This window comes from Plecotus auritus, assembly GCF_963455305.1.
Source record: "Plecotus auritus genome assembly, chromosome: 5".
Lineage (NCBI taxonomy): Eukaryota > Metazoa > Chordata > Mammalia > Chiroptera > Vespertilionidae > Plecotus > Plecotus auritus.
In genome coordinates this window covers 2,397,396-2,468,325 of record NC_137776.1, presented here as the reverse complement: position 1 = coordinate 2,468,325, position 70,930 = coordinate 2,397,396, and the positions used below count along the sequence as shown (strand labels likewise).

Genomic DNA, 70,930 nt, shown 5'->3' with positions numbered 1-70,930 from the left:
GAGCTTGTCCAGAGAAGTAACTGTTTGGGCTTTCTTGAGTCCAGATGGTTCAGAGTCTGTAAAATCAGAGCCCAACTTGCTGGCCTCCCTGGCACGGGCACCGGTGAGGCAGAGCATGGCACGCCTGTGTCACGATGGACCTCAGGGAGAAGGCGCTTTCCCTAGTGGCAGTATTCTAAGCGCGAGGTGGATGAGTGCATTCGTTCATGAAAATGCTGTGACGTGAACGACGTTAGGAAGGATTTCTTTCTTTCTTTTTTTTTTTTCCCCAAGGCATATTTTTTTGTTTTATTTTATTTTAATTTATTTATTTTTTTTAATTGTTTGAAGTATTACAAATAGTAGTACATATGTCTCTTTTTTTCCCCCCATTGATCTCCCCCCGGCCTCCCTTTCCCCCCAGTACATGCCTTTACCTGCCCGCCCCCCCCCCAGTGTCTTTTATCCATTGGTTATGCTTATATGCATGCGTACAAGTCCTTCAGTTGATCTCTTACAGCGCCCCCCCCCCAAAACCTCCTCTGCCTTCCCGCTGTAGTTTGACAGTCTGTTCAATGCTTCTTTGCCTCTGTATCTTTTTTTTTCCCCATTTCTTTCCTTTAAAAAATCTTGCCTCTGCAGACTAGAAATAAACGTATAATAACAAAAAATGTTTGAGCCCCAATTTCCATGTCCAACCGTTCTGAGTCCCCGTTTCAATGTCAAACAGTTCCTTATGTGTACATGTCAGCAATGATTTCAATGCACATTTTCATCACCACGTTCCAATAGAGTTGACCTGAGGGTTATGTAACTCTGTAGACTCTGGCTTCTCGGTCTTCGGGAAACCTCATCCCTCTTCCTCTTCGTCTGATTTACCTGTCCCTCTCCTGTCTCTGCTCCTCACTGGCCATTAAACTGAATATTTATTACTTACTTTATGAAACGAACATCCTTCTGTTTCCACGGTCAAGAGGAACATCCCCTATTATTTCTCTGTGGGCGGGAAACAGCCGGAAGTGCCATTCCTCTGACTTCCGTGGCCCTTGGTTGACTGTATTTTGCGGCTCACTCATCCTAGATAGGAAGAACCTCCTGAGATTGGTGTAAAGGAATTCATGGGACATGATGCGCTCTTAAAGGTGAACCCAACAGATTTCAGAATCTGAGAAATTGCTGTGATAGTTCCAGCAGGAAGATGGCTCTTGGATTAGAGAAAGGCATTGTGGAGGTTTTCTTAGAGAATCTAAACTCCAGGCTCTTGAGGTGAGGAAAGGTTGAAGCAGCTTGTCCAGAGCCAGCTCCTCCGTGGCACACTCCAGCCTTGTCTCCCACGCGGAAGGGGACCACACATCTTGCAGCTTCTCGGCTGATTCTTTTGTTACGGGAAGAACTAAAGAGCCTGACCGGCGGGCTCAGGGGTTGAGCATCGACCTAGGAACCAGGAGGTCACGGTTCGATTCCCGGTCAGGGTACAGGCCTGGGTTGCAAGCTTGGTCCCCAGTGTGGGGTGTGCAGGAGGCAGCTGATCCATGATTCTCTCTCATCATTGATGCTTCTACCTCTCTCTCCTCTCCCTTCCTCTCTGAAGTCATTAAAAATATATTTAAAAAAAGGGCTAAACAGAACATTCTCAAATTTTGTTTAGGACATAGAATTTTGATCTACACATTAGTTTGAACACTTAAAAGACTTCCCGCCTTTCCCGCTTATTTGAAAATAGGGGACAGTGCCCTAACCCGTTTGGCTCAGTGGATAGAGCATCGGCCTGTGGACTGAAGGGTCCCAGGTTCGATTCCGGCCAAGGGCATGTACCTGGGTTGCAGGCACATCCCCAGTAGGGGGCATGCAGGAGGCAGCTGATCGATGACTCTCTCTCATCGATGTTTCTAACTCTCTATCCCTCTCCCTTCCTCTCTGTAAAAAATCAATAAAAAAATATATATATATAAAAAGAAAACAGGGGACAGTTGTCTTGTGGGTGCTTGTTGTGGGCATTTCCTTGGTATCGACGTGTAACCTTATAGAACTGGGACCCGCAGCTCCGCTGCATTCGCCCTTTAGCATCTGTCGTAAGTCCTGTGAGACATTGCCGATGTGCCTTGCGCCCCATCGTCGGGAAATGAATGCCCCTATCTGCATATTGTCCATAAAACATAGTGCATCTTCAAGGCAAACATCCGCGCGCACACTTGGTGCTTGGATCTCGCGGTAGCTCAGGTGCCGACTTGTAGGCAGGTTGCCTGGGAGGCAGCTCCGCGTCGCTCCCGCCCTCGGGGTTACAGGCTGCAGGCAGAGCATCTGGTGAAAGGGCGCCGCGCCCGGGTCCCAGCACCGCCAGGCCGGTGTTGGCTGTAACGCCCTGGGCACCGAGTCCCGGCAGTGCCACGTGTCCGATGAAACACAGAAGCAGTGAGTATGTTCATGTATTTCCAATGTTCTTAACCATCAGGGTCCTCCGGGCGAGCCTGGGCCGCCTGGCCCCCCGGGTCCCCCGGGCCACCTCACGGCTGCCCTTGGGGACATCCTGGGGCACTACGACGAGAGCATGCCAGATCCCCTCCCCGAGTTCACAGAAGACGAGGCGGCTCCTGACGACAAGAACAAGACGGACCCTGGCGTCCACGCCACCCTCAAGTCCCTCAGCAGCCAGATCGAGACCATGCGCAGCCCTGACGGCTCCAAGAAGCACCCGGCCCGCACCTGCGACGACTTGAAGCTCTGCCATTCGGCGAAGCACAGCGGTGAGCGCTCCGCGTGGCTGACCGTGTGTGCGCTACTGCATCCCAGCAGCGTGCCCCTGGCTGCTTCTGGAAATGCGTGGTGATGCCCAGGGGCCATGGCACCCTACCCCAGAGTCTGTGGTTTAGCGGCGGGGCCGGTCCCTGACATGAAGGACAGTGGGGTGAGACGATGAACACGTTGAGAGAGGAAACATCCTATGAAAGCTCTCATTTCATCCTGGCAGTGCCATTTCCATCCAGAAGCCGTAAACATGGGTAATTTTGCGGTGATGTGACATAGAGAATACTTGCTGAAGCCAGCTTGGCATTGACTTACCTCCATGACTTTTCGGGGACTTCATATGCTCTCAGATAGCATTGGGTCTTCAAGAGTAGAATGAAGTTTATCTTATTTCCCAAACTTATCTGACAATGAAATACCTTGCATGCAGTTTAATGTTCTATAAATACAGCTGTAAGAATCTCTGCTGGCAGGATTACATGTTAATACAGAGTATTTTGGAATTAAGTAGTCTTTCTGTCCTAGTTGTGTAAACCATGCCTTAAGTTGGCAGTGTTCTGTCATTTTGATTAATCTAATTAGACCTGGAGAAAAGGGATTCCGGGCCAGAAGAAGAAGCTGTGAAATGATTAATGGCTCCAGTGAACTTTGAAATGACACTGACAGGGAGAGCTAAAATGATGTGTGAGGACTAGGCAATTTCATTCTCAGCTCTAGGCTTTACAGCCACCACCGTCTCTACATTTTATTTAAAATGCAGTTTTCTGTACATATTATATAGACACGCACATATAAGTACACATACACACAGATAGATGCACAAATACATATTTGTTTGTGTATTTGACTACATGTCCAGCACCAAACACTAACTTGGTGTAACCCAGCCGTGGGCAAACTACGGCCCGCGGGCCGGATCCGGCTGTTCTATCCGGTTCTCTTGCTCTCCCCTCCGCTCCTTTACTTTGAATTTATATTAGTTCACACAAACACTCCATCCATGCTTTTGTTCCGGCCCTCCGGTCCAGTTTAAGAACCCATTGTGGCCCTCGAGTCAAAAAGTTTGCCCACCCCTGGCTGTAACCTATTTCAGGTATCTCTCAGATATAACAGAGATCAATTCTAACTGGCCAGTGAAATCATTTATAACATTCTAACCACAGTTTAACGCACATACTTACTTTATTGATAGTTTTGACAATACACGGCTCTCATCATGTTCGAAATTCACCCTTCTTCGCAAATACGTTTATTTTGGAAAACAGGTGAGTACTGGATTGACCCAAACCAGGGGTCTGTGGAAGACGCCATCAAGGTTTTTTGCAACATGGAGACGGGAGAGACGTGCATCTCAGCCAACCCGGCGAGCATACCCCGAAAAACCTGGTGGGCCAGCAGGTCGCCGGACCACAAGCCTGTCTGGTACGGTCTCGACATGAACAGGGGAGCTCAGGTAATCGCAGCGGCGTGCTCACAAGCGTACGTTTGCTGTTCGTTCTTCATTATGCCTTACTGTTTATTTAGGTCGAGGTTACTGTTTTTTGACCGGATTTATTTCACCGTGTTCATGTCAAAGTCATATATTCTCATCAGCTGCCCTTGCTGTATCGTTGCATCAACAAAGTTTTAGTATGAGTTAAATGAACATAATTTTGCATGATGATTTCTCCATTGGTGGAATGTAGAAAGTAATTGTTTTTGTTATTAGTTCCTGTAATGCACGTCACACTGACTGTGCGGTGTACGTGAAGGGGTCTGGCCCCTTGAACGACAGGAGACCTAGGTGGCTGCTGCCGGGATGTCCTACTGATGTGGGGACAGCAGGACGCCACTTAACCTTCCACAGCCTCAGGCTCTCATTGTGAGGTGTGGGTGATACTTATTTCATAGTCTTTGTGTGAATCTAATGTGCTTCCTATAGTATCCAATACATGGTACGTCATCTATAAGAATAAAAGCATAATATGCTAATTAGACTGGGAGACCTTCCGGGAGACCTTCCGGACGAAGCCATGGTGGCAGGGCCGAGGCAGAGGCTGTTAGGGGCGATCAGGCCAGGAGGGGAGGGCAGTTGGGGTGATCAGGCTGGCAGAGGGGGGCAGTTGGGGGTGAGCAGGCCAGCAGGGAGGCAATTGGGGGCAAGCAGGCCAGCAGCGGGGAGGCAGTTGGGGTGAGGAGGCCAGCAAGGGGGTAGTTGGGGGCGAGCAGGCCAGCAGGCAGAGTGGTTAGGGGCGATCAGGCAGGTAGGCAGGCAGGTGAGCAGTTAGGAGACAGTGGTCCCGGATTGCGAGAAGGATGTTCAACTGCCGGTTTAGGCCCTGCGGGATGGGGCCTAAACCAGCAGTTGGACATCCCCCGAGGGGTCCCAGATTGGAGAGGGTGCAGGCCGGGCTGAGGGACACCCCCCTGCTTGCCCCTTCCCCGTGCATGAATTTCGTGCACCGGGCCACTAGACTATAATAATAAAAGCATAATATGCTAATTAGACCGGATATCCTTCCTGACGACCTTCTGGATGAAGCCAGTGGCTGGAGGGAAGCCTGGGTCCCCGGTGCCAGAGGGGAGCCGGTGCCGGCAGCCGGAGGAACGAAGGCCGACTCTTGCATGAATTTCATGCATCAGGCCTCTAGTAAATAAATATTACATAATGACTATAAGTATTCGTATAATTAAATGACGATAAATGTAGTGTTACTTAAACTTAACGTACTTTCGTAATGATCTGAAGTCTATTAGCACTTTTCTGAGTACATGCTTCTTCTATGGCCCAGTATTTAGAATCTCAGCCACCCTTGCCACCTCCGATTGCAACGTGAGCATTTCCTTCTGGATCTCTTTACGGCGCCCTCGCTCTGCAATGTCCTTCTCTCTCTACTCCTGCTCTCTCCTCAGACCTCAGGTTCATAATAAACACAGTGTGAGCAGGTTTCGGGTGTGAGTAATTTATACCAGAATCTACCATTATTTAATGAGCAGAAAAATTGTAAATGTACCCAATGGAAAGACAATTCAGTGAATATAACATTATGTAAAGAGCTCAAAAGGGAGCATTGAAAATAAACCTCAAAGTAGAAGGTGAATAAGAAAGAGCCTGTAGGAAATTATTTATATTATTTGTTTTTGTTAGCTAATGGAAAACTTGTAATTCATATTTCCTACAAGGAGTAACAGTTGGGTTAAAAATACTTTATACTGCCATAGCTGGTTTGGCTCAGTGGGTGGCCCTGGCACCAAAGCATCCCTGGTTTGATTCTGGTCAAGGGCACGTCCGTCAGTTGCAGGCTCAATTCCTGGCCCTGGTCAGGGCACGAGCAGGAGGCAACCAATCGATGTGTCTCTCTCACATCGATGTTTCTCTCTCTGTCTCTCCCCCTCGCTTCCACTCTCTCTAAACATCAATGAAAAAATATCCTCAGGGGAGGAGTAACAACACCAAAAATACTTTATACAAATAGTTAAGGCCTAAATCTTAATATAATCAGCAATAAGAACAATGAGTTATTTTTGAGGCATGGTTAAATATCCAAGCAGATGTTCAAGTACATAACTTCTTCTAAAAATAATATTCCAGTGATTTAAAAATACATAAACTTTCTCTGATGAGTGTAATTATCACTGGTTTCTTCATCTGCTGTTTCGGGGAGTAAGGACAGAGGTTTTTACTTATGAATAGTCATAAACATTTTAAGGTACTTTTTTAAAAGTAGAATGTTCTGTTACATGACAGAATAAAAGTCATATCCTTCAAAATTGATTTACCTGAAATCAACACACACACACATTCTCTCTCTCTCTCTCTCTCTCTCTCTCTTACACACACACACACACACACACACACACATACACGGCACTGTGAAACCCTTCCGAACTGCATGTAGCAAATGCTCTCTTTGTCTCTCTAGTTTGCTTATGGAGACCACCAGTCACCTAACGCAGCCATCACCCAAATGACCTTCTTGCGCCTCTTATCAAAAGAAGCGTCTCAGAACATCACCTACATCTGCAAGAACAGCGTTGGCTACATGGACGACCAAGCGCAGAACCTCAAGAAAGCCGTGGTTCTTAAAGGGTCAAATGATTTGGACATCAGAGCGGAAGGGAATGTCAGATTCAGATACATAGTCCTTCAGGACACGTGCTCTGTAAGTGCTTCTGTGCTCTGCCGATCGATGAGAGAAAAAATGCATTTTTGTTAAAAATACTGTTAGGGCACCAGAGGTGGGGACGGTATTGTACCCCGTGTGCAGACAGCAGTCTGTCTGTCATTGTTCTTTCGGGAAAACTTGAATGCGTGCTGGGACATGAGGCGGGTTCACACACGTCTTAGTACGAAACAGCGAGGACAGGCTGACTCCTTGGAACCTGACCCTGCTCTTCTGCAAGTTACTTTTTAATCTCAGTTTCATGCTTAAACTTTCTTGATTCTAAAACAGCCGTGGGCAAACTACGGCCCGCGGGCCGGATCCGGCCCGTTCGGCTGTTCTATCCGGCCCGCGGAGCCGAAAGAGCGGAGGGTTCTCTTGCTCTCCCCTCCGCTCCTTTACTTTGAATTTATATTAGTTCACACAAACACTCCATCCATGCTTCTGTTCCGGCCCTCCGGTCCAGTTTACGAACCCATGGTGGCCCTCGAGTCAAAAAGTTTGCCCACCCCTGTTCTAAAATGTATGATCAATCTGAGATAGGTTCTCTGTGTTGCTGATTCGTATGTCTCCCTGCTTGCATATCTAGATATGAGAAAGGAAAACGTTCGATGATGAATTGTAGTTGCCTGTGGAAAGCAAACAGGCCTTCCCCATTCACGTTGTAAGTGCCCGTCCGGGGCGTTTCAGGGGAACAAAGGATTCGAAGCTGGAAGCGCCGTCTTCCAGGGCCGACCTCACCTGCGGGCGGGCGGCGCTCTGAGCTCTGAGAACGTTGCTTTGACCTCGGATGCTAGGACAACGGGCTCAGAAGGGCCGTCTGGCATCTCTGCAATCGTTCGTTCACACCGTTATTAACCCACTGCACCCCTTTACTCCTAGAAACGGAACGGCAACGTGGGCAAGACGGTCTTCGAATACAGAACCCAGAACGTGGCGCGCTTGCCCATCATCGACCTTGCCCCTGTGGACGTTGGCGGCACAGACCAAGAATTTGGCATCGAGATCGGGCCCGTTTGCTTTGTGTGAAGCGGCCACGGTCCGTCGACAGCGAGCAACACCCTCACCATCCCTGGCCCCCCCGGTCACGAGGACCCGGCCTGCGTGAAGCTGATCCTGAGACTCTTGAAGTAGCGGCTGGCTGCGGTCAGCGTTGTACATATGATCCTGGTGCCTGGCCTCCTTCGCCTTCAGAATATTTATTTTACTTACAGTCCTCCGTGTCCATTGAGTTAAAGTATTTTTCAGTACAGAAGTTTAGGTTTAAGACGACCAGTGACAATGACCACCTTTTAAAACAAAGTAAACAGATGGAATACATAAGTCTCTGTTTCCTTCCGTTTATTTCAATGTCATGATAGAGTTGCTTAGTGTGTATGAGAACGTTCTTCTTCCTGGCAGGTAGCCGGAGAGTGGGGTCTGTAAAGCCACAGCACGTGTTTATTCCTCTGGCTGAAGCTTGAAAAATAGAAGACGGTGCCTTTTTGGGACCCAGATGATCAATTAAAAGTGAAATCAAAATGTTTGCCCTTGTGATTGAAACCCTCGTGCGTGTCTTGATATTGTAGAACTGTCAGAGAGACTCTTTAAAGAGAATCTTGAAAAAAATAGTTCCTCGCTGTTTTAAATGGACTTTTTACATAATATATATTCAGTGAAATTTCTTGAAAAACAAGTGAACTTAGATTTTATAAAGGGTGGTAAGGGTAGACTTTCTCCTCATTCAAATTTAAAGGTATCTATCATTCCCTGTTGACTTCGTCTATTAGTACAGCTGGCAGTTACATGAGTAAACCATTGAGTACAGCACTTCTCGTTTAAGAAGACATTGAATGCATTCACACACACAGCCTTCTAAACATGCCCAGGACCAGGGCTGAGAGTCTTCTGATGACAACATCATCGTCCTGAAGCCTGTAGCGAAGAAAAGCGTTCGAAACCCAGCCGTGGAGCTGGCTAATCCGATGTGACGATTGGAAATAGACCATCTGGCCAACGAACTCTCCGAGGAAACACGACCAACGTGTCTTAGCATGAGCTACCTCATCTCTAGAAGCTGGGATGGACTTACTGTTCTTGTTTATATTTTAGATACTAAAGGGTGCTATGCTTCTGTTATTATTCCAAGACTGGAGATAGGCAGGGCTGAAATGTGTTATTATTTTTCCTTTAATGATGGTGCTAACATTCCTCCTATAAAATTCTTTAAAAATAAAGATGGTTCCATCAGTGCCGTTTGTGAAAGCGTTAGACTTGCCCGTTTCTGAAAGAGGGGCCGTTGCTCCGTGCCTTCCCCCTGCCCACCTGTCACGCTGTATCTGGGATGTCTGTAACCTGCCTGCTTCTTGCGTCAGAGCAGGTAGGGCCCTCCGTGTCTCAAGGTTGTTGTTTTTCCTTAATTGCATTTTGTGGGCTCCATTTTAGTTTTTTCTTTAGCAATAAGCCGCTGCGACCATCCCAAAGGACAAACCATGCACACAACTGTAGTCCTGTATCTGCACAGCATCGAATTAAATGCACGCTTTTGTCATGTCAGTGGTTCTTGTTTTGTGGAATTCCTTTGAGCGTATTAGATCCGCTTCGTTTCCAACAGCGGAAAGAAGGGGTGCTGCGGCATTCTTTGCTCACCATTTGTTTAAAAAGTAAATCAACAAGTACCTTCCACCGAGTATACGCTGGCTCACAGATGAAGGTCAAGTTGCAGTGTCACTCAGGAAGGGAAACGTGACACTAATTGTCACTGTCTGTGCCCCTAAAACCCTCAGGGTAATATTATCGATAAAAAGAGAAAAGCAACTGGTTTTTCATGGTTGAAAAAAACTGTGATAATAAAACACACGTCTCAAAGTGTATCACATAAGAATTTAGTCTAATGTTCTCAGGGTTTTATTTCAGTATTTCTTTAACAACATTGTTTTTCCCCAAATTGGTTTTGACTTGTGACCTACATCTTGAATTTGAATATTTATATCCCTGAAGACATTTGTGAGTTTGTCTGCATTAAAACTTCTTTCAAGTTCAACCTATACAGGTTGTCAAGTTCAGATAGATGAGCCAGAAACATGCGGTGATTCTTTTAAGTCAAAAACACTTATAACCTCAAATATAGAAATTCTAGTTTATACTTGGAACTCGGGAATGTTTAACAAATAAAAGGCAATTTCAAAGGCCCTTGGATTTCTTGTCTGAGTTCTAGATTCACAGGTCCCATTAGACCAGTAGACTTCGTTACCTTCATGGCCAACAGACACCTCAAACTCTATGTGACCAAAAGCAAAACAATCTACATCTGGGAGGATGGTGACATTCATTTATTATTCATTAAAAAATACAAATGGGAATTCCCAAAATCAACAGAAATTAAGGAAAAGGATAAAAATAGCAAAGAAAGCATAAACAATGCTGAAAAAATTCCCTGATGTGTAACACAAAATTTGGCAAATTATGGCCAGGTACCATATAACTTATTCCAAATCGAAAAGAGATGCAAAGAAATTATAGACAGCATCCCTTCTCATGAGAATGGTGTTATATAGCAGAAATCAAGGGGAAAAAATCTGGAGAGATTAAGTGATTCTAACTACTTCACCGAGAGTCTCTGTCCCACTGAATAAAGAGCATCAAACACAAGTCTTTTCTTTGGAATTATGAAGAAAAAGCTAATTGGATCTGAGGTCGAATAGCAATGATGCTTCCATGGAAACTGAAACCCTGTGGAGCCCGGGGCATGCCAGTAAGTTGATTATTTTTTAAAATTTTTATCAAAATGGCTGCTGTCCCCAAGCTCAGCTTTTCTCGCAGCCTCCTCTATCAATGCATCATTTTACACAACATTTAAGCGTCCGCATTCCCCAGGGATCAGTCTTCTCTTTATCTTCACACTCAATACTCTCTCACCACCGGCCCTTATCCATGCCCATGGCTTTAATTACTGTCTATAGAGCAAAAGCTTCCAATGCATGTACACAGCCCAAATCTCTCCTTGGAGCTCAGGAAATGCGTGTATAAATGTTTCACCATCTTCATTGGGCTTCAGAGGTACCTGTAAATCAAAACGCTCAAGAAAATCCACATTTCTATCTCCGAGCTGATTTATGGTCTGTGAGTCCTATTCCAGGCAAGAGCCTCATCCATCTGTTTAGGCAGAGACCTGAAGTTAGATTCTCCCTTACATGCCAGAATCCTGGCATGGCTATGTATTTTGAGTTTTGCCTCCTCAATGTCCATGAAGGCCATACCCTTCTCTCCATTTCTACTGCCACCGTCCTCGTCCAAATGGTCATTGTTTCTCACCTGGGCTCCTTCAACAGCCTACAAGTGGGCACCCATTCTTGCCTCTTCTGATGTATTCTTCCCATGAGAACCAGAGTAAATTTGAAATATGAATCTGGACATCTCACCAGACTCCACCGCACAAGCCAACACACCACGTACGCAAGACATCTTAAAGGCTTCAGTGGCGTCTTCCAGATTGAAGTCAAGCATCCTGAAGCCCCACGCAGCTCTGGCAGGACCTGAGCCCTCCCTGCCTCGCATGCTGTGTTTTCCCACCCCCTGTCTTCCTCTGCTCCACGCACAGTGGACGTCGTCTCATTCCCTAAAAGCCAGAGTTCCACTCCTGCCCAAGACCAGGTGTGTGTGTTTTCCTTCTGCTCAGCTGGCTGGCACTCATCTTTGAGCGCCCTGCTCAGTGCTGCCTCCTCACAAAACCCTTCCAGCCGCCACACCTTTCACTGGCCCTGGCGGGCATCCCCTGTTGTCAATTTTCTTGGCAGCTGTACCTGTCTTTACTCCTCTGATGCTTCACACAGCTGAGGATTACTTGTTTACTTCCGCTCTTCTCTACTAATTGTGTTTGTTACAAGGGCAAGCCTGTTTACAAGGACTTAACATGCTGCTTGTTATTTGTGTTTGTTAAAAGACATTTAAGAAGTGAATCATGAGAAGTTGTATGCTATGTAACTAGAACATTAGGTTTAGAGAGGATTTATACTTGATTTATGTACTAGTGTGAAGCAGTTATTACTATTGTATTGTTATTACTGTTTCTATTAGTATTATGGATATGAATATCCAAATTCATATGGAACCAAAAAAGACCCCAAATAGCCACAGCAATCTTGAGAAAGAAGAGCAAAGTTGGAGGGATCACAATACCAGATTTCAAGCTGTATTACAAAGCCACTGTAATCAAAACAGCCTGGTATTGGCACAAGAACAGACATATAGACCAATGGAACAGAACAGAACCCAGAAATCGACCCAAGCCATTATGCTCAATTAATATTTGACAAAGGAGGCATGAACATACAATAGATTCAAGGCAGTCTCTTCAATAAATGGCCTTGGTAAAATTGGACAGATACATGCAAAAAATGAAACTAGACCACTAACTTACACCATACACAAGAATAAACTCAAAATGGATAAAAGACTTAAATGTAAATAGTGAAACCATAAAAATTCTAGAAGAAGCTATAGGCAGGAAAATCTCAGACATCTCTCATAGCAATGTGTTTATGGATACATCTCTAGGGCAAAGGAAAGTAAGGAGAAAATAAACCAATGGGACTGCATCAAAATAAAAAGCTTCACAGCAGAAGAAACATCAACAAAATAAAAACAAAGCCCACTGTGTGGATGAACATATTTGGCAATGATGCATCTGATAAAGGTTTAATATCCAAAATACATAAGAAACTCATACAACTTAACAAAAGGAAGACAACTAATTCCAATTAAAAGTGGTTAAGGACCTAACTAGACACTTCTCCAAAGTGGACACACAGAAGGCCAACAGTCATAGGAACACATGCTCAGTCACTGATCACCAGAGATGCAAATCAAAATGACAACGAGGTATACCTCACACCTGTCAGAATGGCTACCATCAACAAATCAACAAACGACAAGTGCTGGCGAGGATGCGGAGAAAAAGGAACCCTCGTGCACTGCTGGTGGGAATGCAGATTGGTGCAGCCACTGTGGAGAACAGTATGGAGTTTCCTCAAACAAATATGGGACTGCTGTTTGACCCAGTGATCCCACTACTGGGAATATATCCTAAGTGACCTGAAACACCAATCAGAAAGAACATATGCACCCCTATGTTCATAGTGGCACAGTGTACAATAGCTAAGATCTGGAAACAGCCCAAGGACCGATCAGCAGACGAGTGGATAAAAAAGCTGCAGTACATTTACACCACGAAATACTATGCAGCTGTAAAAAAGAAGGATCGCTTCCCCTTTGAGACAGCATGGAGGGACTTGGGGAGTATTCTGCTAAGTGAAATAAGTCAGTCAGAGAAAGACACATATCACATGATCTCACTCATATGTAGAATCTAATAAACAAAATAAACTGATGAACAAAATAGATCCAGAGACATAGAAGCATGGAACAGACTGTGGAATCTCAGAGGGCAGGTGGGGGAGGGTGGGTGGGTGGGAAGAGATCAACCAAAAAAACTGGTATGCATATATGCATCACCCATGGACACAGACAACAGGGCGGTGCAGGCCTGGGGTGGAGGGTGGAGGAGGGCTAGAAGAGGTCAGTGGGGGAAAAGAGGGACATATGTAATACTTTCAACAGTAAAGATTAAAAAGAAATAATATCATAGATGAAATGATTCTATTCACCAGGACAACAGCAGCATACAACGCTAAGTTCTACGCATGACAAGAAATTTGTAGAACCTGACTGAAAAAAACCTGCAACGTTGAGATCTATATAATAAGATAAAAAATGGGACTAAGTGTGCCTATTGTCCCGGGGAGAACTCCATATTTGAAAAATGCAATTATTTTTTTCTAAATTAATACATAAATTAGTAATTCCTTCCCTATAGGATTTTAAAAACCTGGAACATGACAAAACCACTCTAAAGCTCATTGGAATAAAAAATATGCAAGAAAAGTGATAAAGGAATCTCCCGCTCAAAATAAAAAACACCCCAAAATGGTGAGTTAAGATGGGTCACTGGCCATGTAGCTATAAAAAATAATTAAAAAGCTACTTCCCATGGTAAGAGAAGAGTATTTAGAAACAAATTCATGTGTCTGTATTAGAGTTTAATATGTAATTAAATTAATTCTCATCTATTTAGTAAACGGTAATACAGAAACTTTAGATATTTATCATTTTAAAGCATGTTTCCTCTCTTAATATTTATACCAAAACCTTTCCCAAATGGACTCAATATTTCAATTTTTAAAAACCTCTAAATATATTAGCATAAACTATTTCGAGTAGTTTTATAATCTTGGCATGGGAATGAAAACAAATATATAATTAATAATGTAAAAGGTTGGAAGATTAGATTCTAAAATATATTTTAAATATGTATTATAAAACTCTTAATAAGCATGCTTGCAACCATGCTCACACTGGGAAAATTTTTGTAATAAAATATGACAGAAAAGGTTTAATATACTTGATCTTAGGAAGCAGTAAGAAGGAAATGAAACATGCAAACTTGTACGCAGATAACTCACAAAAGCCATAATATAAATGCCAATAAACATGTGGAAGATATTTATAGAAATAAAAAGCGCAGCTGAATCAATAAGATGCTAAGTGTTATCATAATTGGGCGAATATTAAAATGTCTGATTTTATTAGGTGTGATAGAAAATGCAGAGCAACACTCACATGTCCTTTTTTGTCTGTTTTCCCCAGTGGACACTGAACGTATAGTTCAAGTCGTTTATTCAGAGTTCCTGGAAAGGTGAGCAGGTGGTGTGGGGGTGGGAGAAAGAGCAGGGTGCACTGGGGTATCTTTCAGGATCATCCATTTTACTGGATGACAAGTAACAAATACCATTTGCAAAAATTGAAAATATTACCTAGAGTAAAACTTAAAACCCACACGACAAAATCCATTTCACGGTGGTGGCCGATTGGTTTCGACTGTGGCTTAGGAATCTGTTGCAGGTGTATGTTCTGTGTGCGTATTTTATGTCAGGATGTTGCTGTTTTTTATGTGGAATGTAAAATGACCATCCGGGCAATGCTATAAGAAGCGCCCCCATGCGTGGCATGCTGTTTTTACCACTTAGTGGGTGAAATGTAACACACCCACGGGACTGAGGAAAATTCAGGGGTCCTCAAACTACGGCCCGCGGGCCACATGCGGCCCGCCGAGGACATGGATCCGGCCCGCCGGGGGCCGCTGCCTGTCCTGCTTAGCAGCCGACGCGTCCCGGGCCCGCAGTGCGCATAGGAATTTGTTCATCGTTTTTTTTTTAAACTATAGTCCGGCCCTCCCACGGTCTGAGGGACAGGGACCTGGCCCCCTGTTTAAAAAGTTTGAGGACCCCTGGTAAATGCATGGTGATGACCAGCCTTAATGAAGTGTGCACAGTGGAACCACTGAGTCGTCTAGCCGAGGCTGGGAGCTGGAGAGGAGGGAAAGCAAGGAACTCTACCTGGGAACGGTTTTTCTCAGTGAGTCTTGAGGGATAAAGACCATGTCGAGCAGTGGAGGCACAGCAGACATCAAGGCTTGAGTTCTGAGATAAGGGCTAGTTTGGGCACCCCCAACTCGGCTGGCCATGGCAGTCGATTACATGCAAGGGTTTTGGGGGAGATAAATGAATGAAATAGAAGAGATAAGATGAAGGGACTTTCCTGTAAAGCTAAGGAGGCTGGAAGTTATTCTGAAGGAGTTTTTTTTTAGGAAACTAATTTTGGTTTTCAGCTGGGAGTGTATCCACACCTTCTAGAAGACTTTGGAGATGTGTGAGCAAGGTGCTTTTGGTTATCATAAAAGTTGGGACGTATCCTAGGCATTTTGCGAATGGGACAGAAATGTTGAGTATCTTGTATGGCAGGTCAATCCCTTTGAAGTAAATCTGAACCATTGAAAATAGCAATGGAACTTTCGTTTCAAAATGCCGTGTTTAAAGCAAGTAACACACGTGTTGGATTTGCATATTAGAAAGAGCGCCTTGGCAACAACACTAAGGCGGAATTTTTAACGTGAGACTAAACACAGAGATGAGTTAGAACAATGTTGGAAGAAAGACACAGGGCGTAAGTCAAGGCCAGTGGGGATGGAGAAAGAGGGATGGGACTGAGGAGATGTTTTAGAAATAGAATCAACAGAATCTGATGGAAGAGTGAGGAGGTGAGGCAGCAAGAACTTCAGGATTGTTCTTGGGTTGTGGCTTGGGTAGCTGGCTGGAAGAGGATGGTATCTACTAGGAGATAAAGAATAGAGAAGGGGTCAGGCTGAGGATATATGCGATGTGCTGGCGGAACGTCCCACTGGAGACAGGCTGGGCCTTCACAGAGATGTGTGAGCCATCGCGTCGAGGTTAGCGCTTCGGGCAAGAATGGGCTCACCCAAGGAGAATGTGAAAGGTGAGTGGGGCGTGAGGACAGACCACTGGGGGGCCCTGATATTTAGGGAGTTAGTTATAGAATCCTGAGCTTTGGTTGTTAAAGGTAACCATAAACTCTGGGAAAGAGAGCATGAAGCCACCTCGGCTGCTATAATGCAGTTCATTATCCATTTGTGCACTTTCGTGACTGAACTCAAGAAGACCAATAGGAGATTGCCCCTCGGCCTCTTGCCTAAGATCAGGTGAAGACGACCAATAGGAGAGAACACCACAAGGAGATGGAACATTCTGGCTGAAAAGCAACCTCGGCAACGACACCAGCGAGACTCCTGTCATCGAGAACCCTGAAGAGAAAGTTATTCGAATTTAGCGAAATCCTCTACAATATGTACTTACAACTCTGTGCTGGCTTTTATTTTTATGCCATTAACAAGCATCTCAATTGATTTAAATTCACAATGTGACTGTCTTATAAGTAAAACAAGACAAAACCCCAAAGATTCTCCTGGTTTTTATCAAGCAGCGTGATCCACCACAGCATAAGGGGTGCGTACCAGAAACTCGGGTATGTAAGCAGTGCCGGTTACATGCCATCAGCGCTGTAAGAGGTGGGTCTGCACACAGGGGGAAACAAGGGGGATCCGCACAGTGATAACCCGGGGAAGATGGGGCGGCGGTGTTTATGTGAACCACTTTCCCAGCCGTGGGGGCTGCTGTGAGATAGGCCTGTTAATGAGAGGCAGCTGGAGCTTGGAATGTTCACAACTGTTAGCCACTTTAATGAAAAAAATGCAACAGAATTGAAGACATCTGTGTTCAAAATGTCAGCCCCGAAGATTCCAGAAGGAAGCTGCCGTCTGAGCTCCCCGGAGGCGTCGGCCCTGTCTCCGTGCCCTGCTGTGCCCTGCGGCCTCCTCGTGGCAGCCATGACCTTCAGCCCCTCAATCTGAGCCCTGCTCCCTCCAGCCCCTCAATCTGAGCTCTGCTCCCTCCAGCCCCTCAATCTGAGCCCTGCTCCCTCCAGCCCCTCAGTCTGAGCCCTGCTCCCTCCAGCCCCTCAATCTGAGCCCTGCTCCCTCCAGCCCCTCAATCTGAGCCCTGCTCCCTCCAGCCCCTCAATCTGAGCCCTGCTCCCTCCAGCCCCTCAATCTGAGCCCTGCTCCCTCCAGCCCCTCAATCTGAGCCCTGCTCCCTCCAGCCCCTCAATCTGAGCCCTGCTCCCTCCAGCCCCTCAATCTGAGCTCTGCTCCCTCCAGCCCCTCAATCTGAGCCCTGCTCCCTCCAGCCCCTCAGTCTGAGCCCTGCTCCCTCCAGCCCCTCAATCTGAGCCCTGCTCCCTCCAGCCCCTCAATCTGAGCCCTGCTCCCTCCAGCCCCTCAATCTGAGCCCTGCTCCCTCCAGCCCCTCAATCTGAGCCCTGCTCTCTCCAGCCCCTCAATCTGAGCCCTGCTCCCTCCAGCCCCTCAATCTGAGCCCTGCTCCCTCCAGCCCCTCAATCTGAGCCCTGCTCCCTCCAGCCCCTCAGTCTGAGCCCTGCTCCCTCCACGGAAAGTCTACGGTGGCTGAGACTCAAGACTCAATTGGAAACTCGGACCCGGGTCATTTTTCATTCAGAGCACTGCTAACCCTCCCTTCTGCCCAGTTTCCTCTCTGCTCGGAGCCTGCAAATTAATCACAGCCTTAGCCCTGAACCTCAGGTCCTCTCCTTCAACCACTGAAAGGGACCGGAGGCCAAGTCCCACCTGCCCTGGTGCTTCCTCCGCAGCCCCCCTCCCAGGCGCAGCCCAGGCTGTCCCCCCTCCACCCCCCCCACCCCGCCCCTTGGGAAGGTTTGCTCCCTAATGATTTCATCCGGAGCCAGATGATCTCATCGACCATCTGCAGGAGAGCCTGTCCACATCGACGCTAGCCGCCCCTGACCTAGTGCTCCCCGCCAGGCACACACTTGGTCATGTCGGAGCATCCTTCCAAGGAAGTCGCTGCCGGCGGAGCTGCCACGTGGAGGGCTGGGAGCAGGGCTGGGCTGGCGAAACTTTCCACCCGCCCTTCCTCAGAGCTCCCCGTGCTGTCCTCGTTTTCCCCTCTTAGCCCAGTTTCCCAGCCAGGGTGCCTCCGCTCTGCGGCTCTGCCTTTAGGCCAGTTTTTTTGGGGGAAAAAAAAAAGTGCTTTGATCCCTTGCCAGGGTTCTTTAGTCTTGTTCCCTCTTCGCTAAAGGTAGACCATCCTTCTCTCTCCACCATCCAAAGTATCTCTTGGCTGCCTGCACACCTGGCCCTGTCTCCCCACACAGCCTTGACCTTGAGCTCTCCTCGAGCAGCCGCATTCCAGGAGGTAAAACATCTGTGTGGCTCTACAGTGGGAAGCAGATTCTCACACACACACACACACACACACACACACACACAACACACCACACACATACACAAACACCCTCACACACACACATACACACACACACACAACACACAACACACCACACACATACACAAACACCCTCACACACACACACACAACACACAACACACCATACACAAACACCCACACCCACACCCACACACACACACACACCACACACATACACAAACACACACACACACACACACACACACACAACACCTCTCACCTTGCTGTTCTAAGCTCTCTGTACTATCAGGCGTCCTCGAACTACGGCCTGCGGGCCACATGCGGCCCGCCGAGGACCTGGATCCGGCCCGCCGGGGGCCGCTGCCTGTCCTGCTTAGCAGCCGACGCGTCCCGGGCCCGCAGTGCGCATAGGAATTTGTTCATAGTTTTTTTTTAAACTATAGTCCGGCCCTCCCACGGTCTGAGGGACCGTGAGCTGGCCCCCTGTTTAAAAAGTTTGAGGACCCCTGAATACCTCCAGTGTTATTTCTTACCCCCACACGGAACCCATGCTCCACTTGAAACTGGCCTAATTTAAATCGCCAAATATACCTCCTCACTCGGCACCTCTTTCCTCCCAGCGTTTTCTGTGGACTCTGTTCTCTCCCTGAAAACGTTCTATTCCGAACGGCCTGCCTCAGATGCCACCTTCCTCACGCAGACTTTCTCGAGGCTTCCACGTGGACACGGTGGCTCCTGCCTGGGCCTGTCCAGTATCTCGCCTCTCCTACAACTTACGTTGAGTCTCGTGATGTGTTGGTGTCTAATCTCTACGGTAGCTCGCTGTCCTTGAATCGTCATGAGCACTGACTTGGTTCTGAGACTGGCAGCGAGCAGTTGTTCCATGATGTTGCTGAACTGAAGTGGATGCATGCAGGGAGCCTGAGGTTTTCGCTGTTCCACGGGCATGGAATCATCATCCATGTTTCTATCCTTCCTCTTTCTCTTGCTTCTTCATTTGAAGCGGCTTCCCTCTTTTCCACCGGTCACCTAAATGTGACCCTTCTTTGTTGCACAACTCAAGTTTTATCTTCTCAAAGAAGGCTGTCCTGACCATGAAATGACCACTGGCCAGTTCCTTTGCTGATGGCCGGGGGTTCGCCCAGCATATTTAAGCACTTGGTTGTTCACCGTCTTGAATGCTTCTGTGCCGTTTCATAGGGGTTCCACTTATCCGGTCCAGACAGCATGTTCCTGAAGAGTGGCAGCCATGGGCTGCATGTCAGTGGCGTGTTCAGCAGAGCGCTGAGCATGGGGCAGGAGCCTGTGGTGGTCAGTGTGTCGCTCTGCCCATATTTCCTCGTCAAAGCCAAACCATTGACCTGCCAGTCTCTGGGAATAGCTGTACTGTGGCTCAGAGCAAGGCCCCTGCTGAGAATGGCCCTCTGTCACCAGGACTGCCTCACAGACGGCCACCCCCATTCCTCCAGGTTCTGGTCCACAGTTAGCAACTCTGAGGGACTGGTTCAGTGCTGGCCCCTGTGAATTACCGCAACTCTGAGGGCCATCTCAGTGCCGAGTTCTTCCAGGATTGCCTGGAACCGCACTGGCAGGGCATGTGGGTCAGCTTCTCGTCCGTCCACACCTGCCTTTACGTATCTCCTGAGATAACGTTCCAATAAATCGCCTGTCCATAGTCTCCATCTCAGAGTCTGTTTCCAGGGAACCTAATCTAAGACGGGGCTTAAATCTTGTCATCTTCATGCCCATCTGTTCAATTATGAAATGTCTCATTTGCAAGACTGCAATAAGCATGTCATTGCTTTCACATCATCACGAAATTGGTATGAACTACAATGGTTCCCATTTATGAGATTTATGGACCACAAAGGGTCGCCAGATGTCTGTTAACACGCATTATGTCAGATACAGTTATAAGAGGCCAAGTAATTCTGTGCATGTTAGTGAAAACACTTAAGAATTTTACAGTGAAATATGTTTTTGAACAAAGTTTAAGGACACGAGAAGAAAAAGGAGCAGAAGTATCACAGAAAAATTTGTTTAAAAATATTGGCTATGGATGGTATTTTTTCTCTATGGCATTGACTCAACAAGCAACTCTTTAGAAGATTTCTGAAAACCTTAGGTGGGGCAGACTGGGGAGCATGAAGATGTGGGGAGAGATGTCATGTATGCTTTGTCATATGGAACGTTCTCACCAGGACTGTATCAAGCTCACTTTGTGAGTCATGACTACATGGAGAGTTATGACTGAAAGGAAAATACTTTTCAGTTTATGACTCACTTTTTAAAATAAGCACATTCCTCTACGATAAGACCCAGACAAGTAAAATTTTAATATAAACTAGATAAAAGTAAGTTAGCTTTGATGTGATTCCTAACTTTGAAGCCATTACTTTAAAAGAAATAGTTTCTTCTATATTTTCCTAATTATTACCAAAGTAAAAAATATTTTTTAGAGATAAAATAGTGTCACGTTAAATGAAATAGGCAGCATACAGAATTGCATGTGTAGTAGTGTAGAAATTATGTTAAATTATACAGAGAAGACTTTAAGGAGATGTCCATGATGTGAGACGTGGAGAAGCAAGCTTTTGTCTTTCTGCATTTTCCAAATATGCTCTAAGGACTATAAATTTCATCCTCAAGACATGAAATAAGCTTTATTTCAAACACAAAGTGAAATCATTTTTGTTCAAGTGCCAGTTTGAAGGGGAAAGGGTTGTATTTATTTCTCTATCAAGATAGATAATGATGTGGGATCGAAAGAACAAAATGAACGGATGAACAAAATAGATCCAGAGACATAGAAGCATGGAGCAGACTGAGGAATCTCAGAGGGAAGGGAGGGGAGGGAAAAGAGGTCAACCAAAGACCTTGTGTTTATCTATACATAACCCATGGACACAGGCAGGAGCGTGGTGAGGCCTGGGGTGGGGGCTGGGGGTGGGCTAGAAGGGGTCGATGGGGGACAAAGGGGACTTCTATAATACTTCCAACAATGAAGATACATTTTTAAAAAGAGAGATAATGATGTGATAAGATGACTGTGGGTTGGAGGATGGCTTTCCATCACTATTTGACATCTACAGGACAAAGGAAGACTCACAACGTTACTTGACCTCCATTTTTAATTAGTGACCTTGGAATCATAACTGTAAGCGTATTTGTCCTCCTAATATGCTACAATTCTAAAATTTAAACAACACACTTTTTTTTTTACTTGGCATCTAGGTCACTGCATTTTCCTTGTTTTTTTTTTTTTTTTTTCGTTCCTTCTCCTTGTCTTAGCTTCTTCCTTATTTCACCAGCCTACACATATTGAAATACCCTGTGAGTTCAGTCTATTCATACTCTATTCCTTGATAATCACATTTACTTGCATGGATTTAAAAGCCATACAGATTTTGAAACTCATATATATATATATATATATATATATATATATATATATATATATATATATATATTTCTCTAACTGGACATCTCCTCTGACCTTCAGACTTGTATCAACCACAACTCAGCAATGCCATCGTGGGCAAAGGGAACTTCCCAGCTCCATTGTGATCTTAGAGGGGCTGCCGTCATTCCTGTGGTTCATTGTTGACCAGCACCTCATTCTGGTGCTCGGGACCATCTGGGAAACTTCAGTAGGGTCTCAGGCCACAGAATCGATGGGTCTTTAGTTCCACGCAATGCAGATGTGATTTTCTGAGTTATTGCCAGCAAAAGTGGTGACTGAAGTTGTGGAAATAGAGGAGAAAGTCAAGGAGAGGTATTAGGGTGACTGAGGGCTTTCTGGTGATTGGATAGACAACAGTGATGGCGTGGAGAGGAAATGGCCTCGCAATGGGAGGAAATTCACTCAGAGAAGATAGATTCTCACTGCTTGCTGCACATGGGATGCTCAGTAAGTATCTGATGACTCAGTGGCTCACTCAATCAAGGCAGACTCACATGAATTATGCTACATGAATTAGCTATGATTATCCTGGAAGTGAATAATCGAAATCCTAACTCAAGAGTTAGCATTCTGAATTCCTAGGAATCGGTGATAATTTATAATTATCCTATATAATAAAAGGGTAATATGCAAATTGACCAAACGGTGGAATGACCAGTCGCGATGACGTGCACTGACCACCAGGGGGTAGATGCTCAACGTGGGCGCTGCCCCGGGGCTGACGGCTGGCGAGTGCAGGGGCGGTGGTGGTAGCGCTAAGGATGTCTGACTGCGGCTTATATCCCCCGAGGGCTCCTGGACTGCTAAAGGGCACAGGCCAGGCTGAGGGCGTCCCTCTCCCCCAAGTACACGAATGGCATGCACCGGGCCTCTAGTTCTTTAATAACCCCTTCCCTCCCAAAGAAAAGCATTTTCTTGCTCCCTCCTGCACCACTGACATGGCAGTTGGGTTTCTTTTGAGGAAACAGCAAAATAACTACTTTAAGCTGCTTACTGTCATGGCCTGGGTTCTCAGCTCTGAAGTCAGATTGTTTGGCCCAATATCTTTAAAAATATATATTTTTATAGATTTCAGAGAGGAAGGGAGAGAGAGAGAGGGAGAGAGAGGTAAAAACATCAATGATGAGAGCGAATCATTGATGGGCTGCCTCCCGCACTCTTTCTAATGAGGATGGAGCCCACACCTGGGCAGGTGCCCTGACTGGGAATCCAACTGTGACCTCCTGGTTCACAGGTCAATGTTCAACCACTGAGCCATGATGGCTGGGCTGTGTGGGCTGAAATCTTAGCTCTCCTTCTTACTAACCAGGTGACCTTGGGCAATTTACCTCACGTCTCTTATTTTCTTTCATTTTTGGCTAAACAAAGGTTAAAGTGCGTAGTGCCTTCACTATGTCTGGCGTGACGAGAACAATGCTTGGCCGGGTCAGCTGCTCACTAGCTGCACTGTGATGCAGGGACTCCCCCAGCACTGCCCTCCTTCCCCTGAGGTCCTGCTCTAGGAACCCCCCAGTCTGAGAACGAGGTGCCCTCCCTCGCCGAGGGGGCTCAGCGAAGCTCTCTGTCCCCCTGCTCTGGGATTTGTTGTTTAGATAAAGCAACAACAAGAGAACAACTCTCCCAGGCGGCCCACCCACTACGGCCCGCCTTCCTGGGTTCACTGTCAGTCAGCCGCCACCCCAGGCATTTCCAAGTGCGGCGTTTGTCCTGCTTGCTGGCTTTCGTTGTTAGGTTTGTTTTCGTTTTGGGGGTTTGTTTGGGGGTTTGTTTGTTTGGGGGTTTGTTTGGGGGCTTGTTTGTTTGGGGGTTTGTTTGTTTGGGGGTTTGTTTTTGTTTTGGGGGTTTGTTTGTTTGGGGGTTTGTTTTTGTTTGGGGGTTTGTTTTTGTTTTGGGGGTTTGTTTGTTTGGGGGTTTGTTTTTGTTTGGGGGGTTTGTTTGGGGGCTTGTTTGTTTGGGGGTTTGTTTGGGGGTTTGTTTGTTTTGGGGGTTTGTTTTTGTTTTGGGGGTTTGTTTGTTTGGGGGGTTGTTTGTTTGGGGGTTTGTTTTTGTTTGGGGGGTTTGTTTGGGGGTTTGTTTGTTTGGGGGTTTGTTTGGGGGTTTGTTTGTTTGGGGGTTTGTTTTTGTTTTGGGGGGTTGTTTGTTTGGGGGGTTGTTTGTTTGGGGGGTTGTCTGTCTGCACCCACACCAGCCTGCTGTCTCCGACAGTCATTCCCATGTTGTCTCTAGCTTCGCCCTTTGGCCTCCGCGTGCTGGAGCCCTGTGATTTCCCAGAAACCAAGCAGCTCATTGCAGCTGGTCCCCTCCAGCTCCAGAGGCAAGGACCCTGCAGGAGCTGGCAGCGTGCTGGCACAGCGCCACCTGCACCTGGGGGTCCAGCGTGACCGGGGGTCAGGAGACAAGCAGCGTGTCGCCTGCGGTAGACCATCCCAGCACGTCTGTCTCCTTCACGTTGAAATTAGATTCTCGCCTCGCCAGGAGGTGTGTGACGGCTCAGCTTCCTTTAGGCTGGGCTGCCTCTGCGGCCTGGTTATGTCAGCCGACCGTGATCACCACGGTCTTCCCAGAATCCTCTGGTCATGCAAAGCTGATCGTCTGTCGAGCATGAATTGCACAATTCTCACATGTCTGGCACCTCAGAACGCCCCCCTCACACATGGCCCTGGTTTTAGATACCGGGAAGGAATGACACGCTCCATTCCTCAGTGTGTGAGCCTGAGATGGACCTTTACATGGTTACCCCAGGAAGCATCCAGGGCAGGGGTGGGCAAACTTTTTGACTCGAGGGCCACCATGGGTTCTTAAACTGGACCGGAGGGCCGGAACAAAAGCATGGATGGAGTGTTTGTGTGAACTAATATAAATTCAAAGGAGCGGAGGGGAGAGCAAGAGAACCGGATAGAACAGCCGCATCCAGCCTGCGGGCCGTAGTTTGCCCACCCCTGATCCAGGGTCTGACTCTAGCTGTAAATCTGGAGGTAACGGCGGAGCCTGGGGCGAACTGGTCTTTGCTGGCGGGCAGCGGCATCTCCAGGAAGGCAGCGCTCTCACCAGGCAGGAGAGGAGGCGTCTTGTCTTGAAGGGCGAGAGAAATGGAATGTGGCACAGGCCGGTGGGAAGAGAGCTTTTCCACACACCCCGCATCGTGGGCCTGTGTTTCTCCATCATACGGCAGCCAAGCAGAGAACTGAAAATCCACCTAGATTCATGTTGAAGCTTTGTGATCGGCAGAATTAAATTGATACTTGCTTTTTCGTTGTCTGTATGAATAGGTGAGTTCTAAGTATATTCCTGTTTTGATTTTAGCTCAGTGAGAGGAAAACCATTGCTTTCCTTCTGCACCTTGAGCCCGGAAGTTGGGGATCTAAACGTGTCCTTCTCTGCCCATGTTCACCACCGCAGTTCCTCAGCTTCTCAGGAAACGGAAATAGCCTGTCACAGAGCAGAAACCACTCACCTGGACTTCAGTGGGCCACCCAGCCAATGATCACAGATGACGGATCCTATCTCCATGGACTGCCGAATGCTCATCCCTGGGTGTAAACTGGATTTTTCTACATCTACCCCTAACCCGTGTACATATTTGGTCCCATAGCCTTTCTGTTTTCCTGAGTGTATGCTCAGTGCAATCGCTATGTGGGGCGTGCAGGAGGCAGCCCATCAATGATTCGCTCTCATCATTGATATTTCTCTCTCTCTCTCCCCCTTCCTCTCTGAAATCTATAAAAATATATTTTTAAAAAAGATACTGGGCTAAACAATCTGACTTCAGAGCTGATAACCTGGGCCATGACAGTAAGCAGCCTAAAGTAGTTATTTTACTGTTTCCTCAAAAGAAACCCAATTGCCATGTTAGTGGTGTAGGAGGGACCAAGAAAATGCATTTCTTCGGGAGGGAAGGGGGTTATCCTATCTAATAAAAGAGTAAATATGCAGATTGACCATCACTCCAACACACAAGATGGCTGCCCCCATGTGGACACAAAATGGCTGCCACAAGATGGCCAGCAGGGGTGGGCAGTTGGGAGGGACCAGACCTACAAGGGAGGAAAGTTGTGGGCGATCAAGCCTGCAGGGGAGGGCAGTTAGGGGTGACCTGGCTGGCAGAGGAGGGAAGTTGGGGGCGACCGGGCCTGCAGGGAAGGGCATTTGGGAGGGACCAGGCCTGCAGGGGAGGGCAGTTAGGGGTGACCAGGCCTGCAGGGGAGGGCAGTTAGGGGTGACCAGGCCTGCAGGGGAGGGCAGTTGGGAGTGACCAGGCCTGCAGGGGAAGGCAGTTAGGGGCAAAAAGGCTGGCAGGGGAGCAGTTAGGCATCAATTAGGCTGGCAGAGGAGTGGTTAGGGAGTGATCAGGCTGGCAGGCAGAAGTGGTTAGGGGCAATCAGGAAGGCAGGCAGGTGAGCAGTTGGGAGCCAGCAGTCCTGGATTGTGAGAGGGATGTCCGACTGCCCATTTAGGCCCGATCCTGCCCATTTAGGCCTGATCCTACGGGCAGTCGGACATCCCTCGAGGGGTCCCAGATTGGAGAGGGTGCAGGCTGGGCTGAGGGACACACACCCCCATGCACGAATTTTGTGCACCAGGCCTCTAGTTAATGAATAATTATAAATTATCACCAATTCCTCTTAAGTTGAGTTGGGATTTCGATTATTCACTTCCAGGACAATCATAGCTAATTCATGTAGCATCATTCATGTAAGTCTGCCTTGATTTAGTGAGCCACTGAGTCACAGGTACTTACTGAGCATCCAGTGTGATTTTTACCTTCTGCCTGAAGGTCAGGAAACGAACAGCTTCATCAGATGAGCAGAATGAAAAGAATGCTGATGTCCAGAGCCATCTTCAAAGTCCTGCCCAGAAGCGGCCTGGTGAAGCCGTAGCGGGCTGGGCACCCATGCCGTCTCAGGCGCTGCGGCCATGCTGCGTTAGACAGATGCCCGCTGCTGCCCTGCCTCCTGCCTGACCACCACCAACCTGGGTCTCCTACCCTCCTCTCTCTCTTCTTTGTGTAGGTGGGCAGAATAACAGTCCCGAATACGTCCACTCCTGAACCATGGAACCTATGCGTGTTGACGTTACATGGCAAGGCAAGAAAGAACTGAGGTCGCAGATGGAATTCAGGCTGCTAATCCGTCTTCAGGTGGGGGCTTGTCCTAAATGATTCAGATGGGCCCAGTGCAATTATAAGGGTCCGTGTAAGTGGGAAGGGGAGGCGGAAGAGTCACCGTCAGTGTGAAGCAGTGTGCAAACGTCTTGGCCAGTCCTAGCCAGTAGAGAGCGTCGGCCTGCAGACTGAAGGGTCCCAGGTTCGATTCCGGTCAAGGGCACATGCCCAGGTTGCAGGCTCGGTCCCCAGTAGGGGGCGAGCAGGAGGCAGCCATCAATGATTCTCTCTCATCATTGATGTTTCTATCTCTCTCTCCCTCTCCCTTCCTCTCCGAAATCAATAAAAACATATATTAAAAAAATAAAAAAACCTTGACCAAAATATACCTGGCTTTGCAAATGTCTCAAATTAGAGCTCCAAGTAATTTAATTTTAACTCATAATGCCCATTGGTTTTCTGTCTCCACCTCTCTGGGTATGTCCCTCCCTCAAATAATAGTAGAATACATAATATATTTAGATACTCTATCAAGTATTTCTGGAGAGATGCAGGAGAAACTGTTGACAAGCGTTGCCCCTAACGTGGAGGATAACTTGACTAAGAGTTGTGACATTTGACGGAAGGCATTTTTATTTTTGAAGGTGTTAGTTTTATAAACCATGCACAGCCAGCAAATATCAAACTATAAAGTCCAATGTGCAAGAACACAGCATTTTTCTTGACAGCCACTAAGAAAGTAAGAATTTGATGGTGGACAAGGGGCTGCTGAAGATGGCAGTGAGGTAGGTGGTGTGTCCAGGTGGTAGGGAAATCCTAAACTTGCACTTATTCCTAATCTCAGTTTTGCCAACCCAGCTTACACCCTTAAACATTACCAGCACCTTCCTCCCTGCTCACTTCCGCTTCAGGGGTGACCTGATTTATGATGTTACTGTTTTCAGGGTTCGGCTGGGATAGATGCAATGCTTTTCACTTTCACTGTGCCTCAGGGCTTCCACTGAATATGATCTGAATATCCGCACTGTCCCCTCTCCCCACCCCCCAACCCCCCGGGGCATGCTCTCTGCTCTGACGTAGGTTATATTAACTCCTATGTCTGAAGGTCACTGCGCTATGAGGATAGAGAGTTAGGGTTCAATATTCTTTTTTTGAGAAAATCACTAGAGTTCCTGAGTGTAAACATGCATTGGCTAAGTCTATGAAAAGTGACAAAAACGAGGAATGTTTCATTATGATATTTTATTATGGGTGTCTGTAAGAAAAAATGATCAACAACCACATACAAGCTTACAAAGTGAAATTTCAACACATCCCTGCGTTATTGTGGCAAATCAGCCCCATGATTTGTGTGTTGTTGTTTGTTGTTGACTTTTACACGATGAAGGGTTAGAGTCCTCTAAAGTGACATGCCAATCAATCTTGTTTGACAGGAGACATGTACAGATGGTGTGCATTTAGTGTTTGGAATGCAAGGCAACAGTTCTGGCCTAGAGTTTTAAAAGTGTAAGTACATTAGCACCATAACATGTGTCTTCAAAGTCTTCCCAAATATCGGTCATCTTGATCATTTTAGCAATGACAAGGAAGGAGGAAAGCACCTTTAAAAGCAGTTGATAGCCAAGATTAAATTAATGGTGAATCTTAAAATATTTTTGTTAATTCTTGCACTACACTCTACATTTTTAAAAAACAAATATTTTAGAAAATAAGTCAATTTAATTCATACGTTTTACCAATGTATACATTTTTTTTCCATCTTTTGGGACTTAGAGAATTTATCTGTGTTTCTGACCAGGCTGAGGTAGTTGAAACAGGGAGGTCCTTTCAATTGTCTGAGTATTTAAGAAAGAAAGGTTGTGCTTGAGTGGTAAGCACAGTCATTGCTCTGCACATGGGTTGGATTCAAAGAAGTAACTCAGTGTGATTGTATGAGTGTTGAAGTTTATTTATTATAGCACCATTGAGACATTTTGAAATTGAAATTTTTAAAAAAATAGAACAAAAGGCATTTGAACTGTATTTGGTGAAACAGCAAAAAAAAAAAAAAAGTATCCTTCTTTGTCAAATTATACTTTTTCCAAAAATCTTGGAAATAAATAACTGGAATTTGGTTGGTCACTTGTACTGGTTGACAAGATTAGAACAAGAGGAACACATATGGAGTGTGAGGTTTCTGGCTGGGATTTTGGATAGAGTTTGGCTTATAAAAAGCAAACAGGGCCAACGTCCACACCGAATTCCTGATCAGGGCCACCAACATCATAGGGCGCGAAGTCCACGATAGGGAGTCTCACCGCCTTGCGTGTCCGGTATTCGAAGACCGTTTTGCCCCACTCCCCAGTGTGTTTCTGTAAAAAGAACGAAAAAAGGAAGCGACCATGACATCACAACCCCACTCAGAAGCTGCTCGCCGAAGGGGCCCTGCTCGGAAGTGTGTCACTAGGCGATTTCACTATGTGAACAACGTACAGCGCATGGGCACCAACCTGGGGGCCTAGCCTGCTCCTCCCACCCACCCAGGCTGGAGGGGCCAGCCCATGGCTCCCAGGCTGTGAGCCTGTACAGGGTGTGACTGTCCAAAACGACATGAAATTAAATCAAGCACAAGAGCAAACGATGCAGCCAGGAGACGCGGCCACCAGGGGACGCAGGAGGCTGTGCTGGGGTAACAGGCACCCCATTTTTCTGTATTAGGCAGAGTGCGTAGGAACCAGACGATCTGGTAACATTTATATTATGGATTTAAGTTTCGATTGCCTTCATTTCAACTGCTTTTTACCTAGGGGCCGAGAGAAACATACTCATTTTTCGTGGCATGGAACATTTCCTGCAGCGACTCAGTAGATCCTGTGTACCTGGCACAAACGCCTTCCTTCACTGGTTCGCCCTCATTATTTCTACGCTTTTCCTAGGTGGTTAGTGACACCCAACTAGAGCTGCGGAGCCAGGGCGCCCGGCTGGTGGGAAGGCGGTGACGTACCGTGCAGCCGTCCTCCAGGACGGTGTAGGTGAACTTGCTGTTCCCCTCGGCCTTGAATTCGCCTTCATTGGACCCCATCAGCCTCAGGGCTTTCTTCACGGTGCCGCTGGCGTGGTCCATGTACGCGATACTGTTCTTGCAGTGATACGTGATGTTCTGGGAGGCCCGGCTGGAGAGCAGGCGCAGGAAGGCGAGCTGCACGTCCAGGACGTCTTCTGGGAGCTCGGGGTTGCCGTAGCTGAACTGTGGGGGGAGCACAGCCAACGGGTCAAACATTGTAGGTACAACTGAGGGACTCTCGCACGCGGTTTGGTTATTGTAACGGAGGTTGTTCATTTATTAAGAATATTTTATATGTGAATTTTTCTCCAAGTATAGTTGACACACCGTATTATATGAGTTTCAGATGTACAACACAGGGATTCTACAGGTATATGCCTTACAATGTGATCACCGAGATAAGGATAACCATCTTCACCGTGTGAACATGTGTTTACTACACGTATAACGTAACATGTTAGAGTAGAAAATGTCTGGAGAGTTAAAAGGCGGTGGCACACTTCATTCTAGCTCAGCTCTTAAAAGAGAAGTCACACAAGTGTTAGAAGTGGTCTCCTGAATATATACAGTCAATTGGGCCCTTCTGCTTATTAACGAACCTTGCTTGTGATGAGCAAATAGCAGGAGCCAAGTCAGGCGGGCAGGAGGGTGACTTAGTGTGAGACGGGCAGGAGGGTGAGTTAGTGTGAGACGGGCAGGAGGGTGACAGTGTGAGATGGGCAGGAGGGTGAGTTAGTGTGAGACGGGCAGGAGGGTGAGTTAGTGTGAGACGGGCAGGAGGGTGACAGTGTGAGACGGGCAGGAGGGTGAGTTAGTGTGAGACGGGCAGGAGGGTGAGTTAGTGTGAGACGGGCAGGAGGGTGACAGTGTGAGACAGGCAGGAGGGTGACAGTGTGAGACGGGCAGGAGGGTGACTTAGTGTGAGACGGGCAGGAGGGTGAGTTAGTGTGAGACGGGCAGGAGGGTGACTTAGTGTGAGACGGGCAGGAGGGTGAGTTAGTGTGAGACGGGCAGGAGGGGACTTAGTGTGAGATGGGCAGGAGGGTGACAGTGTGAGACGGGCAGGAGGGTGAGTTAGTGTGAGACGGGCAGGAGGGTGACTTAGTGTGAGACGGGCAGGAGGGTGAGTTAGTGTGAGACAGGCAGGAGGGTGAGTTAGTGTGAGACGGGCAGGAGGGTGACTTAGTGTACGCTGAGACTGGGAGATCCCCTCTCACCTGGAAGCCGCCATCCATGGTCTCCCCGAACCAGACGTGCTTCTTCTCAGCACCGGGGTCTGCCCACCAGCGCTTGCGGGGGACGCTGTGTGGACTGGCACCGATGCACGTCTCCCCCGTGTCCATGTTGCAGAACACTTTAATGGCGTCCATCTTGCAGCCTTGGTTAGGGTCAACCCAATATTCTCCTGACAGTCACCACAAAGGACAATGGAACTTGGTTACAAAATCCAGTACTGAGATGGGGACCAGAGTGATTTTGTGTGTTTGCCTGGTAAGAGTCAGAATGTTGACTGCTAATGTGTTTGCATTGTATGTACTTGCATTTTATAGTATAGCGTAACGTAAGCTCCTTGTCTAATCCAGATTTATGGCCTAAGTCTAAACCTAAAGTCCCCAAGGTTGACTGTCCTCTATGATAAGTAATTTCCTGAAGTGACTCTAAGGCAATGTTCCATGCCAAGGTATTTAAGAGCTTGAAATAAGGGTGCCTTTCTGAGAGAATTTACTGAATATATGCAAAATCTTACACTACTGCAATCTGAAATTCCATGTGATAGTCTGGAATTTTTCATTTGGATTTTTTTAATCTGAAAAAATTAATAATTTGATTTATTACTAAAAGTAAATGGCATTATTTCATTAATTAGATTGCAAACTTTGCATCAAATTACATATATTTGATCCTCAGAACACAGTGATAAACATTGTTTTATCACTCAAACAAGCTTGTGATGATATGCAGAAATACACCAAGCTATGATTTTATTACAATTTCTGCACAACTGTCCTTACAGTGTCCTACTTCGGGGTGCTTTGAAGTAATTCAGGTCACACCTTAAGTTCCTGTTTTCTTCTCAGTGTCAAGCAGTTTCCCCTCAGCTCCCATCTCGAAGCCCCGTTTCTGCTCTAACAGGGCCCACAGCCGCGTGTTCCTCTCTCCTGAACCCTCTCACTGTGGCCTGGCCCGGCCCGAGGCGCCCCCACCTACCGCTCTGGAGCTCGGGGTGGCAGAACTTCAGGTCTCGGCAGTTGCGGGCCGGGTTTTTGCGAGACCCGTCAGGGCTGATGATGCTTTCCACTTGTCCGCTGACGGACTTGAGGGAAGTCATGATCTCCTCGGTGTTGATTTTGAAATCCAGCGGCTCATCTCCATAATAGGGGGCAAACCCACCAGCCTTTTCCCCTCCACCACCTGCGATGGCAGCTGCGCCCCCACCACAGCAGGGGCCGGGCGCGCCGGGGGGGCCAGGTGGGCCTGGCTGGCCTGGGTGGCCTGGGGAGCCCTGGGGGAGGGAAGAACGTAGGTCACTGAGGTGTACTTGTTTGTCTCCATGAACAATGTGTGACAGACAGCCCAAGGAAAGGTATGGAAGACCATGGATGCCTTGAGACAGCATCATCATTTTAACCAAGGGTGATGTGATCAAATGATAACAAACTTAGAATGATTCTGATTCATTCCCAGGAAACGTGCTGTTCCGCTGTGTAAGAGTCGGTGGTGCTGGAGCACGCGTTTCAATCCATGGGGCTCCTTCTGGATGAATGATGTAAGCGATGCTAATGCGGACTGGGTGTCTCCTGTGTCCCTCACCTCCCATGTCCCTCACCTTTCATGTCAGTCACCTCCCGTGTCATTCACCTCCTGTGTCCCTCACCTCCCGTGTCCGTCACCTCCTGTGTCACGCCAGCATTAGAATCCTGAGCCCAGGTTTGTCATTAACTTTATGTCTTTGGGCTGATCACTTACTTGCCTTTAATTGCCACATGTGTACCTTGTGGGGGGAATAGTCTTTATTCCACTGACCCCAAGGGTATAGGATGGAGAGGTATGAGGAATGAAATTCGGGAAGCTCTCTGAGAACGAGAAAGTACTACATGCAGGGGAGGCTAAAGTGTGTTTACAGTGTGAGCACGTGAAGCACGGAGTTCATAAAACCACGGTAATAATCGTACCCGCGGGTCCTTTTCCCTGGGCACCACCGCAAACCCACGCCTGCCCACCCCTGCGTTTGTAGCTCGTTCTGTTCCTCCTGCTTGGGGGGCTCCAGTGTGAGGGAGCACAGGCAGAGTCGAGTTGGTTATTCGGGTGTATGTCTTTATTTGGATTCACCTGTCAACTGATCAAACTGTAAGAAAGGTTTTTCTCCTCGTTGCAGCGTGATAAAGTCTTAATGTGGTGGAGAATGTCTTAAGGTCACTGTGCATTCTCTGAATCAAGTCGGGTGACTGCGTTATGTTGAACTCACTCTAGTTTCAGGATATTGCAAAGTGTTTCTGAAAATGTGAAGGTAAGAGCGAGTCAAATGCGTGTGTCGATAAGGGATGTCTTACCTCGGACCCTCTTTCACCTCTGTTCCCTCGAGGCCCTGGGGGTCCAATGGGACCTGGATGTCCACTGATGCCGTCTTTGCCGGCGGGCCCACTAGGTCCAACAGGTCCCTAAAACAGGATCATGATGTCACAGTGCTGGAAGACCGTCCTTCGGAGCGAACTGGGCGACAGACAGCATGGACCTTCCCATTCTCCCCGCGGAACTTACCCTGGGGCCGGCGGGTCCTGGGCTCCCGACTGCCCCTTGGTGACCAGCAGGGCCCTGGGGGGAGAGGCAGGGCGGACAGAAATGAAGACTTTGAAAAGGTTAGGGAACTGCACACTCCAGGTCAGAGCGAGAAAGACGGGGGTCGTGATACCACATAACTTCCTTTCCTTCCATCTCCCCCTTGTCTCCTGCCAGCTGCTATTTCAAATCCGTCCTGGAATCCATCTCCCATCTCTTCTAGCATATACTTTTAGAAATGAACATTTTCTACTTTCAGTGCATAAAACTCGCCTATCCCATCAGTTCAAGTACATTGACGGGGGTTTTCTAACCAAACGACGCACTTACGGGAGAGCCGGGGGCACCTGGGCTCCCGGGGAATCCTCGATGTCCTTTGATGCCGTTAGAACCACGTTCGCCTGTTTCACCTTTGTCACCACGGGGGCCTTGGGGACCCTTTACAAAAACACATGTCAAATCAAGGCCATATCCACACATACTCATTGGGAAAACACAATGGAATTTACACCAATTACATCCTCTTACATTCTGGCATTCTCTTAGACATCCCATCAACACACTGATGGGATTTTGGACTGATAAATGCATGAAACCCCAATAATTGATGTGTATATCCTTGGCCCCAAGGAACTTTGGGGTCCTGAATTGCTTTCTGCATCATTGAAGGAAAGTTGAACCTCTGATCCATAGTTCTGGTTTTGTCATCCCCTTCCCCCAAACATGCCAGCAAAGAGAACATTCCTAGATAGACGAAGCTAAGAAAAGAACATGACTTACAGCCGGACCGCGGACACCAGCAGGACCTGGGGCGCCAGTAGGGCCAGCGGGGCCCTAAAATAAAAGTAAACACAGAAACACATGGAATTATTCACTTAGGGATGCAGTTTTGTTTGATTTAAAAGTTAATTTCATTGTGAAGGAATAGCTATGCTTACTGTTATTGAAAGTTAGTGTCATGTCCTCCTTCAATGACCTTTCCCTGTTTATATCTTGTCAGGGGTCTAAACAGACAAGCTGAGAACGTCCTATTAACCCAGCCTTACACTTACCTGGTGAGTATACCCTTGGTCTGGTGAGTACCATTTTGAATTTTAGTAATGAATTCGTCACTGAGTACCGCCAGAGACTTCTCGTGTGGCCTTATGACGGCAGTTGCCTATGGAATGACTAGCGTAAACACTGCACAACGAGGGCTAGTCGATCTTTTTGGTTGGCAGATGTGACATTCTGTCTGCTACCTACTAACCTCTCTGTGGAGGAAGACAGACCAGTAGAGAGAGATGGTGCGTATTAGGACTCACAGTCTCTCCTCTGTCACCACTCTTTCCTGCTGGACCCACGGGACCGGGCGGGCCGGGATGTCCAGGGGAGCCAGGGGCGCCAGGAGAGCCATTTTCACCACGATCTCCCTGTGGGACAATTCCAGATCCAGAATCAGTGTGACCGGCAGCTAGTGTTCTAATGGCACGTGCCTACTGTCCACGTGTTTGCTGTACCTTGGTCCCAGGAGTCCCATCGCGGCCCGGGAGACCATCGGACCCAGGGTTTCCCTGCGGAAAGAGAAGAAAGAAATGGAGAAATGAAGTCCACCTCTTTGGAACCACTCCAACGCCACTGCCGCCATGTCTTCCAGGGGAAACACTGTCCTCCTGGAGAGGATGAGAGTTGGTTCTCAGGAGTGAAACTTGGTAGGTATTACAGGGGGCGTGGCCCTTCCGAGGCTGACCTGCCTGAGGGCAGTATGTCTGTGGTGCTAAGTTTCCTGGGTGAGACAGGGAGACGTGATGAGGGAGCAAATGTCCAAGAGGAACCCTTAAGGGAGAGATGATAAGTAAAAGCGGGACAAACAGCGCTTTAAGCTGATACTAGAAATCTACAATGAAAGGAAAAGCTCATCATGGATAACATGGAGCATATTTCCACCCAGAAGGAAGGTTGTAACTTGTGTCTCCCCGCCCCAACTCATTTCTTTATTTACCAGAGGTCACATTCTTCCCCAGGAATGGTCACTCATTGAGTCGTATCAATGAACATGGACACTTGAGGCTATTCTAAGTTGTAATGGAAAGAGTGTCTGTTATGAGAAAAGGAAGGAGAACCTTGGCATGCGGCCATATTTATACTCTTAGCCCTGAAGGTCCGGTGTGACTCTTGCTTAAGTAAGTTAGCCAAGACCACCTGGCTGATCGGCTGTTTCCCAGACGCGGTACTCACATCGCGTCCAGGCTCGCCCGCTGTCCCCGCCAGGCCAGGGAGGCCTTGGGGTCCAGGCGGCCCGCGTTCTCCGTTGTGACCGCTGGGTCCAGGTTTCCCGGCTTCACCCTGTGTGAGACATACGAGGCGTTTTTTTTAACCTAAGGACTGAACGAGTATCATGTGATTAGAAGTTTAAGTCAACTTCTGCTGAGTTGGTTCCTAACCCAGTCTCCACCGCAGGGAAAAGCTTTGGAGAAGCAAACTTCCTGCGTTTTCTAACTTTTCCAGGGACTGTGGACACCGGAGGGCTGAGTACCACACAGGCTGTCAGACTCAGCATCCATCCTAACAGGAGATGTATACGCAGACGTGGCCATTCTGAGAAAAACGTCAGGATGAGCCACTATGAACGCTGGGCTTACGGTGACCATGACAATGAAATGACATTGAACATCTGGCTCCACCTACAGAACATACACCTACTCCATTTGTTCATCTACATCGAACACATTCAAATGTTTTACCATATTATATGACCTTTCAGTGTAAAGAGGTGCTTGAAGTACCGAAATATGAGCCTTCATGAAACGGAATTGTATTGTCCCATTTGCTAAATGAATATTTAGGGCGCTAACCACTAGGATATTGAAGCCATATTAGTGAAAACAAGTCAGGAGTGCAAAGCGAACTGAGTTGGTGAATGATTGCTACCAGTTAAAGGCTTTCATGGGGCCACACGCTGACATGATTTCCCCTTCAGACTCAGTCAACAAACTGAAGGACGCGCACCCATTTCCAACAGAGGCCACTGAGACGGTAGGAAAACACCTTATCCTGTGACCTCCGCTCTGTGTGCGCGTGCCCCCGGCTGGCCTGTGCTGTGCATGGCCTCGTCCTCTGGAGCCTTCAGCAGCAGGCATGCTTCCTCCCAGTGTGAAAAGAGCAAGAATTCTCATCTGTTCCAGGAAAACCTGCGCATCCTGTCCTTGCTGTGGCTAAGCCAGCCGTGGGCAAACTACGGCCCGCGGGCCGGATCCGGCCCGTTCGGCTGTTCTATCGGGCCCGCGGAGCCGAAAGAGCGGAGGGTTCTCTTGCTCTCCCCTCCGCTCCTTTACTTTGAATTTATATCAGTTCACACAAACACTCCATCCATGCTTTTGTTCCGGCCCTCCGGTCCAGTGTAAGAACCCATGGTGGCCCTCGAGTCAAAAAGTTTGCCCACCCCTGGGCTAAGCGGTCCCCCAAGGCTCTGCCAGACAAACAAGGGGCCAGCGATGCCAAGACGACACTCACCTTAACGCCTTGCGGGCCGGGACTGCCCCTGGCGCCGGGCATGCCGGGGGGCCCCGCCAGACCCCGCGCCCCGGTGATCCCTGCGATGCCGAGTGGGCCTGGGGCTCCCTGTGGGCAGACAGCGAAAGCTCAGTCCCCTTGGGGTGCGTGTGCTCCGTGGTGAGTTGGGGATGGAAACAGGACGGCGCGCCACTCACCGGAGGTCCCTGCGAACCGGGAGAGCCCTTCTCGCCGGGCGGGCCGGCGTCGCCTTTAGGGCCGGAAATCCCGGGGCTGCCGGGGCTGCCACTGTTCCCAGGGGGGCCCGGGGGGCCATCCTTGCCTGGAGTACCACTGGCGCCTGGGGGGCCTGGGTTACCCTACAAAACAGGTTCGGCATCCGAGCAGTTTAGAACGAAAGCATCGAAGCGTCTTCCCACCTTTACCTGCATCCGAGTCCCTTTCCACGGGACTTAGACGAGCAGCGGAGCCAGGGAGGCTCTCAGCTGCGGGCGTTCCCTTTGGGGGGCGGTGAGAAAACCGGGGGGGGGGTGCTTACGTTGTTGCCAGGAGGGCCGGGGGGACCGCGGCCGCCGGGGAAGCCCGCAGCGCCCTGTGGAGAACAGCAGCGTGTTGTCAGATTTCAAGCAGAATGAACAGTTGAGCCCTACGCACACAGATGACGTCCAAGCATGTGGGGTGGGGGGCCCGCCTTCTCCTCTGAGTCCTGTGGTTTGTTCTCCTCTTGGAGTTTACATACGACTCACATGTGAGTGCGTGACCATGGGTTTTATACTCCAGTTGGGGACCCAGTGCTTTCGAAGCAGCTTATAGACCAGCCTTGGGCAAACTACGGCCCGCGGGCCGGATCCGGCTGTTCTATCCGGTTCTCTTGCTCTCCCCTCCGCTCCTTTACTTTGAATTTATATTAGTTCACACAAACACTCCATCCATGCTTTTGTTCCGGCCCTCCGGTCCAGTTTAAGAACCCATGGTGGCCCTTGAGTCAAAAAGTTTGCCCACCCCTGTTATAGACAGACGGTACCCAGGCACGCTTTGCAATAGCAGCGCAGACGGGGCACTTACCGGACCGCCAGGACTGCCGCGTTCACCTTTGACCCCTGCGGGACCAGGGGGACCCTGCGTGGAACGGAGGTGAGAATGATTCACAAGAAGAGCACCACATCACACGTTTGGCAAAGCCTTAAGCCTCTGCCAACCGGTAACTCCATGTATTGTGCTCACACATCCCATCATGCTGTCCCGCACCTTAGACTCATACAACGTCCTGCATCTCAATAAAACTGGGGAAAGCCGGCAATAGACGTAAGAACCCCTCCCCCCAAAACAACAAAGCGCAGCTCCACGAAGAGCTGGTTGAGATGATATTCAGACCGCTGGGCCAAGCTTCACACTCAGAACGACGTTGCTATGGAGACTGCACCTGTCCCCAGGACAAGCGCTCAGGCTGACAGGGTGAGGCCCGCCAGGAGCTTCAGAGCAGGTGAGGGAAGACTTACCGCGGGCCCAGCTCCCCCGGTGGGCCCTGCGATGCCAGGGGGCCCGCTCTCGCCTCTCTCGCCGGGAGGGCCTCTCTCTCCTTTGCCGCCAGGCTCGCCATTCTGTCCCTGCAGCCAGAAACAACACGCGTGAGCGTCCGTCCGCCACAGCGCCCGCAGCTTACCATCACTCACAGCGAGAACACAGAACTAGCCCTGGGGAGAGAGCTCGACAGAAGATCAGCAAAGACGGTCCTTAGAGGACAGCCCTAGTGTGTTCCTGGCAGGAGACGACCACCGAGACAGCATGAAGGTGCCCACTGCATGTCACGCGGGCGACAGTCTGCCCGGGGATCGTGTGCATGTGGAAGTGGGCACAGGGGTGGCATCTGAGGAAGGTGGGGCTGAGAGCTCATTTTCAGGGTGTCGTCCTCTGAGGAAGGACTTGACCATGTCAGAGTGCTCTTGGAGGCAGGGCATCTGCTCACCTCACTGGCCTGGCATAAAGCAGGGCAGGTAGTTTAGCTTCATCTTTTGAAGAGGAAGGAGAGAGAGCAAGAAAAAAGGGGGAGGAGCTAAGGTAACCTGACCGGATAGGGAGTGAGTGGCTGAAGCCGGGCTATATCCAGAGTCAACTTATACTTCTGCCATTTTTCAGCTAGGTCAGACTCCGGGCTGTGTGACATGTATGTTTTTTTCAAGCACAGTTTACATTTGATATCATTCATATTTGTGTCAGGTGCGCGGCAGAGCGGGCAGACAATGAGATCCTTTACGAAGTGCCTCCCTGCTATGGCCAGTGCCCACTGGCACCGTATGTATCATCACCATATCATCGACTCTCTCCCCGGTGCTGCACTTAGATGCCTGGGGCCACGTTGTGACCACCAATGTGTGGCTCTTGATCCCTAATGTTCATACTTACGGGGGCGCCAGGGAAGCCGGCGGGGCCTGGGGGTCCGCTTTCACCTCTCTCGCCCTGGAGGGAAAGGATCCTTATTAGTCCCGGGAAGACAGCCTCCCACAGGGACCACGCACCCGCCTCTACATCACCTTATCTCTCCTTTAAGGAGGAAGTGTACACAGGTAACTGACTTTTTAATTTCTGAACAAAACTAGTTGCGAACAACACCCAAACCAGCGATTCCTTCTGCCTCTGACTGTGATAGCATTTGCAAGAATCACAACTTGAGAATTCTGATGTATTGAACGCACCTAATTGTATAACTCTAAGGAATGTAAGGATTTATGCACACGGTAAATGGGTTGAAAAATCGATTGGTCAATAATTAATGAAAAACATTTACTCTATATCTCTCCTGAGTCCTACACCCCGGAGGCAGAGAACTTCAGATCTAGACAGAGCCTCGGGAATGCTCATTTACCAAGGAATATTACTTGTGCGATTTTTGTATTTCCCCCAAATCATTTAGTAAAGAAGGCAGGATTTAGCATTGTCTTTGTGAGCTTTGGATTTGAGAACTTGAACTTTTCTTGCATGTTGTATGACTCCTACAAACTGTATCCCACCATGAGTCTTGGCCTTCTAGGCAGAACTGCTAAGGACCAGTAGCTGTTGTGTGTGTGGGTCAAGAGGATGCTGAAATGTCTTTCACACTTACAGGGCTTCCGCGAGGACCAGCTACGCCCGCAGGACCAGGGGCACCACCTTCGCCCTTTAAAAAGAGAAAAGAGGAATGATGGTCTCATCATCCCCAAAGCTAAGAGATTTTGTTGTTGTCTGTAAGTAGTGTTAAGCGTTACCTTGTCTCCAGGCTGACCAGAGGGGCCAGGGGGGCCGATGGGACCAGTAGGACCCTAAAGAAAATAGAAACATTTTTAATTTTGAAAACAGAAAGCATCAGCTTCCTGTCAATCACACAGAGAACATATAGGCATGTTATTCAGCGAATATACTAGATAATATGATTTCTTTTATTGATGGAATGATATTCTCTTCCATGTGCAAGGACTTCAGAGCTTAGTGAATATAAGATTCTAAGGAATGACTCTAAAGGGTTACAAGATTCAGGAGAAGTTTATTGATTTATTTATTTTTTTGTTGCAAAAGGTAAATAAGATGTGATGTAAGAGTTTATAGTCATAACTTAAAAATTAAAATACATTGCCTTATTCCACTGCTTAATAATTCAAAGTGTGTCATCTGACTATGCAAAATGTCATTACACATATCATGTTTTCAAATGGACATTTTCAAATATTAAAGTTTTACTTATTTACGTAAATAAAATATTAGTTTTTTTAAAAAAATTAGATGATATCTTACCCATCTAGTCTGTCAAATGGGATGTCTTTATGAATTTTTAAGGCAACGATAGTAAATATATCTATGAAATGACTTAGATTTCATGTTTATTTAGCATGTTTATTATGTAACTATGACTAAACCTAGAAGATGTCTGCTAATGGGAATAGAATGGATTATAGTGTTTATTTTTTCTAACATTTTTTTTGAAATAGTTGCAGATTCACAGAAGGTTGCAAAGAAACATACAGGAAACTCCTGTACACCCTTCTCCCAGCTTCCCACCGTGTGACACCTCACCCAGCTGTAGTCCAACAGCAACACCCACCGTGTGACACCTCACCCAGCTGTCGTCCAACAGCAACACCAAGAAGTCAGCACTGGTACAACCCACAGGGCTTACTCAGGCCTCTCCATGCACTCGTTGGTGTGTGTGTGTGTGTGTGTGTGTGTGTGTGTGTAGCTCTATGTAATTTTTATCACACGTAGCCTCGCATGACCACCACCATAATCAAGACACACGGTACAGTCACGCTCAAACACCCTCCTTCGCCTCCATAGCTACAGCCGTCGCCCCCACCCCAATCCTCACTCCTGGCAACCTCGCGCTGCCTGCACCTCCACGGAATGTTGTTCTCACTGGGACATGAACAGAATCATGCACGGCGTCTCTTTTTGACTTGACTTTTCTTCCCTCCGCATGACGCCCGAGGTCTATAGAGATCCTTGCGGGTGTCCACAGTTCATTCCTTTTCATTGCTAAGTAGTACGCCAGGGTGTGGCTTTACCCCACAATGGCAGTGTGTTTGTTCTTAATGAAAAAGTTCCTCCATGAACAGTGTTGATTATCTTGGATTTTAGTGACTCACTGTGACTTTAGCTTGTAACGTTTATCCTACTTGGGGGAGTTTTCCATTCTCAGGTCATAGTTGAATTGTCGGGTAGTGAGAGAGAGAACTCGGAAATTTTAACTATCACATCGTTTGGGTCTTAATGCCCAGAAGGTAGCAAAGTCTGATCTAACCTATCATGAACAGTTTGGGGGACAGACAGAAATTGAGGTGAGGGAACTATTGTCTATCAAACACAGACAAGGCCAGTTTCTCCCCCAAACGAGTACTCACCCGGGGACCATCTTTGCCAGGAGCCCCATCAGCGCCGGCGGTGCCCGGTTCTCCCTGTCAAACAAAGGCCAGTGTCAGCCGCTTGGAAGTGTCCCCCGTGGGAACCTGCCCCGAGGGGAGCCACCTGCAAGGCTTACTGGGTAAATAGCAGATGTTCTGGTTACAGATCTTACAGATCTCCACGTACTATAGGAGGATAACATTCATTTGGAAAATAGATTGCTTCCCAGCAGCCGTATTTCCCTTTTACCCACAAAGTCTGCTTTGTTACATAATTAACAAAAGGTGAGCCCGTACCTTGTCACCCTTCGGGCCGGCGCCTCCAGGACCCCCTCTTTCTCCAGGCATCCCTTGCAGGCCAGGAGTACCAGCAGTACCGGGTGGCCCAGGGGGGCCGGCGGGGCCCTGACATTCAAGGAGAAAAGGTAAATCGCAAGAAGGAGAGGCAGTGCATTGTGTCAAACCCACGTGGCCCGGATGCTGTGGCGTTTACCTTGCCTCCTTCGGGACCCGGGGGGCCTGCTCCACCTCTCGGTCCGATGGGACCTGCCACTCCGGGAGACCCACGCTCACCAGGGGCACCAGAATCTCCCTGTCGTGGGAAAAGGTAATACTCCTGTTAGGAGACCCGATGCCAGAGATGTACCCGGCACCCTCAGCTGTAAATTTCCATGCAGGCCACTAGGTTCCTAAACTTACGTTTTTGAACAATTTGGGAATTTTTATAAAAGACATTTGATCCACTGAGTGGGAACGGAAATCTTAAAGGTGGCCCCAACAAGGTCTGAGGAAAACGATTCTAATCATTTTATTCACAAGAGCAAACTCGGAAAGTTCCTCTGCCAAGGCAGTTCTTTCTAGAGAATTCAGGCACGGGGAAGACTTTTCTTTGGAAATGTCAGGCTCCAGTGGATTCTGGATGTTGATTAGGTCAGAGAACGTGGTGGTCCAGATGCGGCAAAGGTAATCCCTTCGCAATGTCTTGAGTTGCCCTGGGTGTGTTCCCCAAACATTTACAACGTGGTGCTTCTTAAAAAGAGCTTCTTGCTATAACATACTAGAACGAGGTCACGAACCAGTCGCTCTGTAACATGCTTAAAAGAGTAGAAAGCAAGCGGGAAGACTTACCTTGCCTCCTGGCGCTCCAGGCGCCCCGGCCTCGCCCTTTGGGCCCTAGGAGATGGACATTCTAGAATGAGGCTCCATCAGAATGTATGTTATGAAATAGAAGCAAGACACACATTTGCCTTGTCTGCAGACGGCACAGTTTGTCACGCCGAGGTATGCACTCTTTCTTTAGTTCCTTCTGTTTTATGCTCAAACTCAAACAATGTCATAGTGGCGATAGAATAACTTTGTTTTGTTAATGAATATCTCAAAACCAAACGTTAAATCTCAGACAACATGGCATGCGGGAATGCGACATTTAATAAGCGGTAAGGGAAGACCGTGCATTCTTTTGGCTTCAGGGTTTTGAGAAAATGACAGGCCACTTACCGGCTCTCCAGGTTTCCCGTTTTCCCCGGGAGGCCCGCCGGTTCCAGGGATGCCCTAGGAGGAATCGGATTTGTATGTGTCATCACTTCAAACATTATTTGCACAAAAGCTCTAGTTCGTATGTTTCTGCTAAGTATTAAAATTTGCGTTCACTGGTCTTCATAGAGGCAAAAAAAATGATGGCTCTCAGCAGCCAGAGACAGCGGTGGGATACCCATATTACAAACTAGTGTTCATCTCGCCAGACTCTTTTTCTTTAAAGAATAGAGGGACATGTTTATCAAAATGAATTGATGATCATGGTGAATGGATTTGGCTACATTAATTTAAGTTCTAATAAAAGTATAAACATATAGAATTATGTGAACTCACTTATTTTAGCATTATCAATATTAAAAATTTTTAGTTAGTAATACTCATTCTGGACTAGACATAGAAATTATTGGAATTATGCCTGTCCACATTGTCTATCGTATTTCAAGGTAGAAGACTAAAGACCTGTGAATTTTAAGCTTAAGATAAATTATGATCTATTAGTGTCACAAAAACATAACAACAATAGCTACCAGAGGACTTGATTAAAAGCAGGTGTCCAATGAGGAGTTAAATAAATTCCTACCTGCAATCCTTGAGGGCCAGGGGGTCCTGCATCTCCTTTGTCACCACCTGGCCCCTAGGGAAAAAGAATGTGATGAGGTCCTCGTCGGAAGACACCTTTCCTGCTTAGCGCACACCATTTGCCCTTCAGAGGCTGGTGCTTAATTTGAAATGAACCGTGTGAAAGGAGGGAAGGGTCTGGCCTGTGGAAGTGACGCAAGAGACCTTGCAATACACACTTTCCTCAATGCCAGCAGCCAGCCAGCCAGCTAAACAAGCAACATGATCATTGCTGTGAGAACTCTGATGACACAGTGCCAGAGGCTGTGCCATTCCCACGTCTTCCCGCCGCCCTCTCCCACCCCCACATCTGCAGGCTGTGGGTGAACCTGCCTGCGGTCCAGGGGGGCCCGGAGATCCAGCTTCACCGTTCTTTCCAGCAGGACCCTGAAAACGGAAGTTAGAGAAGCCATGGGGTGGGAGGTAAGTGCCTGCAGGGCAGGGTGGGAAGCAGTGGGCGAAATCTACATACCGGGGGGCCAGGACCTCCAGGGCCACCTCGCTCTCCGTTTTTGCCAGGAGCACCCTAAAGAAATGGCCAGTGTTTACCAACTCCAAAGAGGAAATAACTCATCGCATTGTTCCCTCAGAGTTTTGACCTGCCTCTTACACACACTCCCCCCCACACACACTCACACACACATTTACACACACAGTCACACACATGCACACTCACACACATTCACACACACACTCATACACTCACACACATTCACACACACACTCACACCCACATTTACACACCCACATTTACACACACACATTCACACACTCACACACACATTTACACACACACAGTCACACACATGCACACTCACACACATTCACACACACACTCATACACTCACACACATTCACACACACACTCACACCCACATTTACACACACACACATTCACACACACACTCACACACACACATTTACACACACACAGTCACACACACACACGCACACTCACACACATTCACACACACATTCACACACATTCACACACACACACTCACACACACACATTCACACACACACACACTCACACACATTCACATACACATTCACACACACATTCACACACACACAGTCACACACACACTCACACACACACATTCACACACACACATTCACACACACACATTCACAACCCAAAACTACTTTCTATAACTAGGTCTCCACTCTGTCCCCAGAAGTCAACCAAAACGACACTTGAACTCCCTTCTCCCAGGCACGTTGACGTGCAATGTTCTGTGCTCTGGGGCAGAGACGGAATCCTGGCCCCTCCCGCTCCCACATGGAGGGTACAAGGCCAAGTGGCAGACAGCCATTGAGGAAACCCAGGCAAACTCACATCGTTTCCTTTAGGACCAGGGAACCCCATGACGCCAGGCTGACCCCGCGGACCAGGTGGGCCTGGGGAACCGACGCGGCCGCTCTCTCCTTGAGGTCCCTGATGAGAAGAAGCTGCGTTAGGACAGGCTCAGCACACACATGACCAACACAGACAACTTACACAGCCAGGCTATAAGCGTGCGTCGGGCCAGGTGCCCGCGGGCAGCCATTCCCTGGGCATCCCACAGGGGATGAGCGTGTACGTACCGGAGGCCCCGGCTTCCCGTCGCTGCCTGGTCCTCCTGGGCTTCCGGGCACCCCCTGGATGGGAAAGTCATGGGGGTGCTTTAAAAACGGTTCAAGCACAGGCGTCCATCTGCACAATGTCAACACTCCCACGCATATAGGTAGCCTCGCAGCGGCATGCAATTTCCTGCCAGGCCAGTATTTTAGCTAAGTGTTCCTTTGTGTCTGCCCTTTCATCGACATCAGCTTAAGTTTCCTTTAAACAGGTTTGTTTTGTTGTGAGCCTATAGCAGCCGTGGGCAAACTACGGCCCGCGGGCCGGATCCGGCCCGTTCGGCTGTTCTATCTGGCCCGCGGAGCCGAAAGACCGTACCCTTTTATGTAATGATGTTTACTTTGAATTTATATTAGTTCACACAAACACTCCATCCATGCTTTTGTTCCGGCCCTCCGGTCCAGTTTAAGAACCCATGGTGGCTCACGAGTCAAAAAGTTTGCCCACCCCTGGCCTATAGGATAAGGTGGGGCCTGATGTAACATGCCTTTGAGCCTTCCTCGTATGCCTTTTTCTCAGTAAACAGAGTGTGCCTCCTTACCCTCATCCCTGGACCTCCAGGCACACCATCTCGGCCAGCTTCTCCGGGGGCTCCCCGGGGCCCTGCGGGGCCTGGACCGCCGCGCTCCCCAGCGGGACCCTACGTGGCGAAGTGAACGAGCAGGTGAGTAAAAGAGCCCGCATCCGCCTAGACATGGGCGATGTTTAGGTTTCAACCAGAGAACTTCATTTGGCCCTTTTTTAAAAAGGGTGTCCTTTTTCTTTTTAATCCTCACCCAAGGCTGTGTTTGTATTGATGTTTAGAGAGAGAGGCAGGGGGAGAGAGAAACACGGATGTGAGAGAGCAACAGAGATCGATGGCTTCCCTGACACATCCAGACCAAGGCTCAACCCCGCACCCTCCACCCCACGGAGCCCCCTGACCAGGCCTCTCCGGTCTCACACAGAGAGCCGCATGCTGCTGACTTGCTCAGTGTGAAATCACTGTCCACCACGAGCTCAGATTTTCATACTGGAAATATCTCAAGGCAACTTGGATGAACATCACATGCTCAAAAACCAGTATTTAGTGACCTGAACATCATGTATCCGTGCACACAAAAGTTAAATAACTTTGTTGGTATGAAATCACACTTGCATAGCACTTGAGCGTTTTCAAAGACCCGTTGAGCATTTTAGTTTATCGCATTCTTGCAGAGTGGCTGAGGCGGGCAGGTCCCTGGCAGGTGAGGTTCGGGTCAGAAGGGCTTGTTTGGGTCGGAAGGCGGAAAGGTGGCCCACCGGGCTTGGAAGCGCGGGGGGGTGACTGTGCTCTGAAAACGGTTACATTCCTTTCAGATGCCTAAGCTTCGGTTAGCGGGGAGCTGTCCAGAAGCAACGGGGACTCCTCAGTGCAGTCCCAGCATTTAAGAGACTGGGAAGTAGGGTTCCCACCTTTTCTCCGGGAAGGCCGTTGGGTCCGGCAGGTCCTCGGAATCCGGGCGCGCCCTGCAGACGGCGAGAGGCAAGTATTTCAGTCCAAAGCAGGAGACGCCTCATGGCCCTTGAGCGGCCAAGGAGACCTTCTCATGCCATGAAATGCTTCAGGACAACATGTGGGGGGGGCCCTCCACCGGCGAGGAGCCAGGCAGCCTCACCCCGCAGGGGATGGTGCCCGGCATTTGCGAAGCCCCAGGAAGACATACCCTCTCTCCTGCGGCTCCCGGGAGGCCGTTGGAACCGGGCTCTCCAGGCGAACCATCCTTGCCGTCTTCACCCTTCGTGCCTGGGATCCCGGGGGCACCAGCTTCCCCCTGAGGAAGGGAGCCAGCAGGGGGGCTGTGTTAGACGGCAGACGGGGGCCTGTCCACCTCCCACCTGGGCCGGGCTTTCTAGAGGAGAGCCAGGTCTGGGGGAGATACTTACACGCTCCCCACGTGGACCCGGGTCTCCCTTGTTACCGTTCTTACCGGGTTCGCCCTGAGTGAACAAAATCTTGGTTTAAAAATGGGGGGGGGGTAGACTAATGAAATCCCCCCCAGTAGCATTCCCTTGTAAAATGCGGGGAAAGCAGCATGAAGGCCGCAAGAATGAGCAGCTGCCAGCTGTGCTTTTGTCGTGAGAAAGGCCACACCTTCCAGGCACAAAGGGGAGAGGGACTTACGGCAGCGCCTCGCTGGCCGGGAGCACCATTGGTCCCCGGCGGGCCTGGAGGACCCCGGGCTCCGGACAGGCCAGGAGCCCCAGGAATGCCAGCGGGACCCTAGAAACAACCCGAGAAGACGAGTCTTAGTCACACTTGAACTTGCTCCCCTGAATAGCTCACGGAAGCATCACCGATGTCTTGTCATGCGGAATACCGAGGGAGCCAACGGTGCGTGTGGGCGCGAGAGGAGGGAGCCGGGCGTCTTACCATTTCCCCTTTGCCGCCGGGACTCCCGTTGCTGCCAGCAGGGCCCTGGAGGGGGAGGCACGTCAGTAATAATGCAAACAGTGCGGACACGGGCGACGCGCCCAGATTTCTACCCTAAGCTTGCTGGTGGGTGTGGTGCTTTATGGAGATTAGCCAGGGGTCCTCAAACTTTTTAAACAGGGGCCCAGTTCACGGTCCCTCAGACCGTGGGAGGGCCGGACTATAGTTTAAAAAAAAAACTATGAACAAATTTCTATGCGCACTGCGGGCCCGCGATGCATCGGCTGCTAAGCAGGACAGGCAGCGGCCCCCGGCGGGCCGGATCCATGTCCTCGGCGGGCCGCATGTGGCCCGCGGGCCATAGTTTGAGGACCCCTGGATTAGGTGATTGCTCCAAATACAGCCCACACATCACATATAGGCTGGCTGTTACCCTCACCGGGATAGACCACAGGTAATATGCACTCGTTCTAAATAATTAAATCAACAGATGGAATAGGTTCGGTCTGGTTTCTTCTCTGAATCTTTTATCAGCGATTCGGTTGGGGCGTAGGCTTTGAAGTATCAGAAAACTAGCTTCACATTCGCTCTGTGTCCGATAAGCACTGACTCGGTCAGTTCTAGAAGAGTGAGAACCTCACAAACCACCATGTCAGCGCCGATCCAACCCGCATTCTTCACAGCAGACTTACTGCGGAGCACTAAGCAAGGTCCCCCCACCCGCACCCCCACCCCCCAGTAATCTCCATGGACAGCAGCACTGGAATACGCGCTTCCACGAAGTAGAGGCGCCCGCCCCCCCCCCCCCCCCCCCCCCCGGGCCAGGCCTGTACGCACCGGCGGGCCTGGAGCACCAGCGTGTCCCTGAGGTCCAGGTTCTCCTCTCTGTCCCGGGGAGCCATTGGAGCCAGGAGAGCCTGCGGGTCCAACTTCGCCCTAAGGGACAGCCCTAATGGTCAGCTTCCCTGCCACGTCCTCTCTCAGCCAGTTCCCTTCCCGCCCGCCTCACACCCCTCTCTGCAGGCTGGGGAGGGTGGTGATGCGGACTCTAGCCAAAGGATGGCTACATAGTCTCCCTCCCTGAGTCCCTGAGTCCCTCATCGTAGAGGCAGAGAAGATGGGGACGGTGTGTGTGACTATGTTATCGCTGTGACCCAGAAAGTGGCCAGGCTTGGAGGCGAGCACGGTCAAGTGCACCGCTTCCGTGTTGAAAGCTGGACCTGTGAAAGGTGTGTGTCAGCAAGCAGTATGACCCCCGAGATTTAAAAAGGAAGAGGGTGGCCGAAACCGGTTTGGCTCAGTGGATAGAGCGTCAGCCTGCGGACTGAAAGATCCCAGGTTCAATTCCGGTCAAGGGCATGTACCTTGGTTGCAGGCACATTCCCAGTGGGAGGTGTGCAGGAGGCAGCTGATCGATGTTTCTCTCGCATCGATGTTTCTAGCTCTCTATCCCTCTCCCTTCCTCTCTGTGAAATATCAATAAAATATATTTTTAAAAAAATAAAAGAAAAATAAAAAGGAAGAGGGCGTTGTAGCTCGTTCGGATAGGCGATAGCTGTTTGGTTACAAGAAAGAAATCTTTCAAGAAGCAGCGCCAGGACGCGGCTGCCGCCAGGCTGTACCTTGTCGTCGATGGACATGCACGTTTACCTTAGCACCAGGAGAGCCGGGGAATCCTGCCGTTCCGGGGGGACCGGGCGGGCCCTGCAATGGTTAGGTACCGTTTCAGGAACTGTGAGCCCAGCCACCAAGAGCTGAGGCTGCTGGTAGCCATGTGTGAGCGCACACAGCACGGAGGACCTGTGTGCACGTGAGGCAGGGGGTCCTTCACGGATGAACAGCACGTGGAAGGACAATGCCACAGACTAAACAGGGAGCGAGCCCTGAAGTTGGCCAATCTGGGTCCTCCCCTGCCCCCCCGCTCCTGATCTCTGCCCCAAATTCGGTGACTTTAGGTGGGGTACTTAGCCCGGAGCGCTCATTGAGAAAACAGAGGTCACGTTAGGATCTGTCTTAAGGGCCGAATCCAATACTGACTGGTAACGAACTCTGTACAGGTGTTAGCAAGTGGCCAGGCATAGCAGGGAGCATCAGAATGAATGAGTCTAGCATTTCTAGAGGAACTGTTCCTAGATGTTAGGTATGGGTGTAGAGTCCGTTTGATCAGATGTCTATGAAAATGCTGAGTTTGGGCCTACAATCCCTATGGCTCCCTATCCCACCGCCCGCACTCTCTCACTCCCCGAGGTGGGTCCGGGTCCGAGCTACTTACTGGTTGGCCGTCGCTTCCTCGAGCACCATCATTGCCTCGAGCCCCCTAGAAAGAGACATTTGTCTTAAGAATCTTCTGAATTCCACACGACTGGTGATAAGTGACATTTAGATTAAAATTCTGACTCAATTAGGTTAACTTTTCCTTAAATACGTTAATACCTACTGACTGATTATATTTATTTTGGAGCCAACTTGTTAAATCCCATATGTATATATAGCAATGGTCTGATGTAGAATGATTGGTGTTTGTATTTTACAATCTGAATGTGAATTAATGGCTTTGATAACATATGCAAAGTTAACACTTAAAAAACAGCCTCAGCAGGGACAATCACTAAAAAACACCCGTTTCCCTGTAGTCATGGCTCAGGTGTTACAGGGCGACTCTGAGTGCAGGTGTCACAGCCGAGCCCTGGCTGAGCCCCTGAGCCCCTGTGGCTCCGGGTGCGAGAGAGAGAGAGAGCTGGGGCGAAGGTACTCACAGCGGCTCCAGGGAGTCCCGGCCGGCCTCGCTCCCCAGGAGACCCTCGGGGACCCTGCAGAATGACGTGGAAAGGACGGTTATACCTTGAACTTGACAGTGTAAAAGCAGTGGCGGAGGGAGCAAGGCAGGGCTGGGGTTAGATGGAGGTTAACGTGAAACCGAGAAGCCGGTAAGAGAGGATTACCATGGGGCCCGGGGCTCCGTTTTCACCAGGAAGGCCGTTTTCACCCTGGGAACATACAACATGTCACCATCCGTGCAACAGGGAGGAAGGGCTGAGTTCTTTAAACATGTGAAAAACATTATGGACCCCAAGGGAAAAAAACATACATGTTGACAATATCAAGTTTCTGTAACGCTGTTTTCTTTACCAGAAATACCACTTTCTGTATTTTAAAAAACGTGTGGATTTGCTAGAAGTAATCCGTGTATTTCTCAGGGATGTTCACTCATTTCTGATGTAGGCAGCCCAAGGCATCAGCTCTCGGGGCAGCTCTAATAGAGCTTCTCGGTTAGTCACAGCTCTTACAATGCAGAACTCGGTGACTTTCGGAAAAAGCTACCCCCCAGTAGCTGTCCCGCTCCCATGAATTTGCTTATGAAAGTGAGGTTTTGCTGTGATTCACCTTTAATCCAGGAGCACCCGTGTCACCCTTTTCTCCGTTCCGTCCATCGAAGCCCTAGGAAATGGAGAAAAAGAGTAACCACGTGACAATCTGCGAAGAATGCAGACTGCTTGAAAACTTTACATGGGTTTTGATTGCTGGTTTTCCACCTACCGATATGTCCAACATTGACTCAAATAATTTAAAACTCCTCTGAATAGACTGAAGACGTTCGATGTTGATTTTACAACAGAAAAAAAAAATCTGAACTAATTAGAAAGTGTAATTGAGTCCAATTTAGAAGCTGCCTTAACTTTAGAGCAGCAAATAACCTGTTCCATAGATTTGAGTTACAGTAAGTTGGTAGGTTTTTGGCTCAGTTGGTTAAATCTAGTATTTTGCATAGAGTAAACTTGCTTAATTCTATCTGTAAGCCATAGTAAGACAATAAATATGCATAGCTATTATAATATATTTTATGGTTTTTGACAGTTGTGATAAGAAAACAAAATTATTCTTTCCCAAGTCTTAAATTTACTTAAATGCACTTAAATTTAGCTTCACTGCTTTGTATAAATAGCTAGTTTGTTGCTAGAGCTGACGGTTTGGGGCGTATCGTCAGAGATACTGGTTTGGCAAATACCACTGACAACGGAAGCAGCTCGTAGTGGATTGAGAGACTCTACTTACTCTGTGCCCTTTCATACCAGGGAATCCAGGCATGCCGGCTGGGCCCTTCATACCCTAAAATCGACGAGAGGGAGAGATTTTAATGAATCTTCAACGAGAAGCACAACCCGCAGCGAAATGCCCTCTATCTTTAAGGTCGGTTCCGTGTAACTAGGTAACAACTTCCGAGGGAAGAGCCTGTGCTCGCTCCAGTTCATCCAGTGGCTGCTGATGACTTACCGGAGGGCCAGGCAGTCCTCGTTCTCCGGTTCGTCCGGGTCTTCCAGATTCCCCCTGGGGAGAGGAGTGCACCGTGTCAGTGACAGATACACTGCGGGCAATGAACAAACTGACTCGTTTGCATTTTTCTCACCAAGAACGCATGGCAATGGTTGTGCTAACCCTATATCACTGAGGTCAGCTTTCTTAGGAGAAGAAAGGAGAAGGGCTTCTCCCACCTCAGTGTAAACTTGTGAGTAAGGCAGGCATCTCTCACCACTGACAGGATGACCATCAATGCACTGAGAAGAACTCGCAATTGGAAATTCAATGGGAAAGGAAGAGTAGCATAATAGTAAAGGTATTCATACGTTTTGAAATTCAGAAAGTACTGATAGAAAGGAAATTTCTCTCTCCTCCCGTTAAGTGACACCGTCACTGGGTGAGTCTTCTTGATGGATTTGGGGGTTCTGCTGTTTAGAATTTAACAAGCGGTATATGCAGTTATGCAGATACTATTAACCTTAGATGTCCAAAGATCCATATGAGCTAAAATGTCATGCAGGTGATTTTTGAGTAAGGTTTTAGTCTCTGAAATGGTGGCATATGGTGCATGCTGCTTAGAATATTCCAAGTTGAATTTTGCTGTATCGCCATTCAGTCCTTAAAAACTTACATCTTTTCCAGCGGGACCAACTGGACCAATAGCACCAGGGGGTCCTGGAGGGCCCTGAAAATAAGGAAATGTAAAGTAAATAAATCCGTAGATTTTTCTGTTAGTTAATTAATTATTACATATCGTATGCATTAGTGGAAGAAACCCTTTTATAAAATATTCTCAGTATTTTTATCAAGGAAATAACACATTGAGTTAATATTATACCTATATTGTATCCAGTTTTTACTGTCTGTTCAACTTATTTTTAAAGATTAAACAGTTTTTAATGTTGACTTTATTTCAGGAGCCTATTTCCCCCAGCCCCTTTTGTTAAACTTATTTTTTATGAAAATTAAAAATATCATGCATCTATGTTTTGTATCACATGTGTGTATTTATAAATTTTGATACAATTTTCCATTTTTGAGATATTGAATTTTAAATATATAGGTATTTCAAAATACTTTTAAATATTAAAGTAACTTCACCTTACTTATTTACACAGCACGTTTTCCTGGAGAACCCTATTAAATTATGTTTATTTCTACTAAATTAAGTTTTACAAATCATATAGTAGAAAAGTAGATATGAAGGCGAACTGAGTGGCTAAGGAAGATTAAATCTATGTTTATGAGATGGAAGATTTGTATCCACACTAGTAAGTGGATTATTGTAATTTCTAATTAGCCAGAGAACTCCTAGAGTAAACAGTGTCTCTTAGATATTTAAACCACTAAAAGGGTCCAAAAGGTCTGTAAAACCCATTCAACTATCATAAAAACACCATTTATTATTGTAAGTTGAAAGCATAAACTTAATCTATACTTTGTAGGAACCTATGGTTAAGTTTTAGAAAATGAAGGTGGTTTCTATACAGAGTTTTCAATTTATTAAATGTAGATGTGATCGTTACTCACCGAAGGACCAGCTTGCCCAGGCTCACCAGGGGGGCCTTGGTATCCCGGAGAACCCTAGCGGGTAGAATAATGTGTAAATATTTTCTAAAGTAACTTAATCTTCACATGATTCATTTACATTGAAGACAGTATGTGATTAGGATTTTTAAGTGAGGTCAGCAAATTTCATTCCAATTTATAATGATGGAAGCCAAGAACTTTCAGATCAGAATCAATTTAATTGATTCCATTTCATCTACTTACTTCCACCGAAACCGAATTGTTTCAAACTTGAGTCGTATGACATGCAAGTTAAACATGTGGTTTAATTTGACCAAGTTTTGATTGCTAAGAGTTGTTTGTGTGAAGGAATTGAACATGTTTGCAGGAATGATAGTTTCTTGGTTGCGACTTCTCTACCGCAGTGGAACTACGCATGCTGGCGTGGCTGAATGATGGCAGGGTCTGTATTACCTTGACCTATAGAACATGCATGAAGAGAAGTACCACTATGGACATACTTACAGGGGAGCCAGGATGACCAGATACACCAGGGGGGCCAGGAGGGCCTGGGGGGCCCTGGAATGCAAATTTAAAGAATAAGTACAAAATAAATGCATCTGAAATACACTTTATTCAAGCATCAAAGAGACACCATTGCATAGGGGTGATAACGGTGTCTTTAAAAATGTGAACAATTAGTACGTAATAGCTACTCATGTAATAGCTATTCATGGATAGGCTTAATTCTATTATATTTACAATAAAGGTATTACAAAAATGTCACTCTAAATGAAATTCCCACCAAATCAACAATTATTGATAAATATTATAATTTGTTGGCCTGAAACCCCCCAAAGGGGATTTAAAATCTGGAAAAATGCAGCGAAATGCTATGAAAATCCCTTCAATATTAGGATGCTGTAACAAGAAACATTTTATTTTTATTTTTCTGCCTGGAATCCCCACTCCTTGTAGAAAAGTAGTTATTGCATTTTACACAACCTCATTTCTAAAAACAATGATATAAATCACCCCCAAAGTTCTCAATTCATCACTGAATCATATCATGGATGTTTAGATGTGCATCTGAGAATCATCCATATTTGGGACAATGATGAATTACAATTATAATCAATTGGCTTATCATTTTCTCAGAACTGTAGATTAAACTAGAAAACATTCAGCGTTGCAACCTGCTATTTTTAAAGACTGTTAATAAATTTATAAAACCACAGTTTGTCATTAAATTTTCTCTTGTGACTTCTTTTCTGGAACATTAATAAGTAGTGGCTTTTCAATGTTTGTTTTTTTAAGTAAAAACTGTATATCTGATTTAAACATAGGGTTCATAATACGAATGTAGCTGAGTAAGAGCAGGTGCTAACGTAGTTAATATAATTCCCTGGCTTTGAAAGAGACATACACACACAAATCACAGCCCCTGTAACTTTAGAGATTTGTAAGTCTCTTTTTGTAGTTTATGTAAATTTTAATGGTCTTCCTTTAGCCACTTCACTTGGATGTATTAGTTAAAATTTTGTCATTTTAGAAGTCACAAATATGGGGACCAATGATCTGGGCAACAATGTGCCATAATCCCTGGCAATCCAGTCTCCCGTTTCACTCACGCTTATGTACCTTTTGCTCAGTGAAATGGTCACCTGACCTAGTGTTGCTCCTCCTGATAGGCCCTCCACAACAGGGTCATTGGCATGGGACACCATGCATCATGGGCACGTGCCCAGAGCTCAATGCTTTTTGCTATTTTCTCCTTTCAAAACTCTAGGTCATTTACATTGAACGAAACCCTTTGGGTACAAGGTGAGGGGCTATCATTACGGCAGATGCACTTAAAGCCTGGATGAATCCTGTAAATAATTGTATTTGATTGTGTTTGATTCCGGGATAGGAGCTGAGACAGACTGGGATATTGGACATTCATCACTCAACATGTCATCTAGAAAGTAGCATTTAATGAATGAAAAGACAATAAGAGAAGCTTCTGGAAAACGTAGATGAGAGAGAGAAAAAGTGGCAGGGACAATCTGGTGAAAATGAGGAATATATGAGTGTGGGACCGAAACAGGAAAGCAGTGGGCCTGGTGTAAGTGGTTCTATAAGACAGAAACCCGTGGTCAAACAGGCAGAAACGAGAAGGTAAGGAAAAAAGGAAGCTCGGATAGAGGATCGTGATTATCCTCCCCCATCCTTCATAGGGAACAAGCTACTGTATACAATGACGCTACAATACCGTATCACCGGAAGAACAACCATTCAAGATCTATCAGAGACTAAACAATGCTCTACAATGCCGAGAGACCCTTGTACGTACAGCTGGCCCGGGATAGCCTGCGAGACCCGCTCCTCCTACTCCGGACTTGACATCGTAGGACTCAAACTGGGGAGAATAGTTCTGCAGCAAAAAGACCAGACAGACACAATCATGTTGGTATATAGATCGCGGTTCTTTTCCAAAGCATTTAGAAGCCGCGCACGCCGACACCCGCTATCTACCGGGAGAACCTTCCCGCGTGCCAGAGGGTGTGCCACGCATTGCTTCATTGTCTTGCTTAGCCTGTCTGTCTGTCGCTTTCTATTCTACAGAAAGAGTTGCTTTGTAACCCTTTAACCACCTGCATGCAATGTCAATCCCACATACTCTGTTCCTCTACGCTCTTACCCAAAGCATTTCTCAGTGACATTCACAGCATGAGAAACGTAGGGGCAGAGACCCACAGAGCTTTCCGAGGTTCGATAATCCGAACTTCTCGTTTGGAGCAGAAAAATGGAGAAGTCACATTATTTCCCCAACAGTTAATGACACAAGTGAAATATCTCTCCCCTGGCTTTGGGTTGCTATGCCAAGCAGATTCACCCCAAAACAAACATCTGTGTAGAAAACAAGCCCACGAATAAGAGAAAGGCTCGTGTGTCGGCTGAATTTCTTTGGAGATGATTCCATGTTGAATTGCAGGTCTAGCAATGGGTTCTGTTTGGTGCCAGGATAAGAATAAGTGAGGTGCTATTCTTTGCTTCTTGTTAATTGATATTTGAAAATAATTTTTAAAAAACTCATAGTGATTTGTGTACGTAGTGTTCTTAAATTTCTCCTCACTCCAACACAGCGGAACGGGTGCTTTGTTTATGTGCTTGGTGATGTGTTTTACACGCAGAGTTAGTGGCTTGCCATGCTTTTCAAGAGGAACATAAGCCTGCTGACTTGAAGTCAATAAGGAATGTTCACAGCTCAACTGCTTTTCATCCAAACGTCCAGCAGCTTTGCCATTGGGGTGATAAGGGAAATCGGCTCAGATGCAGCAATTCCTAAATTCTCTCGCAAATTCTTTTGGCAGTTGGTGGTTCATTTCTCAGAGGAGTGCATATGGCCTGTGCGTACTGAGAAGTGGGGAAGTCGTGCAGCGATATAGTAGTAATAGCATTAGCATAATGAGGAGGAGTAAATGTTTATAAAACATTTAGGAAAGTACCCAGCACTTATAGGCACTAAATAAGACTTTGTTAATTATATAAAATCAGAGAATAGAGATAAGGAGCCCACGGCAGAGAAATGTGATATAGGCTAAAGAAGAGGCGATGGGGAGCGAGTTTTAACAAGGGGAATATTTTTGTCCAGACATGTATTACCTGGCCACCAGTAGGGCATGATTCACAGATTCCGGGGGCGCCGGGAGAACCAGGGGTGCCTGGCTGCCCGGGAAGACCAGGATCGCCATTTCTCCCAGGAATACCTGGAGGGCCCTAAAAAATCATATAGAAATGAATGAAACAGTGAAAAGTCCTAGTGACTCAGAATCATTATCAAGTAGAAGTTTGTCGGCTTTATAAATCAAGGACTCAATATAAATAATGCATTTTTTTGGGAAAATATACCTTTTAAACGAAATCATAGGAATAATTTCAGTGTCATTTATGCTTTCGTGTATTGACCTGCACTTTGTTTTGGAAACTGCTAATGGGGATGAGGGCTGTACATAAAGTCTGGGAAGCTTCATTCCTCACAAGGACAATCATGGAATCTTCGTTTGAGGTATTTTGTGTCATTATGGAAATACGTGCTACCAAATAAATGTATAAACGATGAAAGTTCAATTGTACAAAGGCTATTTGATTTTTTTTTTTTTTAAAAAAAGCAAACTACTCAAGGAGCTAATGTTATTCCACTGAAGGGTGTTTACTTACGGGATCTCCCTTCGGGCCTTGAGGTCCATGGCCATTCGGAGGGCGCGTAGGCTAATAAGTGGAGAAGATACAGATGAAAAAGATGTAGGAGCTGCTTTCCCAGAAAGCCTGTCCCCGTTTGCACATCTGTGTCTTATCCCAAATCACATCCAGTCTCTGGCTTTAAACCAGCACGTCCACCTTTTATGTGTGACGCTAACGGGATTCTGGGACTGACTCCTTTTCCCGTCCTGGGACCCAGGAGCTCGTCAGGTGCTTAAATACAAATCGGGGGGTTGCGGGGGGTGGGGACGCTGTGCTTCCCACTTACAGAGGTCGGAGGCTGAGGGCACACCGCGCAGCATTCTCCGAATGGGATCTCCGGGTTGGGACAGTCCAGTTCCTGGTCATCACAGATTATGTCATCGCAGAGAACAGATCCTGAGTCGCAGACGCATATTTGGCACGGCTCCGGCTTCCAGACGTCTCTGTCCGCGTAGGACTGGCCGAGATGGGAGCACCCTCCATCAATAGCTGGAAAACAGGTGAGAGGGTGTGACATTTGCTCACGTGTTGCCGCAATGTGATTTTCGCTATAATGTCATGACTGTTTCCGATAGCCAAAGCAGAGCTGGTTTGAAACAAATAATTTATCCATTTCATTACGTGCATCTTCTTATGAGCTTGCTTATGCAAAAAATAAATAAATAAATAAATAAATAAATAAATAAATAAATAAATAAAAAGATCCACATATTTAGGTACCAAGGATATCCTAGTTTTCCCACCTACTTTGCTAAGCAGTAAGGGATTGCGTGAAATACCAAATCTGTTTAGGGACGTCACATTGGCACAGCATAGCAAACTTCTCTGAAGGCCAGGAAGTACTTCCATTTTATACAGAGTAAGAATTTAATACCGGTGAAAAATCACACAACACGGAAACTTATTTATTAATTGTGCCCTTGAAAATAATAAGCCTCTCAACCCAATGGCTGTGATTTGCTCCAACAGCAGACGGGAGCACTGAACTATAAAGATAATTGTGTCAGGGCTTCCGAAGACGGTCCAGACTTATTAACCTCTTTGAGACACTCAGGGGAAACTCAGCTGCTCTTGGCACCATAACCCCCGTGCAGAACCCCGGGAAAGCTTTAGCGACACTCACTGCAGAGACAGAGTCTCACCGCCCGCTCTGGGGGGCTGTAGTAGGTCCACATGGTATGACCATACGGTGGATGTGCCATATGGATGTGAAGAGGTTTCCAAATTACCAAACAAAGGTGTGTTTTTTTTAAAAGAAATATTGGTAAGGCCGAAGTAAAAAACACACGAAAAATATGAATCATGACCATTTGGGGCTTCAAATGGCCCCAGATTTGCTTCAATGCAAATTTTAGACTGATTCAGCAGCTGTTCCCTGAATCAGCGGAGGGGCTGCCAAAATAAAACCTGGTCCGAGTTCTGCAGGCATGAGCTGTGGTTGTGGCGAAATGCAGCTTCGGATTGAGGATTACTACGCTAGCTGGCCAGCCGTGACTAAACAAAAGACGTTTCTACATAGCTGCAAGAGGTTTTGCAAACAATGAATGGTGTCCTTGCTGTCCAGCATTTGTATTTTTGTGAAAAGTGAACTTCTATTTTATTTTCTCAGAGAGAGCCAAGATCTTGAAGTGCCCGCTGAGGGGCCTGCCTGCAGGAGGTAAGTGGTTAACAGCCACGCTTGGCTGCCTGGCATTAAAAGGCCTTGCACGGGTCCTGAGCTTTTTACATACAACCATGAAGTCTCCTTTTTAAGTTCCCGCTTCTCCCTCCCCCCACCACCACACGTAGCTGAAGAGAGAATGGTTTAGGTCTGTGCTGAGCGCTCGGGGTGACAGGGTTAGCTGGGTGAGGGACAGTTCCAGGAAGGAGAGCTTCAGAACCTGTGGGCGCCCCAGCGCCCTGCCATCGCCTGCATTCCTGTGCCCATTCTCCTGTGCAGCTGCGACCTGCACGACCTTGTGCCACACCCTCTGTCCATTCAAGAAGTTCAAAAGTCGCCGAAACCGGTTTGGCTCAGTGGATAGAGCGTCGGCCTGAGGACTCAAGGGTCCCGGGTTCGATTCTGGTCAAGGGCATGTACCTTGGTTGCGGGCACATCCCCAGTGGGAGGTGTGCAGGAGGCAGCTGATGGATGTTTCTCTCTCATCGATGTTTCTGGCTCTCTATCCCTCTCCCTTCCTCTCTGTAAAAAATCAATAAAATATATTAAAAAAAAAAAAAAGAAGTTCAAAAGTCCATTCTGACTTCGTGTGACAGTTACCCAGTGTGGTCCACCGCTCGTAAAAGAAGGCAGGATGGTCTTATTGCAATTTTTAGCAGGCGAGCTATTCTAGTTGGTCCTTCACGTTTGAAACAGATGCAGGAGGGTATTGGGGAGAAATGTCGTCTAAACGTTTGAAGAATCGTTCCTTTATACTCAGGGAGCATAGCGGCTGAATGCCAAGCGTGGCCCTCAGGCAGATGTGCAGGCCTGTTCACATGGTGTTAAGAAAGATGTGCTTGAGAGGGGGCCCGCACTTTTGTATATTTTTATGAGCAGTGGTACAGCCGAGGGGCGAGGCATTACCCTCATTGTTCTCTAAGCATAGCTGACACCCTACATTGACTGTTTTTCCAGGAAAGATCTGCAAGGTTTAACGAGATGGAAGCCTGTTTAAGAGGAATGCGTGACCTCCTTCCTTTGGTCTCTGCATTGGCTTCCTTTAAAAAAGAAAACTTTCTCTAAATTCACTTTACGAAATGTTCCAACAGACTAGTTTTGGGTCAAGCTTTGCCCATTGATAGTGTGGACTTGGGGCTTCCTGGCCCCCTGAGAATGCCACGGGAGCAGTGATGACTAAGGCAGTAACACGGCATTGATACTTGAAATGTGCCAGAGACTAGAGCCTGGGTGTGTTTACCACACACACAAGGCAACAGGTGGGGGTGGATGCATTACTTAACGACTGTGGTGACCACTTCACCGCGTATAGGAAATCATCATACGTGCACTTTAAGTGCATACAATTTTATATCAATAATACTTCAGTAAGGCTGCGGGAAATGCTACTGCTTTATACTAATGGTTTTCAGCTCTTTGCCTCTGGATCAGGAACAGCTTTCTACGTTTAACACAAGACCTGTTACAAAAACTAGTTATTGCATATCAGTGACATGTTCGAGGCAAATGAGGATGACAGTTTAAGCTGGGGCTGAGTATCTCATATTTCAAATGTCTTCCCTTCCTGTGTTCTTCAAGCGCCTTCAAATGAACACACATTTCTTCCTTGTGTGTTCCCCCTCCTGTTCCGTCCCATGAAGGCGTCATCGCAGCACTAGGAATACGTGTTTCCCATTTGGTCTGCAAACAACCGAGTGCATGAGCACAATGTTGACTTACTGACACTGTGAGCCAATTTGTTAGAGTTGGGTTAAAACCACCTAAATAACACACAGCACTTGTTATTCAGCCCCCTGTTCCCAAGTCTTCTTAGAAACATGTGCGCTGTGCTTTTTGTAGCCCAGAGCCTCGACGGGAGGCCTGAGCTATTTGAGAGCGCCTCTCCTTCTGTGAAAGGTGACGTTGGTCTGGGTAACAAGAGGACGTTGGAATGCTGGAAAATGAAGAGTGAATGCCACTTATGTCCTGACGTAACTTCTGTCACCGATGGGAGAGGGGTTTGCTCTCTGTGAAGGCAGCTCCTGGACGCTTGTGGGGGGCGGTCAGACTTTTCTCTGTTGCGTTCCCGCAGTCTCGGTTGAACGAATGGTGACTTTCTCGCAGTTCCCCCGCACTTCCTGTTCTGCGCAGGACACTACGCTGGCAATATGGCCTCCCGGAAGCTGACACAGATGTCGCATGGCCCTCGGATTTGGGGTGAAAGCCCAGTTATAGGTGGGGAGTCATGGCCTCACAGGGGAACGTTGGTCTTCAAGAGGACCAACTGCCCCAGTGAGCCACACGCAGCATTTAGAAATGGCATGGAAGAGGGGCTCATGAGTGATAGCCATCTCCCGTTATTCCCACGCAGCATTTAGAAATGGCATGGAAGAGGGGCTCATGAGTGATAGCCATCTCCCGTTATTCCCTTTGATAGAGAAATAAGACAAGTCCTTTTGCAAACATGCTAAGTAAAAAGCAAGTAATCTCATTCTCACTCTGGACAAGTAATATATTTCCCAGTTACTTCCCTTGTTGTAATCACGTACGCTAAGCCCCCTGTTCTAGTTTGTAATTAACTTTAAACTCCACCTCTTACATCACTTGATGGTTCCGGTCCCTTTACAAAGCATGGTCCTGAAATAAATTTATTTACGGTCACACAAGCAGCTCATTAGACTAAATCATGTCCTTACTGGGATCTGAATTACAAAACAAGATGAAGCTAGTTTAGCATCATCTACTCTTAGCTTCTTTTATTTCCCAGCTCTCTGGTTTGGAACTTTGCAGAAAAATAAAACCAAGGAACACAATTTAATATTTTTGGACATGCTGGAATCTTTCTTTGTTTTCATTCTTCAAATGTCAATTTATGCTGAATGTATTGTTGTGACTAAAACGAATGCAAATTATGTTTGTCTTAATTCCACTTTTGTGGTAAAAATAGTATTCCCTAAAGCATCCACGTTGTTCATTTAGCTTGAGTGACAAGTTCAATATTTTTCTCTTCTCTTTTTACTGATGGCTATGATAAGTCAGTCACCACAACAGTATTTTCCTGTTACGTTAGAAGGTTGAATATTTTGTAAGTGTATCTATGGAGTTCATATAGTTTCCAACTGAAATATGTTGGACTTTTAAATGACACTAATGTTGGGAGAACATATCTTTTTGTTAAATATGTTTCTGCTGCTTTTATATTTTTGGAATATCTTCAAATATGTTAGTTAACACAATGGGTTTTGAAGGGAAGTCTATAGACCTGCAGAGATGGATAATTTCAATGTTAAAATGCTGTTTGCACGGGCGAGGTAGCATCTGCTTATTCTTGTCCTCACCAACGAATTTTAAAAACCATCTAAAAGGACAAGGCACAAAGCTCTGTGAGTCCCTCAGCCGCTGTGCTCCATGCCCCGTCTCAGTTCCCAGGCCAGGATGGGGTCAAGGTCCTCTCCCCTTACGGTGTCTAAACCCTGCAAGTTTAAAATCAGAGTCTGAAAAAGTAATTTTTTGGAAAGGGATACCAGTTTCCCGCAGAACGTCTTTCCTGCCTAGTCTCAAACCACGAAGTGAACATCTGGAGTTCAGTTCTGTTGTTTATTCTCTCCCGACCTCACAAAGAAAAAGTTTTCCCTCAAGACCACCCCGGTGACACCGAGGCCTGGGAAACCGGGCGTGGGTCGTACACGCACAGAACAGGGCCTCCACCAGCTGCAGCTGGCAGGTCGGTCCTCGAACCCGCGTCAGGACCCTGCCCAAGGATGTCTCACCTAGACGCGGGCTTTCAGCAATCCATGCTAAGTCACTCCCATTCCTGAACTTCTCAGTCTAGACAGCATGAGCACGCTAGCAGCTTTAAGGGGTGTTTTTCCGATCTTAATGAACCCGAGAAGCATGGGCTCTGGCTCGGTCCGCACCAAATAAGGTAGAAAAGCCCGTTTCAGAGCAGCAACGCCGTTTTACTAACACGGGCATCGCCCAGCCTGAGCGTTAAGGGCAAGCGGGATGGCGAGCAGCGTCTGATGTCTTTCTCTCTGCTTTTCACATCTTTCGAGCCATTGAGCTTGCGGCCTCTTGTTGGAACGTTTCCTCTCGCTCATTAAGAGCGCATTTTACATGCAGCTCTTTGACCTCGTCTGGAAAGGACGGGGGGTTTGTTAGTTAATCCGAAAGGAATCCGCTTCTGCTGTGTTTTCCTGGGGCACAGACAGACGTCCTCCTGGAGAAAGTCCCTCCCCGGACTGCCCTTAGCAAGTGGTGTGTGCGAAGGAGAGCTGTCTCACTTTTTCCGTTGTCATCTTGACATGAAACAGGCGAAGTCTCCCCTTTGAAAATGCTGTGTTGTTTTTACCCCCCACCCCCTCTCTCCCTCCCCCGCCTCTGAGCGCAGAAAGCAGCGGGCCTGCGCTTTTTCCAGGGAAAGCTGTTTTCCAGGGATCAGGCCGCTGAGCGGTTCCCTGAGGACTGCCCAGGTGCCCGTGCCCAGCAGAGGCAATGCCATCCTTCATGTTCAGACCTGAAGTCTGGAGCAATCCCTCTTGTCCCTGCGGGGCGGGGAGCTCCCTGGCACAGCCCTGTTGCCAAATGGAAGAGCTGGGCTCACGGCCATGGGTCTGCCCCAGCCTCTGCCCTGCACACGGGGCGCTCGGTAGAGGGCACCCTCTGTCTGAAGGACCGGGGCCTGGGGGGCACCCCTGGAGGTGCAGGAGCAGGGACTTGCTGGAGGAGCTGCCTGGCGTCTCAGCTCTCCTCCTGGGAAACGCACAGCACCTGCTTCTTCTAGATTTTTAAAAATAAGCCTGTAGGGAAGGTATGGAGCCAGGAGGCACCACGCCGCCAAAGGCCCTCATCCCTCCCCCCTCCCTTCCCAGCATCGCCTCAGGGGCTTGCTGCCCCCACAGTCTGAGGGGCCTCATGCCAGCACCCCTCCAGCACGCCTGGTAGCTGCAGGCCCTCAGGAAATGGGCGTTCTCACCCATGAAAAACAGGCTTTTGTACCAATACGTTCTTCACTGAGAATGTAGTCTACAAGAATGAAGATGATTTCTGGTTAAAGTATAGGTGAGCCTCTTGTTTAAAAAATAGATGTACCAATTCAAAATGGAGTGCTTAACAACAACAACAAAAAAATCTGCCTTTGTTTCCCTTTAGAAATGCATTAGCTCATATATTTTCTAGGACAGTATGTGATTTTTCTTTTTTGTATCTCTTTTCAATGACTGTTACAAAAATAAGAAAACCCATATGCTCCAAATTTAACGTATGTCTTATTTCTTCTAATTACCTAGAATTTACCAGAATGTTGGTTCTAGTCTTCACACGGTCATTTCCTAGCTGTGTGATCCCCACCGCAGCACTGAATCCGTGCTCAGTGTCAGACACTGAGCCTCGTCAGCGATTACTCGTTCTCTGCTCTAAAAGTGCAATTGTTTCTGGTGATCTTTATGCTGACCTTCCCCCATTAGGGAGCTGTGTTTCATTATAGGGGCACACAAACCAGAAAACCTGAGTGCCCCCCGATCCGTTACAAATTCTCCTTGCAAGCACGAAGGACACACCCTCACAGCCTGTACCTGGGACCTGATTCTCGGACTCCACCGACCATTTGGAATTCTAACCCAATGAGAGGCCCGCAGCTCATGGTCCCAGCGGATGCATCGGAACAGCAAAATGTAAGCTCACAGCTTAGAACACTTTTCAGTAAAATGTAGCTCATCTCTCAGCCCCAGTGAAGCCATATTACTGAGTAATACCTTCCTGAAATACTTATGTCAAATAAAGACTACAGCAGAGACTCGAAGAATACTCAGAAAAGTCGTTATATATTACATGTGGAACTTCATATATAATATAAAGTTATATATTACATGTGGAACTTCATATATAATATAAAGTTATATATTACATGTGGGATTTTTTTAAATGGCCTCTAACATCAAGCTCATCTCCAAATAGACTTCCCATATTGTGACTATTGTGTGTGGGTATGTGTATTTGGCAATATGCTATCAGCAATAGGCTTATTGTCTTAGGAAAGTCCTATTTAATGGTTAACATTCATTCATGTCCTGTTTTTAAATCTCATCATGAAATAGGGGGTCCAGCTGCGTGTGACCTTTATGTCGGCATTGGTTCTGCAACTCTGCCGGTCAGCCACGAGGGGGTGAGTCTCTGTGCTTAAAACCTGGCACGGTCCTGAAGGACAGGAAATATAAAACAGACCACATTTCTCCATCGCTGGAATCAAATACACGAGTTAAATAGGACTCTCCCCAGTCTTTGTGAGGACATGCTTTCTGTGCCAGGAGCCGTGTGTGAGGAGACTGCGTGTTCGTTAGCACTGTGATCTCTCTCTGGGGTTCTCAGGACACACAGGAGAACTCCATGGGGCGCTCCGGGCGCTGCGTATGCAGCCACCCCCTGGCACCTCCCCAGAGCTCATGCACCAGCAGAATTGTCTTGTAAAGCCCACGGGGAACGTAAGATGTCTTCTCTTAAAAAGTTCTTAAACACGAACAATAAGCTGAACAGAATCCCTTCCCACTTCCTTTGAACTAAAAAACACCCCCCCGTGTGTCAGCCAAGTCCCATAGCTGTTTGTCCTTTCCTGCAGCTAAAGAGAAAAGGGGGGGTTAAGACAATTATGTAATGTTCCGATAATGCAGGCAGCACGCATTTCTCCTCCCCAGAGTGGGCGTTAGGAGACAAATAGCCACAGTGCTCATGAAAAATTATAACCCCTAGGCAATCACAAATATTTTGTCAGTCTTTGAACTAAACACCAAAGGTTTGTAGTCTTTCCAATAAGTGGAAACGCTGTGATTTTTTTCCTCCCTTTTTCAGAAATCGGAAGAATTTAAAAGCTTCACAAAAAAGTACAAGTCTTTACTGAGGTGGGGGTGTGGTAAGAGTCGCCTGCTTTTCTAGCCAAGGCATGGGAGTGTAGCATCTTCTGGGAGGGCCGATGGAGAGGAAAGGGGGGGGGGAGAAATGAGAGGGGGGAGGATGGAGGATTCTAGGAAAGAAAGGAAGAGGCAGAGGAGGGAAGAAAAGAGGTGGAGGCATAGGGAGGATACATGAGGGTGGGGGGGGTGAGAGAGGAGGGGAGAGAGAAGGAGAGTTGAGGAGATGTGGACTTGTCTAGGAAGGGGGTGGGGTGACGAGTGAAAGAATGAAAAGGGGGAGGAAGTGCAAAGGAGCCAAAGGGGTGGACAGATAAGGAGGGGAAAGGAAGGCGGGAGAGGAGGAGGGGGGCAGGGGTGAGGAGGTGAGGGAATAAGGGGTTTGTTTCTTTTCTTTGTGGCCACAGCCCGAACATGCCTGAGGAAATGCCAGTGGGGTTCCCCCCTGCTTACATACAGGACCTGTGAGAACCTCAAAGCTGTTCGGTACTCAAAACAAAGAACCATTTTCGGACATCATGTTTGCAAAAGCTATAGGGTTAGATGTGGACCTTTTGCTCACGTGCAAATGGAAATGGATGTGTAATGATTTCTTCCAGCACCTTCACATTTTACACTTAAATATTTACTTCTCTTTAAGTTTATATTTCAATACGTCCGGGATTTTGATGACTAAGAAACGTATGAATTTAAAGGAATATTTTCACATAGTCAGATAATGAAACCGATGCGGTTTGGGGGAAATTAGACCATGAAAACCATTGTTTGCACTTATTAGAATACACAGCACATCAAGCTTTTGGAAGTCAGACAGTCCCGGCGTCTTTACCTTGTTTGCAGGAAAGTCAAACATTTCTGTTGAAGGTTATGTTTTAAAAAACAAATTCTCTTTATTCATGCAGATGTAGGTAAAGTGTAGAACAGACACAAAACATTAGATCCTTAACAACAAACTGTTAGAAAAGATGCATCAGTCAACACTCTAAGTGCTTGAAACAGAAGAACGTTAGGAGGCACGAACCACGGCGAACAGTTTGGACCTGTTTAAGGGGGTTCAGGTGATCTTGCTGCCATCGTATAGAACCCTATTCAGTAACTCTAACAATGCACAGCGTTTCCTTGAGCCCGTTCTGCATGCATGCTAGGACTGCAGTGCATGTTCTTGCTGGAAGGACAGGGCTCCCTAGCCCCCCTTCCAAAGCACCAGCACACAAAGGCAAGCAGAGCCGTGCTCAGGACCCCAACGACTTCCAGATGCCCGGGAAGCCTTCTCAGACGTTCGCACCCAGGCGTGGGACTCACAGCCGCCTGAAGCGCTTCCATGCCGCCGACAGGAAAGCAAGTTAGTGGGAAACATCGTTATCTCGGACCCCAGCACACGTTTCAGCACAGAAAGGACACTCCTCTCGCTAAGCAAAAATCCTCAACAGCAGCATCCCGGCCACTCCACGCTCACATCCGGGAGGCGGCCCCGGGGACCACCATCGGGAGCCCGAGCCCCCCGCCGCCCCCTCTGCCCGCAGCAGCAGCAGCAGACACAGGCCCGGGAGGCCCGGAGCAGCGGGCACCTACTCACCTTCCGGGAGCTGCTGTGCCAGGACCAGCGCGGGATGCAGCAGCGTGAGGAGCAGCCAGGCCCCCTTCCGCACAAAGCTCGTCATGTCTACAGGTCAGACATGAGACTCTCCGTGCACCGAGGAGAGGAGCCGAGCCGCTCAGAGTAGCACCATCAGTCGTCCCTGCCCTCCAGCGCCGGCCCGTCCTGCAGCAGCCGCGGCGATGCCTCTGCCGTGGCCTTAAATAGGAAAAAGTTTGGCTTCCCTCACTTGCCAGCCCCTTTCTGAAATATGAGAGCAGCACCCATCCCCTCCGCAGTAAAAGAAATGATTAATATGCCTTTCGCTCTTATAGGAGACACAACCCACCGAGGGAGGGAGAGCACATCTGGACCTCGTCCGCCGCTGTTGACGGAGACCTTTGCTGCCTCCTCGAAGCACCTAGGTTCGCGCAGCTCCCGGCCAATCTCTGAGCGCCTGGCCTTGCGTTTGGGACCATAATGGGATGTGTGTGTGTTTTAAAAAATACTTCCCTTCTCACGTTCCCTGCCTAATTTTAAGAAAGTGGGGGTGCCCTCTGCTTGGGCCTGGCTAATTTGCAAACCTTTATCTTCCCAGAAGTTTTTTGTGTTGGGATCTGGCCAGGTTCCACTGGGACTCAGCTCGAAGAGGGGCTTTCCGGGAAGAAAGGCCTGCTTGTCCTCCGCACCCACCCACCCACCCACCCTGGTCCCGGCCGCTTCCTCTCAGGCAGATGTCTGAATGGCATGTTAACAGTTAAACACTGATCGTGGCTGTTTCTAGTTCTCACCGATTTCTTTAGCCAGACAAAGTGGGGTTTCTTGAGTTCAGATTTGTATGCTGCTGCGGAAGCCAGCACGGATTTTTCTAGAGAAAAAGTTAGCCTTGCCATGGCTTAATGTTTTTAAGAAACGGGGGAAGAAGCAGCTTGTCACATGGAATATCAAAAGAGCACCCCAAAACGTTCTCCTTCTGTCTGAGCTGCTACACAATCTCCAGGTTCAGAGGTCCACAGGCATGCGTTTTGGGCCCCGTTAACACAGCCTTTCAATGCATCTCTGGATCCAGAGACAAGTTCTGGGACGTGTTTGAGCAAGGGGCACATACCACGTGCAGTTCTTCATGACATCTTTGCAAGAAAAACCTGGCTGTCCCCAGGATCAAGCTATTTCTAGGAAGCGAGATCTTTCTTACCACCCTGATCATCAGTCCATCATGCCTTCGCTCGTTCCTATATTCCACGCAGGCTGTTTCTATTCTACTCAAGACCCCCTGCGTTTGTTTTGTTTTTCTCATGTTCACGTTACGCACGGCCACCTCCGTGTTTGTATGTGCACATAAAATTCTCTGCACCTCACACCCGTGCATCGAAGTCACTTCCGTGTGACCCAGCTCCAAGCTTGGTTCCTTTAAACTGTGTTCATCTTCCCCTCTCCCAGTGTGTGTTACTTAGCGTTCACTCCGCTCACCAGTTGTAAGTGTTTTCCCAGGTGAACGTCTGTTGTGTGAGTGTGGTCAGCGGAACACTTGCTTCTCTGCGGGCCCGGTTACAGCAGCACCGAGATGCCCGGGTGCAGATGACATCATCCGATGGGTGACAGGGAAGGAGAAGTCGTTGGGCCAATCACGGCGCATCTTCTGGTTTTACACTGGAGGGTCACTGCTTGCCGAGGAAAAGGCCACTGTTGAATGGCTCTGAAGAGGCTCTTCTCCTGGGTCACCCTGAGATGCCGGGGAGAAAGGTGGCGATCTGTGCGTCCTCCTCCCTCCCGATCATCCCCATTTTAGATTTAAGACTTTTTGGGCGTTCACACCGATTCAGAAATATGATTCAGCCGAAACCGGTTTAGCTCAGTGGATAGAGCGTCGGCCTGCGGACTGAAAGGTCCCGGGTTTGATTCCGGTCAAGGGCATGGACCTTGGTTGCGGGCACATCCCCAGTGGGAGGTGTGCAGGAGGCAGCTGATCGATGTTTCTCTCTCATCGGTGTTTCTAGCTCTCTATCCCTCTCCCTTCCTCTCTGTGAAATATCAATAAAATATATTAAAAAAAAAAAAGAAAGAAATATGATTCATTTTTTCCTCCTGGTGTCTTTGACACTTGAACAACAACAACAAAAAAACCATAATGTATATCCATTATCTTATTGTTTTAGGTGGTCAAGGACGTTGACATTTCAATTCTTCATCAGAATTCTTTTCCACTGTGAAAAACAGGCATTTTTCAAAGTTATGCTTCGTATGCTTTCTTTCAGGCCTTACATGTCCAAGTTCTATTGTTTTTCTG

The 70,930-nt window shown here is 47.7% G+C and overlaps 2 protein-coding genes across 2 annotated transcripts in view; one reads left to right on the top strand and one right to left on the bottom strand.

Annotated features, from left to right (window-relative positions):
- LOC308249495 (uncharacterized protein) overlaps positions 1-9,401 on the top strand; it is a 72,585-nt gene extending 63,184 nt beyond the window's left edge. Inside the window, exons 48-51 of the mRNA XM_080671095.1 lie at positions 2,432-2,723; positions 3,990-4,177; positions 6,627-6,866; positions 7,749-9,401. Of these exons, the coding sequence (XP_080527221.1) occupies positions 2,432-2,723; positions 3,990-4,177; positions 6,627-6,866; positions 7,749-7,895 (867 nt within the window). The 3' untranslated portion in view covers positions 7,896-9,401. The remainder of the gene's footprint in view (positions 1-2,431; positions 2,724-3,989; positions 4,178-6,626; positions 6,867-7,748) is intronic.
- Positions 9,402-28,374: 18,973 nt separating this feature from the next.
- On the bottom strand, positions 28,375-68,799 carry COL3A1 (collagen type III alpha 1 chain). The gene is made up of 51 exons (XM_080668149.1): positions 68,644-68,799; positions 58,813-59,015; positions 58,503-58,553; positions 57,948-58,061; positions 56,635-56,715; positions 54,825-54,878; positions 54,321-54,374; positions 53,422-53,475; positions 52,767-52,820; positions 52,548-52,601; positions 51,879-51,932; positions 51,437-51,481; positions 51,251-51,304; positions 50,767-50,811; positions 50,145-50,198; positions 49,332-49,430; positions 48,495-48,539; positions 48,246-48,344; positions 48,008-48,061; positions 47,788-47,895; positions 47,537-47,590; positions 46,644-46,742; positions 46,069-46,122; positions 45,821-45,919; positions 44,951-45,004; positions 44,812-44,865; positions 44,441-44,494; positions 43,822-43,875; positions 43,453-43,497; positions 42,818-42,916; positions 42,622-42,729; positions 42,325-42,378; positions 40,699-40,752; positions 40,557-40,610; positions 39,860-39,913; positions 38,956-39,063; positions 38,522-38,575; positions 37,995-38,048; positions 37,654-37,815; positions 37,457-37,564; positions 36,182-36,289; positions 35,464-35,517; positions 35,269-35,376; positions 34,745-34,798; positions 34,295-34,402; positions 33,947-34,000; positions 33,739-33,846; positions 32,396-32,690; positions 31,405-31,592; positions 30,128-30,370; positions 28,375-29,495 (listed from the first exon to the last, which is right to left on the bottom strand). The coding sequence occupies exons 1-51, from the start codon at positions 68,726-68,728 to the stop codon at positions 29,349-29,351; spliced, it is 4,404 nt and encodes a 1,467-aa protein (XP_080524275.1). The 5' UTR covers positions 68,729-68,799; the 3' UTR covers positions 28,375-29,348.
- Between the last annotated feature and the right edge of the window lie 2,131 nt (positions 68,800-70,930).

Coding starts and splice junctions, on each gene's coding strand:
- COL3A1 (XM_080668149.1), bottom strand. CDS start 68,728: ATGACGAGCTTTGTGCGGAAGGGGGCCTGGCTGCTCCTCACGCTGCTG. Junction 52,602..52,766: donor GAGGACTGCCTGGCCCTCCG/GTAAGTCATCAG, acceptor CGTCGATTTTAG/GGTATGAAGGGCCCAGCCGG. Junction 50,199..50,766: donor GAGGAAGCGACGGCCAACCA/GTAAGTAGCTCG, acceptor TAACCATTGCAG/GGCCCGCCCGGTCCCCCCGG.